Source organism: Bidens hawaiensis, unplaced genomic scaffold (assembly GCF_021521415.1).
Source record: "Bidens hawaiensis isolate Kalapana, Puna unplaced genomic scaffold, B.hawaiensis_p1.1 tig00018424_1, whole genome shotgun sequence".
Taxonomy (NCBI): domain Eukaryota; kingdom Viridiplantae; phylum Streptophyta; class Magnoliopsida; order Asterales; family Asteraceae; genus Bidens; species Bidens hawaiensis.
Genome location: NW_027492782.1, coordinates 209,851 through 281,939, shown reverse-complemented (window position 1 = coordinate 281,939; position 72,089 = coordinate 209,851). Strand labels below are relative to the sequence as shown.

Genomic DNA, 72,089 nt, shown 5'->3' with positions numbered 1-72,089 from the left:
CCCACTGTGCTGGGCTGAAGTGGGTGACAAGCAAATGACTGGTCCAGAATTGATCCAAGAAACAACAGACAAGATCTTTCAGATACGGGATCGCCTTAAGACAGCGCGCGACAGACAAAAGAGCTACGCAGATGTGCGAAGGAAACCGTTGGAGTTTCAAGTAGGGGATAGAGTACTTTTGAAAGTCTCTCCATGGAAAGGAGTCCCCCCGTTTCGGCAAGCGAGGAAAGTTGAATCCGCGCTACATTGGACCATTTGAGATCCTGGAAAGGATCGGTCCGGTTGCTTATAAACTCTGTCTACCCGCCGAACTCAGTGGAGTTCATGATACGTTCTATGTGTCCAACCTCAAGAAGTGCTTATCCGACGAAACGTTAATTTTACCGTTGGACGAGATTCACATCGACAAACAACTGCACTTCGTAGAAGAACCCATAGCAGTAACCGATTGGAAAGAACAAAAGTTACGCAGAAGCAGAATCAAGTTAGTAAAGGTTCAATGGAACTCAAGGCGTGGGCCTGAATTCACCTGGGAAAGAGAAGATCAAATACGCAAGAAATACCCACACCTCTTTCAGAACATGGCTTCTGCCAGCGACGTCTCCTAAATTTCGGGACGAAATTCTCTTAACAGGGGGAAAATGTGACACCCGGTAATTTCCCAACCCTATAAACTAAGTAATCAACCTAATAATTAGGTGATTGTGAATATTAAGCGCGCTATATTAGAATCAGCGCGGGCATGTGTTATGTGCGCCCTGCGCGAGCGCGCCATGTTAAGAATCAGCGCGTGCATTTGTTATGTGCGCCCTGCGCGAGCGCGCCATGTTAAGAACCAGCGTGGGCATATGTTATATGCGCCATGCGCGAGTGTTTTGGTTTTATGTTTCCATAACTTTATATTGTCTAATGGGTTGACCGTCCCGCATGATGCTAAGGCGGGTGCATCCCAAATCGTTTATGCGCGTGCGGAAGGGGAACTAACCTCCCCGCATGGCGGGAACATTGAGAGCTAGTTTGTCTGAAGCTCCAAGATGGAATTGACTTCAACATGACTGATCACTATGTTGAAATACCAAGACCACCTGGAGAATCTACAAATGAAACTCAATGTCCCTAACTGCGAGAAGGTTACGCACCTACCCGCAGCAAAGAAATGTCCTTCACGCAGAAAGCTATGCGCACAAAGTTATACGCGCAGAACACTTGGTCTATTCTCCAGATGTAAGGAGATTATTCCCGCCCAAAAGGAAACAGTAGCGTGTTTCAGAGATTTCCACTTTTTACGGTACACTGACAAAAGTACCTGAAAAAGCACACTGTAACATGAAAAGTCAACTGTCAGCCACCCTACTCTCACCAACCACAGACCTGCATGTCCTGTCCAAATTAAATCAAAATCTTTTATCCACTCCTCCACTTTTAAATAAATAATAATAATTTCCATACTTTATCATCATTACACCTAGATATGAAAAGATTACAATCCCCTAAAGCAAGGGATTGTGTTCCCTTGAGTTTGCCTATAAATATGTAACCTAAATTATCACCCAAAACACACTTCAAACTTCTCTCTTAAGAACTGCAAACTTGCACTAATCATCTCCCAAGCATCCGTTGTTTTCATTTCCGATCCTGTTACTAGGTAAGCCGAGATTATAACCTTGAGATCTACTTTCCAACCCTTATATTCTCCTATTTCTTGATCTTAATATATTTAATCGTATTCTAGACCTTCAATTCCGAGGCCAGCACCAAGAAAACCCGAATCTCGATTAATCCCTTAACAAGAACCACAGGTGAGTCTCACAGCCCCTATTTTCACTGTTTTCACTATTTTTAAACTGTTTTCGGGGCGAGGGACACGTACTTAAATTATGTTTTATCATGATACTTTTACAAGCAATGCAAGTAATTATGTGTTTAAATAATGTTTCATTATGGTATATTTACGAGCTATGCAAACGGTTATCTATGGTTTTCGATGTTAGTGCACCAGATTCGAGTAAGTGATCACTTTACCATTGGAACTCTAAGGGTAGGGACTGCTGGTTTGATCCACCCACTCGTAGGGGTCGCACCTCTTACACAGACGAGTGCCTAGCATGTCACGGGGCAGTACTATGGGATTGAGCCCGCTCGTAGAGGTCGCTCCTCTTACGCAGACGAGCGCCTTGTTTTCCGGCACAACGTCCGCGCGTAACCCGCGGGACGGTATTATTCGCTCGTAGTGGCAGCGCCACTTACACAGACGAGCACAGTTTTTCAGAAGTGTCCGCGCGTAACCCGCGGGACGGTATTACATTATTTTAGCTCGTAGTGGCAGCGCCACTTACACAGACGAGCACGGTTCCCAGAAATGTTCGCGCGTAGCCCGCAGAACGATTTTATCAGAATATGTTATCAGAACTATGTTTTACTAAGCATGTGTTTCAATGATGCTATCAGAATTATGTTTTAGAATGATTTTTATCAAGACTTTGATGCAATACGATTTATCAAGTTACTAAAACTTGTGAACTCACTCAGTTTATACTGATTCAAATGTTTTACGTGTCTTTCAGGAGATATCTAGGTAGCGCATGGAGTCACACTTAGAGCACCTCACGCTGAACATCTAAAACTAGCTTTTTGGAAGATTTTAGTTCTATCCCTTCGATGCGCGTGGTTGTTCCCGCCGCGCAAGGGGATATGGCGTGGAAATCTTCAACAGTTTTTATACTTGGATGTTTTTATGTAATTTTTAAACAATGTAATGTATTTGTATTAAACATTTCATGCGCAATGAAAATCTTACTTTGAATGTTTGCAATGGCCCGTGCTTAATTATCAATCCCCACTCGCGCGCGCCCGGCTGTTTCCGCCGTTCAGGGCCGGGTGTGACAGATTGGTATCAGAGCCAGGTTATAGCGAACTAGGAAAAGAAGTTTTAACCTAGACTATAACCGTTGGGGAATCGCATGAAATATAACCGTTGGGCTGTTTCCGCCGTTCCTGTTCCCGCAGGAAAGCCTCCCTTGGTACAGTACCCTACCTGTTCCCGCAGCTGTGGGTACATACCAAGAAGGAAGGCTACCCGCACTAACGGTAAGGCTATACGCATAAGGCACTAACTCTTACACTTCAGCAATGTCACCGGAGGAAGGAATGAGCAAGGCGGGAATACTCCCGCCCAAATGAGCCAGTCCGTACGCTTCTGGAAGATCTTTTGTACTATACCTGCCAAGGTATGGACAAAATAGACAAGGTCTGACCAAAGCAGCCCATGAACCAATCACAGGGTGACAGCTCACCGACAACAGTACGAGGAGGAGCACGCTCTAGTACAAAATGTCACTATCAGCCGCTGCCTACCCACCAACTCCCATCGTGGCACGTACACAGCCATGGTTGGTGAAAAAGGAATATTATACAGCTGGCCATGTCACTATCAGCCGCTGCCTACTCACCAACTCCCATCGTGGCACGTGCGTAGCCTGTAGTTGGTGGAAAAGGAATATTATACAGCTAGCCGTACATGCTTGGAAACCTACCTTCGGCTATAAATACTCCAACACCTTGGAACGGTATCATCATCTTATATCATCTGATATTATCTTATCTTCCCTAGCTATTTCTCTCAATATACACTTATATTCAGAGCAATCTAGTCTGATTCTCACGCCGGAGGGTGGTCACAAGGAGGAACCCCCCCTTCTCAGTGACGAGCTCACGGTGTCTGTTTTGCAGGTCATCAGAAGAATAACCATCTTTGCAGGACCTAACCCTCGTGGGAAACATCTACTTAACCCTAAGATTATCCATAATCCGCCGGGGTCACATAGTGTTTCTTCACCCCTTCATAGGAAAACGGTGTACTCTCAATCACAATGCTTATTTCACATGCAATGAAAGCAATATCTTTCTCCAACCCCGTCTTTTCCAATTGCCACCGCCACCGCCAACATCGGTCTTCTAAAACTATTGTTTTCAATCATCGGGCTAAGTCTTTTGTTGTTAAGGCAAGAACGGGAGGGACAAATGATAGAGGGGATAATATTGTAGACGAAAATATGATTGTTTTAAGAATGCGAATAAAGGAGATGGAGATGGATGGTTTGCTGCCAACGGGGACGGAGAGTTGGATGGAGTGGGAGAAAAAGTATTATGAGAAATATATTAGAGATGTATGTGAAGCAATGAGGATGTTACAAACGTGTTTGATGAACAATAGGCCAAGCTTGGTTCTTGGGACATTGGTACTTTTGATGTTAAGTGCTACTTTTTCGGGTAGTGTTGTCATCCATAGTTTTATAAGTTTAGTCAAGTCGTTTGAGTAACTTGCAAGTAATCTCTAAAACTCGGTCGCTTACTATCTAATAAACGCAGGCTTAGTTTCATTATGGGTATAAATAATCGTTGTATAATACTAGCTAGGTTGATATTATACAATTTATGTCACATTTTAAAGGTAAAAGTGCATGGTTACATGTATTTATGCGATTCGATCTTATAATTATTTACTTAAAGTTGATTATGTATCGAGCGATCTCTATATGATTTATCTTTGGGTGCAAAAGATAGCTATACCAAGAACTAAAATAATGTGTCCCTTGTATAATGAAGTAAAAATAAGTACTTAAATTATTTGCAAATCAAATCCAGAAACCGGGTGTTGATGGAGCAGCTGCTAACCAAATCACATGTGTTACACCACCTTTTCCTCTCTAGTGGCCAAGTAATTTTGACAAGACAACGGCAAGCGAATCTACTTTTTCGATAGGGCTTTTGTTTTTGTGTTTTGGTGTGCTGACTGCTGATGGACAACATAAAAAACATGTTTCAAAACTATGGATAACCACACAAATGCTCTGGTCCACACCTTCCATCCTCCTTTTAATTAAACTTTTATTAAGATTAATTACATGAATAATCTCTATGATATGATCATCTTACGATCAGAAAGGTTCTAACTACACATTTCCAGCAATTTACCGAAAGAAGCTACCTTTGATCTCTAGAATGGATGTGCTAGTTAAATTTGGATATTATTAATTAACCGAATAAATGAACGCACATGAATAAACAAAAGAACATATTTGATTTTTCCTTTTGTTCGTTAAGAAAAATTTTGTTTGTGTACGTGCTTAATATATAAATATATATTAAAATTACGTAAATGGTCCTATACGGGCCGTAAAAACCATACTGTAATTGATTTAATTAACTTTAGTTAGTGTAAGGACCTAATTTGTTATAATGCGCTTACATAAAACATGTCCATAATAATAAATTAAGATAAAGGACAAAAAATAATAGGTATAAAGATAAAGAGTATGCAATTTACTCGTTCAATTTTATAGCCCTAGCTCTTGTGTCAAACTTTTTAGGCTGACTTCTATAGAGATTCATGCTCATTCTTATCTAGGCTTTATATCAAATTAAAAAGATGATATAAGCGTGAACTAAATAGCTCCTTACCATATAACATATACTGTAATTTGTCTTATTGTTTCGACACCATCCTCAAAAACCACTTTTGAATGATTTTTAAAACACCATTGGCGAAGCTATAAAGAGAATGTCAAACTAAAAGGCCTATTCACTATTTTTGCATTTCATGTTGAACGTATAAGATGATAATTTAAAATAACCCCAATTATTTTTCACGAACATTCCGATCCCATTGTCCATTGATCTTATTAAAAATTTATAATTATATATTTTTTTATAAATAGAAAAGTTATATAAAATGCACAATTCACAAATACATGTGTCGTACATTTAATCTTATATTATTTTACACTTGATGAAGCATTCTTAGGGTTACTAATATGTTGTCTCGGGTTCTTAAATAAAAGATCATGAACATATTGTGAACGCATTTGAGATGGTTAATGCATTTAAGTAACAATTACAAACGCTTATATACAAAGAAATTGATTTACTCTTTAGAGAGGTCAAATTAACTTTATGAAAAATGTGAGATTGAAATGGTTGCTATGGACGACGAATTTGTTGACCCAAAAAATTAAAGGCTAACATCACTGATTTTCATTATTATGAGTTTGACAATTGCAACATGGTGGTTAGATATACAAATCCAATAGCTCAGAAATGAGAAATCGTTTAACAAGGTAACTACCAAGTACCAAGTTGCATGTGTATGAGTTCTTTGCAAAAAAATAAAAATAAAAATGTACTGAGGGTGGCCGAAATGTATTCATATGATTCTAATTATGAAGAATGTAAAGATCATATGCATGAGCTCAGCAACCATATTGCTAACATGATAAAAAATAATATGTATGCCAACGTAAAAGGTATATCTAATCTTGCAAAAAATGATGGAAACAAAGAAAAATATTTGGATATCCGTTGATCTACTCTTTGTTGAAGCTATCATTAGTTTAACCGGTTGTAACAAGTGTAGAGAGATGTTTTACTTAAGAAAACATGTGAAGAGAAATCTACATAATTAAGTGGGCAAAGATTATATGACGATTTTTGCAGTTGTTATATTGAAAAAATAGTTATCTATGAAAGTTACAATTAAAGATGTGACGAATCGTTTTCAAAACATGAAAACGCATGGGAAACAACTATAAATGTGTGTTTTTAAATTTCTCAGACATTGTACTTTAACTGTATGTATTCTTTCAATGAAGTTGTACTTTAATTATGGTATTGCATTTTTCAGTGTGACCAGACTTGACCCAAAATTATAATGTTGGGTTGTTAGAAATTCAGATGCCGTGAAAAGTATTTAGCCAGAGGGTCTTGGAGATCATGAGATCAACACTGGTCTCCAAACTAGTGAGTAACAAGATAATTGGTACCGATATTAGAAACTTAGGGTTTTCAATCGTAGTTTACGGGGATAGAAGATCAACCGAAAATATTAATGGAAGAGGAACGATATAAGTGACAACAAAATGAACATACAATCATCATGTTTCATATCATATCTAGCATTCACTTTATATGACCCTATGTTTTGCCTATCATGCTACCATATACTGATATACACACTCATAATGAGCAAGCCCACACTACCACATATATATTTCCATTATTTTTTGGGTAGCCAAATTGGTGTAGTTTATAATGGCTAAGTGGCAAATGGGTGAGATGATGAATTAAGACATGTTTAAAAGTAACGCTACTAAGAGTCATAGGGAAGATTCATCAAACATCATGACTTAAACTAAATTATTATGTAAATATTATCAATTAAATGTAGGAATTACAAGTAGGTCAGACATAAAAAATACAGTTGCTTTTATCATAAACAAACGTTTTTAACATCAAAGTATTTTTTACATTCGGTTGTATTATAAACGTCTTAAACATGTACATATTGTCAGGTAGTTTATGAGCTCTTTTTTAAATAATTCTTTCACTACTAGAGCCAAATTGTCTTACACTGCTCAAAATCGGTTCATAAAGCTTTTATGAAGCTCGAGCTCGAGTTCAGCTCGATTCAAGCTTATGTTTTTGGGCTTGAGCTCGGCTAGTGTGTGGTACCTTGATTCTGTTAAAGAACAATTGGATTAGAACCTTTAATGTGAGTCAAATTCTTTAACACGAACATAGAAACGACACTCTTGACGTCGCTTGTGGTAGGGTATATGGCAAATTAAACTATAGTATTGGTTGGCAAAAATCAAGAATATCAAATATTGTGCTGATATATTGAAATCGAAAGGAACGAACGAATTTGTATCTTTTAACTTCAAACTTCCAACTTAAAAGTTAAAACTAACAAACTCAAATAAATAAAACCTTATATAAACTAATCAAACCTTAATCAAGTACTAGGAGAGTACTTAAATTAAAATTAAAGATAGATCGACTTGGCACTCTCGGTTAATTATCTTTAACGAATCAGGATTATATTTATCAAATTCAAGCTTATGTTTTCAATTAATCAAGTGTTGGTTTGCTCGATCAATTGACCACCAAAATCCGTTACGTTATTCTTATTTTTTAAGGTATAAATACGGGTTATTTTACGGCGTTACATACTTTGTGTGTACGCATGCATGATTTAAAAGTAGAGGGCCCACTTGTGTACCCAAAAAACAGAATGAGTGAACGTGGAGTCATGCCTATGATATGATGATTTAAGGTTTTGCTGTTCTTCGATGATCACAAACAGTTGTAGGCAATTAATAAAGCCACTTAACCGGTTGCTTCAATCCTTAATAAACCCTAATCTATGGGCAAGCAAAGGATTTCAAAACACAACTTCATCCTTTGCTTCACCTACGTACCTTCATAAAATCATTGTAAGTTTTCTTTCTTTATTATTTATTTATACCAATTTTACTTAATTTGTTCATCCTTGTTATCAAGCTCTATCCTGCTAAGTTTTGTTGTTGTTTTAATTGTTCATGTTCTTGCTTTATAATCAAGTTAACATTTTATATTTATTAAAACCACAGAGTTGTAGAGATAAAGGAAAATTTGCAGAAAGAGTTTGCTAGGGTTTTACGGTATCGAATTCTGTTTATTTTTTTCTTTCAAAAGAATCTTGTTGTGTAAAACCAAGGTTGAATGGGAGATCATTTTGTGTTGCTGGTTACTGAATCCTCTCATGCGGCTGGCATTGAGCGTAAAAGTATATCGAATTTAGCGAACGAAGAACTTGTTACTGATGTCTGTATTCATAGGATGGATCTCGGTTTCGAGTCGTTAAAGAAGTTTGTAGAATGCAGGATCTGCCATGATGAAGATGAAGACTCAAATATGGAGACACCATGCGCTTGTTGTGGCAGCTTAAAGGTTATGGACTCTAGTTTTTGATTAATCTTATTTCATGAAATTAATTGCAAAATTAATATTTAACTCACTTTGTTTAATTAATTCAATATGTTTTCAGTACGCCCATCGCAAATGTGTTCAAAGGTGGTGCAACGAAAAGGGAAACACCATATGTGAGATTTGCCTCCAGGTTTGTCCTCAACTAAAGGTGTAAATGAGCGGAGCTAGTAGCTCACAAGCAGTTTGGCTCGTTTGCACCCCTGCCCTCAACAAACACACATATTAGTTATTAATTATTAAACCGTTTATATTGTTATATTCTGTTATATGATTAACATTCTCTATTCTATGTTATTTTTGTTTTTCTTCGAATTTCAGCCATTCAAGCCCGGATATACATCACCGCCTCCGTTGATCCATTGTGATGGCATTCCAATGAATTTCAGGTGTCTTTTTGAGCTTAACTATCTTTATTTATATATTCATACTTCATTTCATTATGTAATTTAGGGGTAACTGGGAGATTTCTAGACGGGATCTATACAGTTTGCGGTTTTCAGCAATGGATTCTGTTGGTCATGATGAACCCGATTTTGATGAGTATATCACTCTAAGCTCCAAAAGCTTGATTTGTTGCCGTGTAATTGCTATAGTTGTATGTAAATCTCTATATTAGTTTCATATGCTAAAACACTAAAATCCTATAAAATGAAGGTTTTTCTTATGTACAAATTAATTGCAGTTTATGACTCTTCTCGTGTTGCGACATACTCTACCAATCATCATCAATGGAACACAAAGATACACTGTTACCATGTTCACGGTAACCTGAAACATGAAACATTGCTCGGGCACTTGTTTCTTAAATTTTATACTTATTTCGTTTTGTTATTATTGTTTTTGATGTAGTTTGTAGTGTTAAGAAGCCTTGGTGTTCTACTGTCGATATACATCATGGTTAGAGCTTTTGGTTCGGTTCAACCGCGCCAGCAAGCACAGGTAACAATTTAAATCGAAGTGTGTAGATTTGATTTCTAATTTTGGTTCTTAATTTGATATCTGATTTGGTAGGATCATGATCCTTCAGACGAAGAGAGCAATCTCGCAGAAGAGACTCGTTTACATATTGTTCATGTCCATTGATTTCTTCGTGTTTGAAGGATCATAGAGCATTGTAAAGTTGTTTTACGTTTTCAAATGTTGATTGTTAATCATTAAGGGTGGTGATTTAATAAAAGGAGAAAATTCATGTGCATTTTAGTCTTAACATGAGAATGTAGGAAATAATAGCAATTTATAAAAAAATGAGAACGTAAGACACAATATCAACTAAAATACCAATCTACATAAACAATTATTTGTAATAACAAAGAAAAAAATCTAAAAATTACAACAAAAGAATCAAAATGAAGAACAAAATAATAACAGCAAATACTAACATATACTTATATCAGCAAAAGAAAAAATCTAATAATAACAACAAAATATAAATAAGCAAATACTTATAACGTCTCATAATCGAAAATTAGCAAATACGAATAAAAAATAACAGAAAACACTTATAAAAATAAGCCTAATAATAACAACAAATTGGTTCTCACTATTTTCATGTTAAGAATAAAATGTATTTGTTTTTTAATAAAATAATAGATGATATATAAAGAGGCTATGAGGCCATAATATTTGACTTTAGGCATTGAAAAGTAAAAATATTCTATTTAAATTTGTACCAACTAAATGGTTGTGTCAAGTATTACTATTTTGGAGTCCAATGTTCTTTTTTCCGAACTGTTATTCGAGCCGGGGGTTTTACTGGAAGCAGCCTCTCTATTCCTACAGGGTGGAGGTAAGACTGTCTACATCTTACCCTTCTCAGACCCTGTCATAACTTTGCTATTGGTGGGATATACTTAGTACGATGATATATTTCTAATAATGAAACACGATATATCTTTGTAATTTTCTTCCTCTTGCTGTTTTTCGTTTTCTCTAATAACATTTTGCCGTTAAAACTAAAAAAAATGTCTAATTTTTTCTTTACTCAACTCATGTGAAACACGAGTTTGTAACATAGCTCACAAATAAAGGAAAAATACTTTACTTCGATAATAATCATAGTTAGCAGATAATTTTAATATTGTAAAACTTTATAAATAAAGAATATTCTTGTTTTAAATTTCATAAAATTGAAAGCATGTTTATTGTTGCAATCGTCCATGGATCGACAGCTCAAATCACAGGCAAACAGGAGTTGTAATTGACACCTCTCAGACATATGTCATGGCTATTGCGTACCTCGTCATACACGAATACCATTATGCGAATTTTGACCTGTGTTTTGTCCCTTCCAAACTTACAAAACTCATTGAATATTCATGCATACATCATTCTCACAATATAAATACATAAGATTCAATAACAGCCATCACAACCCAATTACTTCCGTTCATAAGTTTCGTAAAAACATTCACCAAAATCAGTCTAAACAAAAAGAAAAACCAAGAAAGATGTCAATGGCGATACCTTCTTTCACGTGTGTGGTAGTTCGACCGGTTCAAGTGGAGCGCAGAGTACGTACAGGCTTAAAGATTAGAGCTCAAAGCTTAGGCGACAAAGGTAAGTTCAAGTTTCTCGATAAACATGATTTTAGTTGTTTTGAACTTTTTTTATAATCGTGAGAGATCGTCACATGAGATATTTTATGCCATATATATATATATATATATATATATATATGATGATGTATCAAAGCAACGTATTTCATGTTTGTTGGCTTACATTTTTTTTATAGGAAAATCGAGTAATCTTGTTGATTCGAGTATGAAGATTTTGAAGGAGAGGATTGAAGTGATAAAGACGAAAGAGAGATTGGAGAGGAGATCTAGACCGTACGGATGGGACTATAAGTCAAGTTACAAAAGTAAACACAAAAAACAACTTGAGTATTATACCGAAACAATAGCCTTATTTTGTGGCATGTCGAGTACACCGCTTCTAATAGGCACGACTCTCCTTTACGTTTTCTCGGTCATTGCTCATCTTAATCTATAGAAAAAGCTAGTAACTAGCTAGCGGTTAACCCCAATAAACGAATTAAGATAACATTGGCAAGCTTTTTACATTTTGCAAAGTTCTAACATTGTTTTATTGTTTTGATTGTAATTCTAATAGGAAGTTCTTGTGTACAATTTAATTTCATATTTTTTATTGAAATGAAAATTATTATTATATAAGCATTCTAAATTGTATACTTAACGCGTTTAGGTGTGTAATTAGTTAATTTATATACTTTAATTTGATTTAAGGTTTTATAATGTTTTTAGCTGTTGGTGTTTATAATAAGACCATTTGTCGGCTAATGAGACGAGAACATCCATAACTTTCCGGAATAAAAATAACAGGTTGTGATTAGTTGAATGAGTCCCGAACAATTAGCATATGCATGTACATTATTTTTTTAATTGTTTTACTTTGTCTGTAAATATACAATTTATAGTCTTAGATTAAGGTAAAGGTGTTGTGTTACCCAGCAAAGATTAAGGTTCGATCCTTACTAGAGATAAAAAATGACAAAAAAATTAGTTGTTTCAAAGAGATGGTATATCTTTACCAAATAGTAACAGTTTATAATTTATAATGTCAAATTTTAGGTGAAAGTTAAAAAAATAATAATATAATCCATAATCATATATGTTTCATTCGTCTCAATTTTAACTATAAAAAAAATTACACTGGACTTGAACACTTTATGAAAGTTGAGTGATTTTATAAGAAAAAGAGTAAAGTGTCATTTTTGTTCTTGTGGTTTGGCAAATAATGCGAATTTAGTCCAAAAAGTTTATTTTTTGCATATGGACCCTCCACGTTTCTCAATTCTTGCCAATTACATCCAAATCACTAACCTCGTTAAATTGAATCGTTAAGTCAGGGGTAGACATGTCTTTTCACTATTTCTTTATTATATGAGTAAAGTGTCAAAATCGTCCCTGAGGTTTGGTCATATTTGCGAATTTCGTCCAAAAATATTTTTTTCGCAAGTAGACCCTCGATTTTTTCCAACCGTTGCCAATTTCGTCCAAATTGTTAACTCGGTCTAAATTCAACGTTAACTTATGGGTGTTACTGTCCTTTTACATGTTTGATTACATTATTGTATTATGTGTTTGTTTGATGGCATATATTAGGGATGAGCTCGGTACCGTGCCTGTACCGACCGGTACCGGTACCGAAAATCTCGATCCCGAAAATCACAAATGTTTGGTACCGGTACCGAAATGTTCAGTTCAGTACTGATATTTGAGGTAAAATTCGGAAAATACCGGTACCCGTACCGTACCGGTCCCGAAAACTCAAAACCTTGATATCGATTCGGTACCGACGGTACCAAATCGGTACCAATTTTGCTCATCCCTAACATATATAACATTTCATGATTCCTATGTTTGAATCAAATATTGATAGAGTCTAAAATATACATATTATTATATAAATATTTCATATACTTTTGAGTTGGTTTTTCAATCAATCAATCAATCATGCCCAGTAAAATCCCACCGACAGCAAAGCTATAAGTAGGGTCTGGGGAGGGTGGGATGTAGGCACACTGTACCTCTATCCAAAGGAATAAAGAGGTGGCTTCCAGAGAGACCCTCGGCTCTAAGTACATGTGTATGAAGCAAAATAAAGGAAAATAAAGCAAAATAAAGAAAATCAAAGTTTAACAGTTATATAAAAACTACTACTAATTATAATAATATTAATAATAAGATCACAGTTTACAAATGGCTCATGTTTACAAATTATCAATATCAATTTTTTATTAAATTATATTCATAAATGGCTCATGTTTACAAATTATCAATATCAATTATGTATTTGGTGAGATATTGGTGTGAATCACTTTGAACTTGTAACACATAATAATAATTGATAATTAAGTGCACTTAAATGGTTATTAAAGTATCTACTTACATGCTACAGGGGATATCACGTGAAGGCGAGCTAGAAAGATTTATGGACTTTCATTGGGTTGCTAATTATAACGTGGGCCGTAAAAAAAAAGAAAGAAATAGAAGTTGAGGCCGGTTTGCAAAAGGATAAACATGGAATTATTATAAAAAGGGGCAGATGGAAATTGGGTGGAATACCCTATAATTGGCAGCGAATATTATTGTTATTGGAATTCGATACCTGCTGCCGCAAAGGGAAAAGAAAAAGAATAAGAGAAGGAGCAAGCCTTGGTTCAACCAGATAGTGTCTGGGTTCAACACCTGCTCATCCAAACATCCTTATTATTTGGGTTAAATATAGATTATTTTCGTCATGAATTTATCGTATGAACCTATTTATTATCTTTTGGTCTTGAGTATGGTTGTTGGCTAAAACCCTAAACCACCTAGGTTTATGATGAACTTTTGTTGACGTTGGATTTTAGTTTGGATTTTGCTTTTGTTTATGGTTTAGTTTATTATTAAGTAAGAAGTTTATTGTTATTCATTCGATGCATATGTGTGCTTAGGATTGTTTGAATTGTTTTATTGTTCCACAGTTTCCTTGGTGATTGTCTGTCATTTGATAAGATTCTGTTAGGTCATCTACTGTGTGTTTTTGACTAGTTTATGGTTGATTTGCAATAAAGCTATAGGAACAATATTAATAAATCAAATAGACCTAAGTGTGCTGCTAATCTAAATAGCTGAGAGGTGATAGATTATATGATAAGTCTTGGTTGTTTAAGATTGCTAGATTTAGTTCTCTGTAAGGAGTCCGTCTAGGTTTGATTTTTCAGCCGTGTTTATCTAGTCGAGTAAATACTTTAAACTACATTTGATTTCCGCGCTGTAAGGTAGGATTTCTTATAGAGGTACTTATCATAAAATAATTAGCGACCGTAAGCGAGTCTAATTAAGCTGGTGTTTTAAGAACTTAATAGAAATCCATAGGTGTCTTCCTGAGAAGGGTCAGAGGTCCAGTTCGGGTTTTCTTTAAGTGAATATTTTAAGATCCCAGTTCCATAACTTAGCGTTTTCCTACTATTTGATAATTGATGCATTAGGGATTCTAGCCTAGTTGGTTACTTGTCAGCATTTGAATTAAGTCTAGGTTTAAGTCATCTTTAAGTCTTAGTGATTAATTTAATATTAGTTTTTAGTAAAACCCCCCATAATGATAAATAAATAGTCACGTCTGTAGTTGAGTCTAATTTAGCTAGTTTACGTTATTTAAAGAGTCTCGTAGGTTCGATATCCGGACTTATTTAGCTGTACTAGAGTCGACCGGTTCACTTGCCGGTTAGTAGTTTTAGTTAAGTTAAGAGTCTAGAATTATTACTTAGTGTCTAGATTAGCGTTTATTTTGTTAATAAATTAATAACTACTTTTAGCACATCAAATATATTATCCGTTTGTTTATTCTTCTTTATTTTTAGTCATATATGGGGTTTAGCTCATCGTAATAATAACAACAATGTAAACAAATATGTAAAAGGACAGTAACACCCCTGAGTTAACGTTAAATTTAGACCGAGTTAACAAATTGGATGAAATTGGCAACAGTTAGGAAACATCAAGGGTCTAATTGCGAAAAAAATATTTTTGAATGAAATTAGCAAATGTGACCAAAATTCAGGGACGATTTTGGCACTGTACTCATGTAATAAAGAAAGAGTGAAAAGACATGTCTACCCCTGAGTTAACGATTCAATTTAACGGAGTTAGTGATTTAGTCCAAACAAAGTTTTTGGACTAAATTCGCATTATTTGCCAAATCACAAGGACAAAAATGGCACTTTACTCTAAGAAAAATAAACTTTAAGTAAACTTAATAAGGGGGTGCTTGGAATTCCTTATTTTTAACTCCTTGTCTATAAGTCATATGTCATAACTCATAATATTGTAACTTATGCAACTTTTTCACTCACACATTAAACAATTTCAAACACCTTTTTAACTTTTCAATAAGTTTTAAATCATAAAAAGGCAAAAATAAGGAATCTCAAATACCCCCTAAAACAATTAGTAAACTAGGTTACTGTTAAATAAGTTTACCTTAAATTAACTGTCTATAAAACAACCCATCCATCTCCACCACCATTATCGGTGCCACCTCCAATGCCAAAACCTATGGGTCATTGTCGCCTCCATCGCCAAAAATGGACATTGTCGTGATGAACCAACCTGATACTACCCCAACCAATTTAGGTTGAATTCGTTTTGACCAATTACGCAACTCATCTAGTAATACACCTATTTCAAAATTAAAAAAAAAATGACTTAATACACCTTAGATCACCTTCACGGTCATTGTCACCTCAATCTTCGTTGATGTCCGTTATTGTTGGTTGAACCTACCATGCTGATCGAAACTCATTTTGACCCTTGCATAACCCAAACCACCATTTATTCACCCCTGCACGTACTTATGTAACTTAAAAAATACGCAAAAAGTCAAAATCTCTATAAATTTTTGAGAGTGTATGAAAAAACTCGTTTTGATCACTTGACCCGTTTAACTTGTTTCTATTGTGATCTATTTTAACCAGAACTCACTTTAGCTTATGGATGAACAAACGGCACCGGGTACCGTATACCAATTCGATACTAACTTTTTGAGGTTTCAGGATCGATACGGTACGTTTCAGTATGGTACCGGTATTTTAACGAACTTTTGTTTTCGGTACTGGTACCCATTTTTGACGATTTTCGATATCGATATCGAGCTCATCCCTAGTTTGACTCAAACACGTTTCGATCTGCTACGCTACGCAACCCAACCCAACCCGACCTGAGCCGACATCCTTGCCACTCATACACACACTTGACGACCTTTTTTAATAAACATAACTTGTTACACTTCTGATAAAATATGTTAAGAATATGAATAGCAATTAAGATTATATTATTATCATGTGGGCAGTAGGCGGCTTCAAAAGGAGACGAGAACCATGTCAAAAGTTTGACAAGAACCTGCCTAGCTTGCTGATCATGAATATGACATTGTGCACGATTCGACTCGTGTTTTGTCCCTAGCAAACCATTTATAATTATTTAATAACACACCCATTGCACCATATAAATACACTTTAATACGATAACATTCAAAAACAACCAACACACCCGATCCTCACAAATAGACCAGTCTTCCAAGTCTCAATTTGATCAAACCGCAACCAAGAAACTAAAGATGTTGGTGTCGACGCCTTCTTTTGCGTGTACCACGATCTTGCCACTTCATAAAGAGCATAAAGGACATACACGTTTACACGTTAGAGCTCAAAGCTTACGAGACGAAGGTAATATACTAAAATGAGCTCATATCGGTGGTGGTTTTCGGTTTTGAGTTGATTTGTTATTCAAACATGTTTTTTTTTTCAAGAAACTTGATATGGATATAGCCTACTCGATGATTTACATGTACGCTAAATGCAAATAGACATCGATATACGAATGTTAGGTTATGTGTTATTTGAATTTGTTGGTTTGTTATTTTAGGGAGATCGAGTAATCTTGTGGATTCAAATATGAAGCTTTTGAAGGATAGAATAGAGGTGATGAGAGCAAAAGAGAGATTGGAGCGGAATCATAGACCCTACGGATGGGATTACGCATCACAATACATACAAAAACGTCCTGAAAAACAACCTGAGTATCTACAAACATTAGCCTTAATGTGTGGCGCGTCTAGTTTACCGATTCTCATTGGTACTCTTCTTCTTTGTATTATCTCCATCATTGCTCATCTCAAGATATAAACTTAAGTTTCTTTTATTCAATATGGATGGGTTTTGCACTTTGTTCTTGTAAGTTTGATTGATTTTCTGTTTATTTAAATACTTCAGATGTTCTTATAGTTAACTAGTTTTTTACCCCGCGCGTTGCGCCGGATAGGTCGGTAAAACTTAGTCGGTGGTAAAACCCAAGCGTTGAGCCGGTAAGTCGACGTGAATTCGGTCAGTTTTAGTGATGTGTGTTTTGTACCAAAATTAAAACCAAATATAAAACAAAAATAATATATAAAAATTGATGTGGACCCATATAGTGGCGTCTATTGGTAAAAATCGAGCGTTAGTAAAACCCGACCGTTGTCGATTCCAGACGTTGAGGCGGTGAGTCTACGAGAATTTGGCTGGTTTCCGTCAGACCGTCATGTTTGTTATGAAATCGTACCTAAACAAAATTAACGATCGTGCGGTTTCCACTATATTTATTACGTGATTGAACTAAAAAACAAAAACAAAATTTACGGACCAGTTGATGCCACCAAGTGGCCCAATAAGGTCCATCAAACTTTCTGTTTATTATATAGTAATAATATGTATGGTTTATACAATGGCTTTTAGCTAATGACCCTCTTCTATTTCCAAAAAGTCAAGAGAATAAAATTTAGGTATTCTAGAAAACCACATGATTCCTAATTAGTTAAAAAAAACTAGGGGATAATTGATTTGAACGAGTCTTTACCAAATGCAATATTTATAATAATTTAGAGGTGATTTTTAAATAAATGTTATAGGCATGGATACGGGTTTTAGTCTACTAAATAATAATATTCTGTTGCAGGCCCTAGAATCATGAAATATGTTTTGTATTATAAAATGAGGTTTGATTATACAAAATTTGTAGTATTCGACGGCTTTTTCTGAAGTCAACTACTTGTAGATTTGTCAAAGATTATCTTAAATTTAATATTATATTTAGTTTTTTTTTTAAATTTGTATCAATATCGATGTAAGAGAAGTTCGCAAGTATTTCTTATTTCATTAATGGCCACTAAAAAGATATGCACCATTAAGAAACAATTTGTATTTAGTGTGCATCAAAAGTTTCATGCTTACTGTTATGAATTACATTGCAGTGTAATCTATATTTTTACTTGCAGGGATTATAGCGTACGTTTGACATTTGAATATTATCTGAGTATCATTTGTTTTTGGTTTTTTTAATACTATCACCGAATGTAAGTGTGGTTGAACTTTTTACATTGTAAGTCAACTTTTATTGAGTTTTAGATCAAGTTTTGTGTAATGAGTCTTTTAAAGTGTGAGTTAAACCACGTAAGATCATAAACGTGCATACGTATGACCATGATGGGTAATAAATAGCTAGTAGTTAATAGGTATTAGACACAATTACATAATATGATATGATACTGGAATTATAAAGACGTATCATATATCTAGTCCATTTTCAACCCTACGTAACATAAACATCAAATTAGTGTATGCATTACATTGTAGCCTTATAGGTATGTGTTAGAGACAAATTATATTATATATATTATCAAAGTTCATAACAATATGAACATGGGTGTGGTTATGTAGATTCTCGATGCGAAAAGTGTCATATAAGCGTCACATATTTTCATATATAACCACATATGGGGACGTGGTTTCAATGTTCACATATGTGAAAACCGTCTGTTTTAACTTTTAAATAAAAGTGATGCTTTTATCTTTAGACAATTTGTAAGACTAAGATAAAAACACTACAACCAAGGTTAGATAAGAGTAGGGATGGGCGTTTTCGGTACCAATACCGAATTCATTACCTTTGTACCGTCGGTACCGAATCGGTACCAAGTTTAGAGTTTTCAGTATCAGTACAGTACCGGTATTTTTTGAATTTTGCACGAAATACCGGTATCGGGAACCGAACATTTTGGTACCGGTACCGATACCGATACCGTCCCGAGCTCATCCCTAGATGGGAGTGTGTGTGAACCGGATCGCTGGCCGAGGCACACAATTTTTTGGGGCCAAAATTTGTTTATATACATGCTTTTTTAATATATTTAAAACTATAAACCTTATAAAATATGATTGGAACTTGAACATCTAATCATTATTGACCCAATTTTATTTTTTTTATCCATAATCTATTTAATCAAGTTTAAGTTGTTCGGTCCAAACCAAAATTAAAAGCTATAAGATAATATAAAAATAAAATAAATAACGGTCGATTGAAATTCCTCATTGCCTCTCTTTTTTGCTGTCAAGAATGTTAGGAGAGTTTCAGAATTATCGGTTAACCGTTAGCTATTACAATATTTGATTTTAATATTTTACTTTTGCTATGTTTATTGTTATAACGTTAATAGCCGTTTAAAAAAAATTAACTTATATATTTTGTTACTCGTTAAAGACTACGAGCCTTTTCGTTTCAGCTCGGCCGAGGTATTTAAATCTTCAAAGATGGTCCTCACTTAAACACAAATCGCTTAAAGCCCTACAAGACCAAAAATCGTGAAATACTTTAAAAGACTTATGAGAGAAACAAAGAAAATGTGGAATGATTTAAAAATATTTTTTTAAAGAAAAAGTGCAACTTAAATAAACGTTTAAAAGTCATACGTGCTATAGCTGTATGTGAGACAAAACAAAAATACTAAATTTTGAGACCAACTCGGTAACTCGATTTTAAATAAAATTTGTATCGGAATAATTATAAAAAAATAAGTTGAGATGCTTAACTAATTGTAGATTAAAAAAATAATAATTCTATTTTCTAGCCTCGGTACCCCTCCACAAGGTAGATAAATCCATGCCTAAATTGTTGTTCCACCCGTAAAAACCCGTCATGTATTTCCACACGTTCAACACATCACCACACCTCGTGTTGAATGAATTGCTTTTAAAATGAGCAATGAAACTGACAGGAAATTATCATATTATTATGTGACAACTTCAATCAATTAGTAGATATTAATGGTGATTTCTTTTATAAATTGTCTTATACAAATCCAACTAGTCACAGTTATCCACAGTGTATTAAATTCACAAAATATTCAAAATTAGGTATAAAATAAATTATCATATAGGCCGAGGCTTGATAATGTATTCACGTATCTATATAATATAACATATTACATTAACGGATTTTCTGTATACAAATCTCTATGAATTTTAGAAAAATATTTAAAGAAATTATTAAAATTATCATTACATCAGGATGTTTAAAACATAAAACAATTATAGAGAAACTACACTAATTCTTTAAATATAGAGATTCATATTCATTTCGTGTATATTCTCTTTACTTTTTTTGTAAGTAGTTTAGTGAAAGAAAGTGAAAGAATAATTATAAAGAAAAAATAAAGCAATATATTTAGTTAAATAGAGATATATATATATATATATATATATATAGATAATGAGATGTGTAAGAATAACTATGTTTTTTACTAAATTATAGAGAGGGAACCTGATTCGAAAGTAGAGCATTCTTTATATATGGATTACTATTCAATCACATATATCCCATACATTTTTATTTCGATTGGAATAAAGATAAAATGTAATAAAAAATAGTAGATTTGAGGAATTGGGTATGAGTAACAAATTTTATTGATAAAAGTTTTTTTCTTTTTTTTAACATATATTAATAAAAATAAAGATCCCAACGTGAATACTCTAATGCTAAGAGATCTGCTATTGTGGTAGTTAACGGCTGTTAACTGCCAGTCAGCGGTATGCTTTCTCGGGGGAATGCCTAAGTCAAACTCTGAAGCCAGCGTGGACCCGATTAAGACAACATAGTCTGGCCAGAGTGGGGCATCGGAGCTCTCCAAATTTGAAGAGCGCGATAGCCTAAATATAATAAAGTCGTTGTTCTAAAAAATAAAATAATAATAATAATAAAAAAAACTCTAATGCTAAGAAGTTAGATACTTCTTTCTTTACCATTTTACATAATAAGATCCTCTTTCTTTCCATCTCTAAGAAGTTAAGATGCTTCTTTTACCATTTTACATCTCTAGGATTTCGATGTCAATCATGCATGAGTCTCTTAAGTCGACTTTGCTTATATAACCAAGCCTAGACGTGCACAAAAAAACCGGTTCCGGAACCTAACTGGTGGAATCGAACCGGAACCGGTTCCAGTTCCAACCCGGTTGGAACAATACCCGGTTTGGGTATTTTTTTACCCGAAAATCGTACCCGGTTCTCCTATTTGTATGTCAGTACCAGTTCCAACCCGGTTCCTACCCGGTTCTTAATTGGAACCGGTTCGGTTCATACCCGGAAAAACCGGTTCCGACGGGTTTTTTAGACACCAATTAGCCGTTGGAACCGGTTCCAACGGTAATATAGCCGTTGGAACCGGTTTTTTAGACACCAATTAGCCATTGGAACCGGTTCCAACGGTAATATAGCCGTTGGAACCGGTTTTTGAGACAATAGATCCGTTGGAACCGGTTCCAAAGGTAATATAGCCGTTGGAACCGGTTTTTGATGCCCAAACCTATATATAACTTGTTTCCATTACTTGTTTCACCACCAAACTCAAAAACAAACTAAAATACTACTCCTTTAGCAAACCCGTTCCTTTACCCGACCATCCAACTAAATATTATTATGGCACCCATCAAAAAAACTAACAACAAGGCTAAGAAGAGTGTTTTTGTTGCCCCCGTTCCTGTTACGGAGGACCCAAGGGTTGTTACGGTAGTCAACCATAACCGCAACCAAGACATATGGAAGAATTGGGATTTGATTGTGGATGACAAAGGTTATCAAAAGGCTCGTTGCAAACTATGTGGTTCAATATTAAAGCACGATTCCAACTCTACTTTGAGAAAGCACATCGAGAAGCCATATTGCAAGGCGTTGAAAGGGATTGGCGTGACTGATCAAATTGACTTGGGTAAAGATGGTACACTATTTCGTTACAACACGACTCAAGTTCAAGATAGAATGGCAAAGTTCGTTATTCAACGAGGTTTGCCGTTTAACCACTTTGATGACCCGGAGTTGACGTCGTTGATTCGCGAAACTCTACAACCGAGATACACACATGTAAGTCGTACTACCTTAAGACGTCATTGTATCAGGTTGTGGGAGTGTGCTAAAAAAGAGTTAATCGAGTCTTTTCATTCTTTAGAAGCCATGGTTAGTTTAACTACCGATGTTTGGTCGGCACCACACGAGTTGCCCGAATCATACATATGTGTCACCGCTCATTGGGTTGATCCGGTGACATGGCAATTGATGAAACGCACCATCGCTTTTGAAAACTTCCCGTTCCCACATACCGCCGAAAAATTGTTTGAATTACTTGATGAAGTTATAACGACTTACAACTTGAGAAATAAAATATTTTCGATTTCGTTTGACAACGCTTCAAACAATACTAAGGCGGCTGAAAAATTTATCATTAAATATTCACCACCTTGTTTCGGGGATTTTTTTCATGTCCGATGTGTTGCACATATCATCAACTTGGTTGTTCAAATAGGTCTTGACAATGAACACATTTGTGATGATTTAAAATACTTTAGACTTATGTTACAAGATGTCTTCAAAAGTGGTAAAAGAAGACATCTTGAATATAAGAACTATTGCAAGTCGGTTGAAAGAAAGTATTTGGGGCCGAATTGGGACGTTCCAACCCGTTGGAACTCAACTTGTCATATGTTAAAGTGTGCTTTTGCCCAACGCCAAACTTTACAAGCTTTTCATAACAATCTTGTTGAAGAACGCGAGGCCGATATGTTTCCGGAAAGTGTTTGGGTCCAAGTCGGTTATTTGTTGGAGTATCTTGATGTGTTCAAAAAGTCAACAACAAAATTATCGGGAGTCTATTACCCTACTAGTTGTTGGGTTTTGCAAGAATTGTACTATATGTCTTGTGTTTTTAAAAGCTTTGCGGAGAAGAACAAACTCTTCGAAAATATTGTTGCGGTGATGAAAGAAAAGTTCATAAAATATTTTGAAATCATACCGCCGGTCTTTACTTGTGCCGCCGCATTAAACCCCTATTGGAATGTTAATGGGTTGAAACAACGATTGAGGAAATATTCGACAACTTAGGTATGCACGAGATTGACCCGAAGTTGTCGACGGAAGCGAAGGACAAGTTCAACAAAAACCTTCAAGACCTTTATGACCATTATTTTCAAATGTATGGTCCAAGCACGAGATCGTCTTTTGTGAAAAAAACAACTGGTAGGCCGTGCAATGACCCACTTATAAACTTGATGAATGGGATTCGTGAATCGGCATCTAAGAGGCAAAGAGGAAACACACCAAGTAGCGAACTTGGTCGATATAGTGGAGCAAACTATGTTGAGGGCGCAACGGTCGACGAAATTCGCAATATTGATTTGTTGGCTTGGTGGAAAGGTAAACAAAACGAATTTCCCATTCTATCCGCCATGGCTCGTGATTTGCTTGCCGTACAAGCCTCAACGGTTGCTTCCGAATCGGTTTTTTCTCTTAGTGGGAGGGTGTTATCTATGCGAAGAACAAAACTAACTCCCGAGTCTCTAGAGGTTTGCATTTGCCTAAAGAACCATTTGGATGCGGTGGATCGTGTACAACACAAGGCGAACTTTGAAGACGAAATACCAATAGAGCGTCATATTCATGATGAGGAGGCGGAGGACGGGGTTTCTTCCGATAACGAAGACGAGGGTGAAGACGAGAATGAAGACGAAGAAGAGTTGTAATTATTTGTTTTGGTAAAATTATTTGTAACTTGTTCAACTAATATTTAGTTTTGATTTGTTTTATTATAATTACTTTTGTTACTCATGATTAATTTTTGTTACTTTTTTAATAACGACGAACATTTTATTTATTTAAAAACTAACTATTACAAACATTATTAAAACATAAACGATACTAAACATAACAACTAAAACATAAAAAACAAAGTCCGTCGTTTTAATCCGGGAATACTTATTTTTGGGTTGTAGAGCCGGACGACTCTCCCACTTCCGTTTTTTTAGCTTCCAATCTTCTTTTCTCTCGACAATACTTATTCGTATGTTTTCGTAATGTCGAGTTGGACCATGCTTTAAAAAACTTCGAGCAATATTTGCAACGTGCCAACTCATGTGAGTCGGTCATGAGACACAAATCGTAATGAACCCAAACATCGGGGCATCTTGTTGTTTCGATCACCATAACAACGTCATCATTGGTTGCCATTTGTTGTCGGTTTAAGGTTAATTGTGGTTTGGAGTGTGTTTTATAGTTTTGGAAGTGGTTTAACAAGTAAACAAACAAACCTTGCTATTCATAGTAAGAAAATAACCTATTTATAGTTAAAAAACCGGTCCCAACGGTAAAAAACGGCTATATAGCCGTTGGAACCGGTTCCTAACGGCTCTAATTTTTAAATTTCAAAAAAAACCGGTGGAACCGGTTTTTACGTAAAAACCGGTTCCAGTTCATACCCTACCCGGTTCTTAAAAGTTCGCATATCTAGGCATCGGTTCGGGTCGGGAACCGAACCGGTTCTTGATTGGAACCGTTGCCATTTTACAACCCGGTGTAAAAAACCGGTTTGGAACCGGTTCGGGTTTTCCATTTGAACCCGATTTGTGCACCTCTAACCAAGCCGAGCAAAGCTAATCTCTTATAGCGAGATTTAAAACATTACAACAGTAAATTATTATATTCACCCAATACGTTTCTCCTACATACGTGAGAGAGTTAGCCGGTGTAAAAAATCCAATACTACGATAAAAAAAATATGAAATTAAAAGTTATATATATAGATATATGTATACGAAGAAAATAATTAATTAAAATACAAACAATTTAAATCTCTTGCACGTTCACACCCCTAGTTGATGCCTTGGAGTGACAATTATGTAAAGAACCAATCACATGTACTTATAAACAACGAAACAATTAGCATTGGGTAACCAGATGCAGATTTTTTTTTTTTTTTTTAATTTCCTTCAGTTTCATGCAGTTTAAAGATATCACTTCCCCTAACAAAAGGTATCAGCCACTTAAATGTCATCTCAAGTCAAGTCAGCAATAGCGAATTACCGAGCCACACACAAAACACACACGCACCCAAAGACAAACACCAAACTAGATAACCCATCTAGCTACGCACAAATGCCACAGTGGTGACACGGGACCCAACAGATCCTCCAAACGCGAATGTTGGGTAGGTACGTATGTGATCCAAGTAGGAAAAGATAGTAGGGCTTGTATTTGCATCTGATCCTCCAGAAGCTTCTGCCTCCTGAGCGGTAATGGCTTTACTTTGATTGAAGTTTTCAACTTCTTGCACCAATTCATCTTTGGTATTGTTGCATGAAGTAATCACCTAATGTGGAGAATAAAAACATTGATCAAAATAATATTAAAACCACGAGAACCGCATAATGCATTTGTACGTATTGCTTTGAATGTAATACACAAAGCAGTCATATTACCGGCTCTGTTTCTCCTTCCACCACTTCTGGTTATCTTTTAAGCAAATGCATTATGTGGTTCACAGCATATTATTGGTTATTAAATAAGTGTGCCTACATATATACGCGCACACAACGTAGGGGGGAGGGTTCTGAACACAGTTTTTTGCAAGAACCGAAACTCCAAAAGAACAAAATAAATCTCTTATTTTTTCATTCTTAAAACGTTTTTGAAATATAAAAAAAATGGTTGAAACGCGATGTTTATTTATATCTCCTGAAATTCAATAAAAATATATAAACAAATTTCGTTTATTTATAAACCTGCACATGCGCAAGCCATTTGTATGACTGTATGTAACGTTTAAAATAAAATAATTTAAAAAAACATATAAACTAATAAGTTTGATAGTTTTTGTGTATATAGTATATACATTTGTATGTAAGAAATAAAAATTTAAAGAAATATGAGCCATACGACATAGGTTTGTTCTTTTTGTTCTCGCAATAATTTATTGTTCTGTAACGAAGCTCACGCTATATATATATATTGAATAAAGAAGTTTACCACAAGGCCACCAGGAGCCACAAGTTTTGAGATGGACTCCCAATACATAATCCTGCAATCAGTTAAAAAATATATAAACAAATAAGCATGTAACTTTGACCTTTGGAAGTCAAATACGAATATTATAGCTTGCCCTTTAACAGGACCATCAGGATGCAGTCCAATGGCGTCCAAAGTTCCTTTGTCGGTAACCAGATGAAACTTTTTATCCAGCTTTGTTTCAAGAATGTCATCAACCTAAGAACCAAATGAAGAGGAGAGTCGGAAACGTATTAACATTAAAAAAGAACCACCAGGGAAAACACAATTTTATCACAAACAGCATGTAAATAGCTATTGAGTATCAGCATTACAGTATATATTTTGGTAAGCATTGTTAAAAAACAGCAACTGACCTAGAAAAAATGTAAGCAGCTTCCTTCTCACTATAGCCATAAGATTTAGCACAAATTCATGAAAAGATCCTAGATTCCTAAGGTAGGTAGCAACTTCGACGCATTTATGAAAAGATGGGTCGACGTGGATTTAGTTTATCTCCAACAGGCTAGAAAGTTTAAAACTTGACCACAATTGAAGCATGTCAAACATGTTAAATGTCACCAATGTGTTTTCAAATACTCAAAGATCCTAAATTGCATTGTCAAAAACAAATTGAGTATACTACTAATTTTGAAATCATAGTAACACATTAGTTGTTGACCCATTTAAAACAATTAACCGTGTTGATTCTATTGTTCAGCCTGTCATTTTTCCACCTTTAAATGAGTGCATATAACTTCAATCATGTAAAAAAAAGTAAGCAAAAAGTATCTCTTGCGTAAAAGCACCATTCATGCAGATAAGCTGGATACAAATCATCTTGACTGCTATGAACCAGGGCCCATGTAACATGAAGTCAAGTATTCAACATGGAAATTGCCTGCTGCAAAGACTAAATTAAAGCATTGCAATAGTGTATTGCATCATACCAAAAATTTTATACTAGCAAATCCATCACGTTCTGCAAGGCTCTGAGCAAGGTCGATTGCTCCTTCACTATAGTCGGTTCCAGTTAGATCAGAGAACCTATAATCATTCACACTAAAAGTTAAGCTCCATAATTTGAGCTGTATGCATGAACAAGGCTAATATAATCATATCAAAAGAAAGAGAGAGCATAATAAAAATACAAAGCAGTCAAGAAAACATGACTGTTCACACTGCACAACTGCAAGCAGTAATTTCTTTAGCTCTTAAGAGCTGGGTTTGCATGGTTCAGTTTGTTTATTAGCCTCAGCCGAATTAACCAACCGGGTATCGGTTAATTAGTTCGGGTTATTCGGTTAGGTTTTCAGTTTTTGGTGTGGTTCCGTTAATAACCAAAATCAAACTTGAACTATAATTTTAACGTAAAATACAGGAGATGAAAGTATAAACACATGAAATAGAGATATAAATGCATAAAATGAAGGTACAAATACATAAGTGGAGGAATAAAAGCTAAAAATATATGAAAATATGAACGGTTCGGTTAATTCTGGTTAGCCAAGGGTACAAAAAAAGGATAACCGTTTTTCAGTTAATTTCAGTTTGGTTTAGTCAGTTTACAGTTCAGTTTGGTTAACAGTTCAGTTATTGCTCACCCCTAAAGTATGTGCATATAAGAACCACACTGAACTTTATAGCGATCATAAACAAGAGCAGAAGAGAGGATGTATGCAAATATTATTTTGTCAATTGTCCTCAAGGGAGTATGCACATAATATGCTCAACTAATTGCATGTGAATGATATCATTACTAGAGATGTGGTGAAATGTCAACTATGTGTTTAATAAATCTGCATACTATTCATCCTTTAGTATTCATAGAAAAAGAAACCAAAATACACGAGCACAGGGAAAAAAAGAATATACCCCTGCTTCGCAAGCTCTTGAAGAAGCAGTCCATTGCCAGTTCCAACATCAAGTACAGTCCAAGCTCCTAGATCTCTTTCGCCTTCACTGCCAAGCTCTGAATTGTCATTGTCATGATGATTTTGCACTTGTTTTTGAGCAATGTCAACACATAGGCCTTTTGTCCAAGAAGCAACCATTTCCATGACATCAGCACCAAACCTAAAAAACAGAAAGAATTCCCATTCTAGATCAGTAAGGGAAACAACTTTTTATGTCAAGTTCCAAACAAATGTATAACTAGCAATCAATCAACAAAACTAAAGGTCCAAAATAAAAGCACTCAACAACTTACCAAACTTCACCGGCATTTCCATGTTCACGGAAATTTGTCAACTCATCCGCATATGCTGTATCCCAGTAACTTTGGAACCCCAACATTGACGGAATTGCTTCAGCATCAGACTCTTCCTTGTCAGAACTATAAACACAAAAATATAAAATTCAGAGAAATACAGTACCAGTCATTTGCAGCATATATATCAAAACAAACGTCCTATCCACCGCCACGAAAGCAAAAACAGTGATCACAGGTGTCCAAAAACTCTAAGCAACAAAATATCACTAACTAATGTAATAAATAGTTAAGAAATCAAATGTCTATTTGTAAAATCCAATAGCAATTTCACAGCACTTAGCATTTCCCCTAATATAACGAATCACACTTGAAACTCAACAAATAACCTAGTCTGAATTTAGCCATCTAGCAGCGCCCTAACATATAATGGATTTGGATCAAATACAAATGGCTTTTATCGTGAGAAGTGTACAAATAATAACTAGAGCAATTATTATTACACCATGACTTTTTAACTAAAGTAATACTATTACACTATTTTATTTTCTATAACATAATTACTCTAGTTCAAAACTGTAATTACTCTAGTTATTTGTACGTTTAGTATGTTAATTTTACCTGTACCGAATATATAACACCAATAGAGTAAACAGCATAGCATAGCATACACTCAATCAGCGCTTATCGAAACCGTAACATCCACCTAACATACTCACGTCACGTATTCAAACTGAGCAACATTAGTTTGTAAGTTACATTTAAGTTAACATACATTATATGAAGCAATATCAATTAACCTAATCGAGCAATAATCCAAATTGAAGAGCAATAAGCCAGAAATGAGATCTAAACAATCTATCTCCTAATAATAATTAACAATAACGATGAGTGAAGAGTTGCGAAACCTATAATCAGAGGCGGCACGGTTCCTCGCCGCAAGAGCCTCAGATGCGTCAGCGTGACGCTGATCTTCGTCAAGCGTACTTCCGTAGTCGCTTTTGATTGACCAGGAGTCAGCAGCAATAGAGCGGTCGTCATCGGAGATCAGATCGGCGGTTAGCGGCTGCCTCGTAGTCTGTGAGGCGTCGGCGTCGTCCGGCGGCAGTCGGATTCCGGCCATGGACGGAAGCTGATGGAGTGAGAAACAAATTTTGAAAATGTAAGAAAAAACCCTAGCGAGAGAGAGAGCAGAGAGATTTGGAGAGAGAGACCGAAAGAGGCTGACGAATAGATGATGATGGTGGTGGTGGTGAAGCAAATATAGGAAGAAACGATTTCCTCTTCCACGTCGGATATGTTTCAACTTAACCCCTTTGTTATTTTAAATAGTACACTAACATCCCTGATAAGTAACATCTATGAGCAAAATATCTTTGTCAATTATCATCTATCTATCCATGGTGTTTGTAATGATGTATCAAAATAAACTATTCAATCATACACATATACAATGTTTTGTGAATAGTTCAAAAGGTCCTACATATACATATACAACGATTTTTATTATTACATTTTTTAACTAAATAACTGGATAAAATACAAAGTCACCCTTTTGAATGATAGTTTGTGTTTATGTTTATTCACTTCATGATGAAATTTGTTTGTTCAATGAAAAAAAGAAAAATATAATAAGATATTATGGCCTATACGAGGCATAATGAAACGTATAGCTCATCTACGGAGAGACACGAGTCATAAAAGTCCCATGTGAGACAGACATATGGTTCATCCACGAAAAACTATATATAGGGCCTATATAGGGATGAACATTTTGTCCCAAATGCACGTACTCGTACTCGTATGCGTACCGATTTAACCTGTTCAGTACGACTATCGGTACTCCTTTTTTTGTTGAATTTCGTTACATGTACAATTGGGTATAGGTACGAGTGCGTTTGGTATTTTGTATATGTTTGGAATATATGTAAGGGTTTAATTGGGATTCTTCATATTTAATATATAAAGTAAATTATCTAACCATATTATTATTGAACAAGTATCAAACGTTTCTTTTATATTAAATAATATTACATCCAATGGTCGAACAAACAAGCATATAACTTAAATTCAACGGCCAGATTAGGTTCTTCAATACTATCTGATCATTAAATTGACGACCAATTTGGTACCCGGCGCGCACCTGTACTTGTACCGGTACCTGAACTAATTCAGGTTATTTGTTACTCATACCGGTATCGGTTTCAAGATCGTTGGAGATTTGGTTATGAAAAACTAAAGCGGTACAAAAACGGGTACCTTACCAAAATACCCATAGCGATACTCGTACCATACCGAACAATTCGATACGGGTATTGGTATACATTTTTACCAATGTTTGGTACGGGTAAAGTCGGGTACATGTATGGGTACGGATACGGGTATTGTACCAAGCTCATCCCTAGGCCTATACGAGACACATAGGGCTACAAAAACCTATATGAGACATAAAGGTCGCGACTCTGATTTCTCCGTTCGAGTTGTATAGGCACGGAATGTCTATATAGGTTGTATAGGCATATACAAATCGTATTGGTCTACACAAGCACCATGGAGGTGGTGTTTGTATATAGCATCAGCCCCGCCTTGAAGGTGTGCGAGCCGCACCTTCGGCCCGCGCACTTTTTTTTCGGGGGAGGGGGGGGAGTTTTTTATACATTTTTTATATATATTTAAAAAAATTATTCATATGTAGTATAAATGGATTTTGATCTCTCTTAAAATTGTCGGGCCAAAACAAATTTTCATTCAATCAATTGGTTAAAATTTATGTCATTGGCCCAAACCAAATGACAAAATCAATAATAATAAAAATAAAATTAATAATCATTTAAAAAAAGAAAAGAAAACGCCGATCAAAATAAGGCCTTTGGCGACGTTTCGTCGTTCTCGTTTCCCTTCCAAGTTCCAACCCTCCTTCTTTAGTTCCCTGCCACCATTCACCACCATCTCCAACAATCCATCATTGTCGGTGCCACCGAACAGAACACCAGCCACCGCCATGGCAACTTAGTGGCTCACCAGAGTATGATTTCAAGTTTTAACTATTTGATTATTTTATTTTATGGTTGTTCTGTTATTTGGTCGAATGATTGGATATTTGGATAATATAAACTGTGAAGAGGTGATCAAATAATATGTTGTCAAGAATTATAGGAGAATTTCACGAATAATTGGTTAGCGGTTAGCTATTATTGTATTTGACTTTATTATTATATTTTTGTTATTTTTATTGTTATAACATTAATGTCATTTTAAAAAAATTAGCTTATATATTTTGTTACTCGTTAGAGGCTATAGGCTTTTTTATTTTAACTCGGCTGAGGTATTAAAATTCTCGGCTAACGGCTCTCAATAGCATCCCTTAAGAGATTCATATTTGAACCTATTATGCATAGTGACGTTATAAGTAAAATGTTTAGGTTGACTTTAGAATGGAAATACTTTTTTTGAGCATGAATGCATAGGAAAAACAAAATAGTTTCTTGACGGTTGTTGATCACCGGATAGCAACATATATCTATAGCCAACTCTTTTGCAGCTCTATCTCACTACGGCATCTGAGTTATATGTAAAGATGCTAAGCAATCTGAAGGTAGTTATTTGTTGCACTGTTTCTTGTGTCTTATCTTTTATCACATCAAACTTTTGTCACTGCATCGATATTACATGTTATCCTTAAGCTTTTCTTGAGCTGTAAAATTGCGTTATGTATTTTTCCATCTTTCATATTTCCATATTGTTAGTTTCTAATACTCATATCTATCATCAATATTGTTTTTATGTAGAAAATGTAAGACTTTACCAACAAGATTAATAAGCAGCATCTTTAAATAAGTTAAAAAGCTTAACAATCTATTCAACATGGTTGGCTCTCGAGACAGTTGGCGAGCACACAAAGTCTTGTTAAGGAACACTGTTACATGAAGAAATTAATCAAGAAAGTGTGATCTTTTATTAATTTGAAAAACTCGGACCAGTATTGGTATAAAACTAGTTTCTTTAATAGCCTTAAAGTGCATCCTCGTGCAAAAAATGGGTTGTTACCCGCAAGGAATGCGTCAAAGAAAAAGCTCAAGCGACCACATGGTCGTGATGCCACAAATAAGTGTATCATAGATAAACCGATTATAACATAATAATTAAAATTAATTAACTACGCGTTCTCCTTGGCAATCTTCTCAGCCTTGGCAATCACCTCATCGATTCCTCCAACCATATAAAACGATTGCTCCGGGAGATCATCGTACTTTCCATCAAGAACACCCTACGCATATAACGTTAACAAAACATCATAAACATATTTGATGTATTTTATCATAAACATTTAAACAAGTTTTATTGATTGAAAATTTGAACGGTACCTGGAAGCTCGCAACACTTTCTTTGATATCGACGTACTTCCCTGGAGCGCCTGTGAACACTTCTGCAACATGGAACGGCCGGCTCAAGAAACGTTGGATCTTACGAGCACGTGAAACGGTCATTTTGTCATCTTCACTAAGTTCATCCATTCCTAGAATAGCAATAATATCCTGAAGGTTCTTGTACTTTTGGAGCACTTCTTGCACGCCACGAGCCGTTTTATAATGCTCTTCACCAAGAATACGAGGAGAAAGCATTCGAGATGTTGAATCCAATGGATCAACAACCGGATAGATCCCCAGCTCTGAAATCTACATAAACCAAAATATATCAGTTAGTGCTTATTATAGTTATAATAATAATCATTGTACTCTTATATGTAGTTGATTATTTTATACATAAACCAAAATATATCAGTTAGTGCTTATTATAGTTATAATAATAGTCATTGTACTCTTATATATAGTTGATTATTATATACATAAACCAAAATATATCAATTAGTGCTTATTATAGTTATAATAATAATCATTGTACTCTTATATACAGTTGATTATTATATACATAAACCAAAATATATCAATTAGTGCTTATTATAGTTATAACTTATAATAATAGTCATTGTATATACAATACTTCGAGCCGGGGGTCTCACCGGAAGCAGCCTCTCTATCCTTATGGGGTAGAGGTAAGGCTGTATACATCTTACCCTCCTCAGACCCTACTATAGCTTTGCTATTGGTGGGATATACTGAGTACGATGATGATGATGTATATACAATACTTGTCTTGAAAGCACAGTGGTGGCGTCCAAATGAGCAAAGGTAGTTGCGGGAGCAGGATCAGATCAGTCAAGTCATTGATTATTATATACAATACTTGTCTTGAAAGCACAGTGGTGGCGTCCAAATGAGCAAAGGTAGTTGCGGGAGCAGGATCAGTCAAGTCATCAGCGGGCACGTAGATGGCTTGCACAGATGTAATGGAGCCTTTCTTAGTTGTGGTAATACGTTCCTGAAGGCCTCCAAGATCCGTAGCTAGTGTCGGTTGGTACCCGACAGCAGACGGTATGCGTCCCAACAAAGCCGACACCTCGGAATTGGCCTATACATCAACATTAACAAACATGAAACTAAAAGCCATAACATCATCAACATACTTAAGCGGAAATGAAATTTTTGTATCGTTAATAAACCTGAGTGAAACGGAAAATATTGTCGATGAACAGAAGCACATCCTGGCCTTCAGCATCACGGAAGTGCCCGGCGGCGGTGATTCCTGTGAGTCCCACACGAGCACGAGCACCCGGAGGCTCGTTCATTTGGCCATACACAAGAGCACACTTGCTTTCGGATTGTTGGTCTCCGAGCTTAATCACACCACTTTCAATCATTTCTCGGTACAAATCATTTCCCTCTCGAGTCCGCTCGCCAACGCCAGCAAACACCGAGAAACCACCGTGAGCTTTTGCGATGTTGTTAATTAGCTCCATGATAAGCACTGTCTTCCCGACATCAGCACCACCGAACAAACCGATCTTTCCACCTCTTTGATATGGAGCAAGAAGATCCACAACCTACAAGCCCATAACAAAACAAAACATGAACGTGAAACAATCAAATATTATTATTATAAGTGTGATTAATCAATCACCTTGATTCCGGTGACTAGGATCTGCTGTTCGGTTGCCTGATCAACGAATTCTGGAGCTTCACGATGAATTGGAAGATAATGGTCCGTTTCTTTAATGTTTAAACAATCGAAAACGGTTAATAGTTAGTTTGAATGATAAGATCATACACGCATAACAAAGGGAACGTACAACATGGAAAATACATGGAGAAAATATAGGAGAAATGAAATGATTCAATGGTTTCTAGGAGAGAGACGAAACTATTTAAATTTGTAGGTGATCGGCTACTTGAAATGACGGCTCATATGATTGTTGTAGAGTATGTCAGCGATTGCGTGCTGAGTTGGACAATCCACACATGTTCCGTCATTTCGTATGGAGGAACGCCAATAAAACATACATAATCCGTCATATCAAATGGAGGAGCCACCAAAGTAATAATTGATTGTACAAGTCAGCATTTTACTTGACTTTGTACTGTTCAGGACAGTGTTTTAAATATCGGTTTATACTGGCCGGTTGAACCGGTAATACCGGGTTTCGCATATCAGAGCAGTATTTTGAGCCCAATATTTGTGGGCGGTCTGCTAGAACATTAAACCGACGGTTTTTTTTATCTAAAATACCAATTTAAACCGGCAAACCGGTTTAGAGCCCAAGAGATTTTTGATATTTTACGGCCTATATTAAAAATTAATTTTAACCTAGCGATTAGCATTGAAACGAGTATACTTTTGATTATTTTTTAAAAAACGAGTGGTGTTGTATTATTTTGTGATTATGGATTAACTTTTGGATTATATTTTATTATGGAATCATATGTTTTTTGGTTATTTTTTGAGTTGAAGTTGCAATTATATCAAATTACAAGGTAAATTATTCAATCCGGTTGAACCTTCCAGTACAACCCGGTTCAACCAGTTATACCATTTTTCATCTCAATCCGGTATGAGTAAAAAACTGGGTTTTAAAACATTGGTTCATGATTTGCCATTCTTTATATTTCATTGTGGTTCCTTCATTTATAATGACGGAAACTTGCGAGACAAACGCTGACATGGTTTGCAATGTATTAGAATCCGTCATTCCAAATGACGAATTGCATAGAAACCAAAACAGTTTCGTATATGTATCAAGCACATGAATTTCTTCCGTTAAAAAAAACAGTCAAAATATACGCCTTACTTAATTCTCCCCTATGATCAATAGCCTCTCCGATGACATTAATAATCCGACCAAGAGTCGGCCTGCCAACAGGAACCTGTCATAAACACTTGACAACATTAACAAAATCGAACAATGACCGAATCTTTAACCTTAAACATATCCTATATAAGCTTACAAGAATAGGTGAGCCAGTGTTAAGCACTTTCTGGCCTCTAACAAGCCCTTCAGTCCCATCCATAGCAATCGTCCTAACCACATTCTCCCCCATATGCTGTGCCACCTCCAACACCAGCCGGGTCGGGTTATCCATCACCTCCAAGGCCGTCATGATCGGCGGCAACCCATCTTCAAATCTCACATCCACACCGCACCGATCACCTGGCAAACCTGGCCCAAGGCACCCTTACCCGAATGCTCATCCGTTATCTTCCCAGTTGCCTTGGAAGACTCCGGAGACGCCGGAGCCACGGCGGCAGCTGTGGCATACCCCGCCGTGGCTGCACGGTTGAGGAGAAAGCCCACCGGAGAAGGGCGGAAACGTGTGCATGGGATTGGTGGGGTGTGGGATTTGGTGAGTGATGTTGGTGGTTTAATGCGGCGGAGTATGGAGGATAGAAGCCTCCGGGAAGCCATGTGTGATGGGTAAGTAGTAGAGGTTAAAATGTTTGTGACGACAGATTGAAATTAAATTAAGAAAATGAAATGAGTTTTTTAAGGAAGATGATGAGTGAAATACTGGGGTGAAGATTTATTCAGAAGGCTGAGGTTCGTTGTAGTTTTGCTTTGAACACGGTATTTCAGCCGAATTTCGGAGTAATTTGTTTTCTTTTTGGTAAAATAAGCCTTTCATCCCTTTGCTTTAATGCTTTTCTCATTCTTGCACATAACATAAATTAATAATGTTTATACCATAATTCATCAAACGTTATTTGCAATTTACAAATATACATATGTTAGTATTTTTTCTATATATTTCTATAAAATTCTTGTCCAAATATATATCAAAAAGTATTAGTTAGGTGCTGTCTGTTTTTTTAGAGATAAAATGTCTGCAGTCTGTTAAAATAATTGGTAGCATGCAAGAAGAAGACTATTTTTTTTTTCGATGTCTGTAGACCGCTAAAATAATTGGTGGTAGTGGGTGGACGGTGGTCGACGGGTGGTGGTGGTGGACGATTGGTGGTAGACAATGGTGGTTGGTGGAGAATGATGGGTGATGGTGATGGACGGTGATGGTAGATGGTGGTGGTGGTAGTGGATGGTTGTTGGTGGTGGTGGCGGACGATGGGTGGTGGGTGGTGGTGGTGGTGTACAGTGGGTGTTGGTAGGGTGTGAAGAGGTTTGAAGAATTTGGATATTAGCTTGTTTTTTTTAAGACCATAAAAACATTTTTTAGGTCTTTTTTTAAGAAAAAAACAAACTGTCTTCCAAAGCTTATGTCTGCATGCCCGCAAACATAAGCCCACTACAGACCTTTTAATCAAAAATAAACCGAACCTTATTTTTCAGTGATTGTTGTTTATCTCAAGCATGATGAAAATCATAGGTCAAACATTCAAAGCTAATTGTTAGGTGGGTTGTGCAGCCAACGTTCAAGAAACTGCAATACAAGAAATATATCGGTAGGCCTCTAAAGTTGAAAAAACAGTAAAAGTATCATGCCGATCACGTAAATTAAGATATTCGTGGACGTAGTTAGTTAACAACGCTATTTGTGGGCTTGGTTTTACACTTTTATGAAACCTTACTAGGAACTAATGAGACAACTAATTCATACATGAAGTTTCACAGTAACTTATTCCCATTAATGAGTTTTGTATTGTTTGATGTATATTATGGACTTTACATGATAGTTATTTTGTCTCAAGCATGATGAAAATCAGTGATCAAACATTCAAAGCCAATTGTTAGACGAGTGCATAAGCGTCTACATTCCCAACAATTTTAGGATGACAAAATGTCTTACTTTCCGGTTTAAAAAGGCCGGCCTGAGAGAGTTACAGTGTCATGAAACTCTTACAATTACTAGTGTGCATTTTGTAACCATTATGTGATTGTAGAATTACTATAAACATTTATATGTAACAAAATGACAAGCCACACACACCGTACTTAGTTATTCATATGAGATATCTGTTAAAAGAAACTGATCGAAAGAAACGCATATGACATATGATCCATTAATGTCTCATCAATTTATCAGACACAAACGTTACATGTTTCTTTTATCAACTTTTTTATACAATACAATTTATATGTTATGTTTTTATATATAAGAAATGTACTATTAGAGCTTTCGCATATTATAACTTAACTACAAATCACACTTTTCAAAATTTATCTCTTATTTTAAAAAATCTTTCTCGTGCATCCCATCCATCATTTTTATTTTTATCTTATTCAAAAACACATATTTTATTATATTTTTTATTTTTATACACTTATAATAATTTGATGGAGAATGAATAGTAACAACTTTTTTATAATTTATGAAAAAACTATTGTGGCAATTTTTCATAATTTAAGGTTAAAGTAAGAGCATTCACATTATGTCCATCATATTCATTGAGTGTGTTTTCATAATGTAGAAAGTGTTGCGAGTGAAGGAAATAAAAATACAGTGATTGTTCTGTAAATTTAAAAAGTTACTGTTCACCATCTATAAATTTTAATATTTGTTGAAAGTGGTTGTGACTAAATAAGAGAGAGAATGTAATGATAAAAATATGAAAAAATATTATTTGATTGAAAAGAAAAGAGAAAATGTAGTATTTTTTTAGTGTAATTTTGGATTTAAAAATAGGAAAAAGGATGAGAATGCTCTAAAATGGTGGTAGAGGTGGAGTGTCTTTTTCAAAGAAGTTTTTATATTTTAGTGATGCGAGGTTATGGACGCTCTTAGGTGGTTTTTGTTTTTAGATCGAAAAACTCTTATCACCCTCTTTTGTCTGTGCCTAGTAAACGTTTTAGTCTGTAATGTGTTGTTTTTTTATAAGACATTTCATTTAAAAAGGTCTGTGTGTCTTCTTATCCTAGAAACCTTGACTACTCACTTCAAACCTCTTCAAACCTTCAAACCCTACTTTTCAAACAAAACACACATATCGATCTCCCCCTCTCCTCCACCCATCACCATTGTGACTCCCCCTTTCTTTCACCCACCACCGTCATCACACCTCCTTCACTAAGCCATAATCGTCTCATATTCTTCATCCGCGGGTAATGTAACCATTCTCTATGTTCATTCAAATCTAGGGTTTTATTTTTTAGATACTAGATCCGAGATCCGATCATGTAATGTTTTGTGATTAGTGTAACCATTTGAATGCATATTTATATGATAACATACTCATTAATATTTTGTGATTAGTGTAACCATTTGTACTCAGATTTATAATAAAAATGTTAGTTATAAGTTTATTTTATTTTCATCTTTTTAAAAAAAATTTAGTTATATATATATTTTTTGTATCTTTTTAAAAACTTTTTAGTTATATTTTTATTTTTTTGTAACCAATCGTATTATACCATGTGAACTACTAACATTTTTTATTATAATTTTTATCCTTAAAACCAATTATATTATGCCATGTGGACTACTAGCATTTTTATTTTTATTTTATTGTTTTCTCTTTAATTGTAAAGTTACGATCTTTGTAAAGTTCCGAGTATGCTATTGCAACATGCTTATTTTTAATTATCTACATATCGATACACTTTCTTTTTTCAAAACAAAGTTAATAATGGTAATGTACAAATGATCAAAGCAGAAACGTATATGTCATCAAAATTGTGTCATTTTTGTCATTCTAACTAACAGGCAATCACTCACATACTTAACAACAATGTTAATGTTAGGTGTCAACAAGAGTATTTTACCGTATGCACATTAGATATCAATTTTCCCATGAGTTTGTGTTTTTTAAAAACTTTTATAAATAAACTAAGGGGGTGTTAATGAAAACTCGTTATAACTTTTGAATAAGTTAATGATGGTTGGGTAAAAGTTAGTTATTATTATATATTAATTAGTTATATTTAGGTAATAAATGAATGGACATTGATACTTCAAGCATTGCTATGTGTTTTCAGGACATTGGAAGTTAAGGAGCTTAAATGAGCTAATTCAGAGCCATCCAAATAAATATTAAGCAAGCCTCGAGATGATGGAAGCATGGGGAAACATGTATTGAGGGTTAAGAAGGATTTGAGAGAGGATTGGATGAGAAACATGAAGCCGAAGCGAAAACTGAACAAGATGGGTTACCAAGAAAGTGTCTTTTAGTAAAACGGGCATATCTCGGCCTAGAAAATGAGTTACGGAATTCAAAATATATGAATTTCATGTTTCTCAACGAGAGGGATCTGAATTTGAAGTCAGTTGCATCTTTGCGTATCGCGATACGCGATACGCGAAGATGCTCAATGTTGGTAAAAATTAGGGTTTTTCACTATATAAACGATTTTTTGACCCTTTTCAGATTATCACGACTTCCAGAGGCAGAAGATGTGTTCTAGGGAGACTTTCAGCCATCTTGAAGCTTCCGGTTCCATCATTGATCATATGTTCATCAAGACGAGTGCTTTAACGATTATGTCGATGTCCGGCTAGTCGTGTGTGTTCGTTCTAGGCTAAGATTTTGTGTGAAATATTGTTATGATCAGATTCTTATGCTTAATGATTATAGCTTGATTGATTTTATATGAATTTGTCTTTCTTAATTAGTTATTTGGTTGATTAAAGTTTGTGTTTGCGATTATTGATTTGTGTAACGTTATTTGGTTGTTCATCAACATTTAGGGTTTACTTTTGTGTCATTGAACTAGAATCATCAAACCTTATCATTGAGTTAGTTGTCCTAGACATAGATTTGACAATCGTGGAGTCTGGGTTCATTTGTGTCAACAATTCGGTTAGGGTATCGTTTGTCATCATAAATCCAACCATAGGACTAGCAATTATTACAAAACCAAAGACGAGAGAACCTGTGATTAACGTATGGAACACATAGCCCGAACCTAGAATGAATACTTTTAATTAATATTGTTTACAACTCTTTTAAGTAATCATTAGTTTTAATTAAATCTTTTTTCTAAAAACCGCTTGACATCGTCTGTCCGCTTAGATTAAATAATTAGTTATAAATTAAATAAACCTGCACTTTCCTTGAGTCCCTGCGAAGACGACCTTACTTACCCGTACTTATTATAGGTGTTTAAGTCTTTAAATAATTGTTTTTGAGTAGACCGTGACAGCCTACGTCAGTTAATAAGTTACAAAAGTGTAACTTAGAGGTGTTTGGGATTGCTTATTTAACTCTAAAAGTGTTTTTTTGTCAAAAGTACTTATTGGCTTAGGCTTTTTGAAAATGAGTTTTTAAAAAAGTGTTTGGATTAGCTTATATAGTTGGAAAAGCCATAAGCACTTTTTAAAAAATGTTTGGCTTAGCTTATTTACATAAAATGACCAAAAAAGGTAAATGGTGGGTAGAATAGTAAAAATCCAATCAAAAAACCAAAAGCATTTTTGAAAAGCCCCAAATTGGGGGTTTTTGGAAAAGTGTTTTTTCAAACCAATTAAAAAGCCAAAACAAAATGGGCTTTTACATTTGCCAAACACCTTTTTTGCTTATTGGCTTCTTGAAAAAGCCAATAAGCCAATAAACATTTTTTCAAACTCAATCCCAAACACCCTCTTAAAAGCAATCTCAAACACCTTATTCATTTTTAAAAAGTTAATAAGTTGGTGAAAATAAGCAATCTCAAACACCCCCTAAGTACGCAAACATGCAAACACAGTTAAGCTAGTTTGATTGTAAATTACCTTTCCGATGAGAGGTTTCAAATACGGGTGTTCACATTTAGATTCGACGGTTTTTAGGTCAAAAACATGAACAACCAAATCGTTACTAACAGTTTTTGATTGTTGAAAATATATCTGGTTTAGTTTTCGTTTCATGGTATGGGCTTTATCAAGCCATACACAAAAACTTTACCAGGGAGTAAAGGTGTACAAAAAAACCGGTTCGAGACCGGTTTATGGCAAACCAACCCAAACCGGTTTGATAAGAAAACCGGTTTCACCCAAACCGTAAGTTTTGGTATCAGCTCCCCTTTTGAAAGACTAAACCGGTTTTAAAATCAAACCGGTTTGAGAAAAACCAGTTCTAAATTGAACTGAACTGGCCTGGACCATGTCGACCTCTCTTGCTACTAAATCGGTTTTGATCAAACGGTTTGGGGGAAAAAAACCGGTTTTGTACGCCTCTACCAGGGAGTAATACTTTTGGGCTTTTGGCGCCATCAGCAGAACCACCCACTTCCGGCTGCAACTGACACCATCAGCCGCCTCTCGACACCTTCTCCGGCTACCCAACCAACCACCACAATATCAATGCACACATTACTGATTCACTCTAATTAACCTCCACACATAACACCAAACATGACATCATCATCACCACCACCACCTTCATCACCCCAATCCAAAACCCTAACCCTAGACTCCACCACCTTATTCCACCAATCCCCACAACCCACACCTCCATTTCCCGCCAATTTCCCACCATCCAAACTCATCCCCAACACCAATTTCATCATCGACGGCTTCCGCTTCTCCGGCCGCCACTCCATATCCTACTTCCTATCCCACTTCCACTCCGACCACTACACCGGACTTACCTCCACCTGGTCCCACGGCATCATATACTGCTCACCCATCACTGCCCGCCTTATTACTCAAACACTCCACGTTTCCGAATCGTTTGTCGTGCCCGTACCGATCTCGAAACCGGTTTTAATCGACGGCTGTGGGGTTACTTTAATCGACGCGAATCATTGCCCCGGTGCGGTCCAGTTTTTGTTTAAAGTTGGTGTTGATGATGGGAATTGTTACCGGTACGTGCACACCGGTGACTTTCGGTATTGTGATTCGATGAAATGCGAGCCTGTGTTGAGTGAGTTTATCGGTGCGGATGCCGTTTTTTTAGATACGACTTATTGTAACCCGAAATATGCGTTTCCTTCACAACAGGAGTCTATTGATTATGTGGTTAATGTGATTAATAAATATGGGGTTGAGAATGGTAATGAGAATGAGAAGGTTTTGTTTCTTGTTGCTACTTATGTTATCGGGAAAGAGAAGATTTTGCTCGAGGTTTCGCGGAGATGTGATAGGAAGATACATGTCGATGAACGAAAGTTGGGGATTTTGCGAACGCTCGGGTTGGGGGAAGATGGGGTTTTTACTGGTGAGGAATGTGAGAGTGATGTTCATATTATCGGGTGGAATGTTTTGGGTGAGACGTGGCCGTATTTTAAACCGAATTTTGGGAAGATGAAGGAGGTTATGGAGGCTAGGGGTTACTCTAAGGTGGTTGGGTTTGTGCCGACGGGTTGGACGTATGAAGTGAAGCGGAATAAGTTTGCGGTGAGGACGAAAGATTCGTTTGAGATACATTTGGTGCCGTATAGTGAGCATTCGAATTATGAAGAGCTTAGAGAGTATGTAAAGTTTTTAAGACCGAAACGGGTTGTTCCGACGGTTGGTGTAGATATTGAGAATCTTGATGGGAAGCATGTTAATAAAATGCTGAAGCATTTTTCTGGCCTGCTTGATGAAATGGCCATTAAACAAGACTTCTTGATGGGATTTCGTCGTGGGCCCAAGGAAAACGTGCAGGAGCTCAAAAAAGAAGAACAGGTACTGTTAACCGACAAAGAAATGGATGAAATGGTACAGGAACTTAATGATTGCTTGCCTGATTGGGTCACTAGAGATCAGATGATGGATATGTAAACAAATCAGGAAAAAATGTTGTTGAAGCAGCTTCTTATTTTTATGAACATGAAACCGAATATCGTGAACAGGTTGTTACCAGCACCCCTGTTTCTGCTTCGCAAGAAAGCTCGGTTGATATAGTTAAGCAGGTTATTGCCCATGCTTCATCCACCTGCTCACCCGTTAAAACCTTTGCATCATGTTCAACTACTGTTAAAACTATATTAAAAAGTGAGGTTAGTCCTTCAAGTAAAAGAAAAAAACCATCCAGCGCTAAACAATTAAGTAAGAAGATTATTTCTCCTAGCCAAAAAAGGAAGACGAGTGAAAGTAAGTCAAGCAAGAAACCAAAACTCGCTTCGCAACTTGAATCCAGTGGACCAAAGCAACATACAATAACTAAGTTCTTCAATAAGGTTTCACGTACAGTTGAACAGCCTCAAAATGATGAAGAGGTTTTGCCAGATACTTTGACCGCACCTTACAAAGATGAGGTGGATCAATTTATTCAAATTATAAATGGCAGTGAGTCGGTGCGTGGTTATGCTGCTACTATTTTAGAGGAAACAAGGGGAGATGTTAATAAAGCTCTCGACTTGTATTACACCAAATCTAAAGATAAACAAAGCGAAAGTAATAAGAGTTTAGATCAAAGTAGCTGTTTTGTTGAAGACACTGAAGCACCTGTTAAAGATAAGTCCTGGTCCAAGCAGTCAAAAGAGTCTTTGACACCTCAATCGCCAGCTGGCAATGTTGCTTCCAATCTTGTATCACTACCGCCTGAGAAGTATTCTCCCACAGACCATGGTTGGTCTTAGTTACTGTTGTAAATGGTTGATTAAAATATTACATTGTTTACCATCAGTTATATATCAATGAAACATGAATGTTTTCAGAACATAACATTTAATTGAGTTATTAACTTTATAACTTATATAATACTAAGATTTTAACACTGCAGCCTGCTGGAAAAAAGACCAGTCTGCACCCTATCTACATCTTGCCAGGACATTTAGTTTGCTGGAAGACAAAAAAGGAAAACTTAAAGCTACATCTATGCTTTGCAATATGTTTAGGAGGTTTGTTGCTGTACAAGGCATACATTTGGTTTTTTTAATGATTTTTGGTGTCCTTACATGCAATGTTTCTTTTTAAACAGCTTATTAATTTTGTCACCAGGGATGTACTGCCAGCTGTGTACTTGTGCACACACAAGATTGCACCTGACCATGAAAACATGGTTAGTATGCCTGCTAGTATCTAATTATGCAAATACACCATTTCTCGAACACTATATATGTGTTAATATTGTTTTAAACACGTGTGCGCGTGTAACAGTTGTTTTCATGTGATTATGATGCAGGAACTGAACATTGGTGAAAGTATTGTGAAAGCAGCATTGGAAGAGGCGTGCGGGACAAGCAAGTCAAAGATTCAGGATTTGTCCGACAAGTTAGGTGATCTTGGTATGCGATTATGATTATGTATCCTGAATTTTTTTGTGTTGCGTTTATTTTTCATGCTAAGTAATCTGTTTGAATAAGGTGATGTTGCTCAACTTTGTCGTCAGACACAAAGATTACTTGCGCCTCCATCCCCACTTTCAATCCGAGGTGTTTATTCAGTTCTTCGGGAGATAAGGTATGAAATTCATATATTCTATATGATGTGTTCATCTGATAAGCAATCCTCTACTGATTATTACATGTTAATATAGAATTGGTCAGTGTGCAAACAGGTAGTGGAAGTACCATGAGAAAGAGAAGCCTCATTGTTAATCTAATGAGATCTTGTAGAGAGATGGAGATCAAGTTTATAGTGAGAACATTGGTAAGTTTTTTATTGAAAATTCTGATATGAAATTTTTGTATCCCGACACCTTACTGGTTGGTCGTTACAATTCATCCTTTGTCTCTGGTCATGCAGCATATTTAGATTTCTATGTTTGGATTTCTTGGTGATGTGTAGGTTAGGAATTTAAGAATCGGGGCCATGATGAAAACTGTTCTGCCTGCATTTGCTCACGCAACTGTTATGAACTCCTGCCATGGAAAAGCCATAGAAAATCTCAAAGAAACGCTTCAGGTTAGTTCTTGATAACGATTCTAGGCTTCATCATTGGTTCATATTTTATCAGCATGCTCTACTGACGCACTCTTTTCTATTAGGGTCTATCTGCAGCAGTTATTAAAGCATATGATATACTCCCAAATTTGGTAACTTTATTATGGAAAATTGGAAATAAATAATCCCAAAGTTTGTGTATTGGCCGATAATAATCCCAACTTTAAAAATCACTACCAGCGGTCCCAACTTTAAACTATTTTTGTCTCAATGGTCCTCTGTTAAAAAACACTTACCGCCGCTACGTTTTTCCCGAGTTTCAAACCGATGTTTTAGGGCTTTTGATCGAAAGAACGATACGAGTCGACCGATGTAAAACTTATCTCGAAAAGGTGATCCAAGCGACGAAACAATGTTTCAATTCGGGTGTTTGAATTTCCAATTAACAAAAATCAAGTCATTTGAATCATCGTTTCGAGATAAGTTTTGCATCAGTTGAATCGTATCGTTCTTCTGATCAAAAGCCCTAAAACATCGGTTTGAAACTCGGGAAAAAACGTAACGACGTTAAGTGTTTTTTAACGGAGGACCATTGAGACAAAAATAGTTGAAAGTTGGGACCGCTGGTCGTGATTTTTAAAGTTGGGATAATTATCGGCCAATACACAAAAGTTGGGATTATTTATTTCCAATTTGCCTTCTTTTTTTGCATTGGATTATATTATCTATTTTAGTTGATTGTTAGATTGTTATAGTTATTCACACGCTACATTATTTTTCAGGATCTGCTCATTCCTTCTGTTATGGATAAAGGGATAGAATTTTCTTCAGAAACATTGTCTATGGTTCCTGGCATACCAATTAAGCCAATGCTGGCAAAGTATTCACAAATTGTTTTCATGAAAGAATTGTTGTTATTTATATGATTATGGTTTAATGTTAGTGTGAATTTAACAGAGTTACTAATGGAGTCCCTCAAGTGTTGAACCTTTTTCAGGGGAAAGCATTTACTTGTGAATTTAAGTAAGTTCTGATTGTTAGATTTAAATATATGATAATGCATGTCTAATCATGCAAACAAAAAATGAATATTTATAAGTCTGCTTATCTGTGCTTAGATACGATGGTCAGCGAGCCCAAGTTCACAAATTAGCTGATGGATCCATGCGTGTGTTTTCACGGAATGGGGATGAATCAACATCTAGATTTCCAGATGTTATACGTATAATAAATGAGGTTTGCAAGTCTGAGACTATGTCTTTCATCATTGATGCTGAGGTAAGTGTTTATATTGAACCTGATATCCTCATCTTTAAGCTCCTTATGCCATACATAACATGCAGTTTATTTTGGTAAAATCTTGCGGGTACAGGTGGTTGCCGTTGATAGAAAAAGTGATCCTAAACTTCGGTCATTCCAAGAACTATCTTCCCGCGATAGAGGTGGCAAAAATTCTGTAATTACAGTAGATAACATAAAGGTATCTGCTTTTCTTTCTTTTTGAAAATACTATTCATATAAGTCTGTCTTTTGTTTCTTTTACAAAGATACTATTAGATAAATGTTTTTTTAAAAGCATTGTTTAGTTATGATATAACAATTTAATTAATTAATTTATTTTTGTTTTGGAACTTTTTATGTTTGGGTTATGCCTTGTATATACTAAATGCCTAATATTGTTTGTTTGCAGGTTGATGTATGTGTATTTGCTTTTGATGTCATGTTTGCTAATGGAGAACAGTAATCATCTTGATCCTGCCCTTTGATATTTGATGAATTTTATGCATTGAACTTTTAAAATGATGATGATTAAAACTTAATGTGTGGCAGGCTGTTGGGTTTACCTCTGCGTCAAAGAAGAAAATGTGAGATCACTGATTTGTATCTGCAATTATTTTTCTAACAAGGCCTAATGTTATTATTCTGTTAAATCTCAGATCTGAAAGATTTGTTTGGTGAAGAAAAGATAGGATATTTTGAATATTCCAAACAAATAACAGTGAGGATCTTGTCATTATGTTTACTAAATGCTAATTGTTGATTCATGTTCACCATACGCTTTTATACTGTTATCAAATTTGCAGGTGGAGTCGGATGATGCTTATGTGAAAGATGAAGCCACAGTGAGTAAAATGAACCAGTTTTTCGAAGACGCTTGCAATTCCTCATGTGAAGGAATCATGGTTAAATCTCTTGATGTTGAAGCTGGTTATCTTCCATCAAAGCGTGCAGATTCTTGGTTAAAGGTTTGTTAATATTGTTTGTTTCATGACTCGGCGTTAAATTATCTTAAATGCTTAATTGGTATAATAATATCATTTGCAGGTGAAGCGAGATTATGTAGAAGGTTTAAATGATTCCTTGGACTTGGTTCCTATTGGCGCATGGTATGGGAACGGAAGGAAGGCTGGATGGTAACACGTTATAACTACCGTTGTTAAATTACTACTTTTACCATTTTCAGTTCTTTATTATGTCGCATGTGTGTAATAATAGGTACAGTCCATTTCTCATGGCGTGCTATGATCCTGACACAGAGGAATATCAAAGTGTCTGCCATGTGATGTCTGGCTTCTCTGATGCCTTCTATAGAGAGGTTCGTAATATATTAAATTAACTCTTGTTAGTAATATTCTTATTTGTGTGTGTGTGTTTTTTTTTCTTTTTTTTTTTTTTTGAAACTTACAGATGAAAGAGTTCTTCAAAGATGACAAGATTCTAGGTAAAAAAGATAAACCAGTGTATTATCAAACAGGTGAGAAGCCAGATATGTGGTTTAGTCCTGAAGTGGTGTGGGAGATCCGAGGTGCTGATTTCACTGTATCGCCCGTTCACCATGCTGCAATGGGCTTAGTGCATCAGACACGTGGCATTTCTGTTAGATTCCCTAGATTTGTTAGAGCCAGGTCAGATAAGAAGCCAAGTGATTCTAGCACAGCGACGGATATAGCTGACATGTTTCATATGCAAACTCGAAAGAAGGATGTTAGGAGCGATAACTGATGGTTGTACTTTACAACATTGTGCTTTTTGCGGCTAATTTTTGGTTGCTAGTGCAGCATTTGCTCAAGTGTAAATACAAACATGTTTTCTTGTAGCAGCAGTGCTATTTAGAAAAAAAATGAGAATTATTGAATGACAAGTAGCTGTATGCAACAATATAATATAAAATCATCTTGATATATTATCCCAGTATCTCTTGCAACTCATCGAAAAAAGGGAAAACTCAATGGTACAAAATTCAGTTGAAACTTGAAACACAAGACCGAGTTCATAGATTCAGATCAAGTCTAGCAAAACTGAAGAGATTGAACTCAACTAAAAAAACATCATTTTAAGTGACTTTGAACACAACATCGCATATTCAGGTGGAAAAACAATATCCTTGCTTGCAGCATATAAGTCTAAGTCACCAACCATTCAGTCGTCGGTTTTACGCCTCTTCTTGGTTTTAACCGACTTCTTTGTATTTTTAGGTGTCAAATCATCAGGTGTTTTCTGCAACCAAAGCGAAAAAGAACATTTTTTTTAAAATGTTGGTTCTATAGCGCCATGTATATCACTTATTAACTTATGTCACTGGTAATAAACAGCATACCTTCTTTTGTCTCTTCCTCTGTTTCTGCCTCCCTTTGCTTTTCTTAGTTGCACTCTTGTTTGACTGACATGTATCATTGTTAGTTATTCTTAATGAGAAAATAAAAATTAATTAATTACATATATTAATTTACCTCTGCAAGGGCTAGAGTAGCAGCATGCCTCTCCTGGTGAGTTATTCCATCTTCCTCTAGTTCCTCTATTTCTCCATCACTGTTTAGCATCATCTTTAGCCTGCCTTCCTTCAATAGTTTCTCAGACCACGCATGCCTCTATCATAAAATCATCCAAAAAAAAACAACAAATTTTTAAGCTTTAATTCATAATCGGCGATGAAATAAAATAATAGATGGCATTACCAACCTTAGATTTGAGATGAGCCTTTAATGTTTCCTCTGTTAAACAGACAATTCTCGGGCATAACTTGCACTTAAATACTGATTTACTTTTCAATACACAGTCTAGACCGCCATTTGTCATTGCATCATGATCAGCTTTTGCACTTCATGCTACAGCCTTTTCAAAACGTTTCTCAGCAGACAAACGTTTGCCATTGATGGCTTGTTTGTAATTTTCATCTTCACTGTCATCGTCACTTGCAGGTGAACCTGCCAACCATCATTGCTTCAAACATTTAGAAACATCACACAAGCAATCGCTAAGCGACCAACTTATCGTATGATTAAGGTGAAAATAACACCATCATTGGCACACTACATAAGGTTAAAAAGTTCAAACAAAGTAATCAACTAAGGGCGCGTTCGTTTCACGGAATTCGTGGGAATTCAAAGGAATAAGAATTAAAATCCCATGACATGGCATGTTCGTTTCGTTGGAATTGGAATCCTAATTCCATATTGATGTGTTTGGTTGTCAAGGAATTGAAATAGGAATTCAATTCCTTTAAATAAAGGGATTCTAAATCCTTCCAAAATGTGAAGGATTTCAAGTGAATTCGTTGGAATCTTTTTTCGAGGTTTTTTTTTAACGAGAACAACGAATACAACATTGTAGCTTTTTACCTTTTTTGTTTTCGATTTATATTTTGAGTTATGAATTTTTTATTATTATTTTTGAAGGGTTTTTTTTATTTTACTAGAAAATCCCTAAAAAAATCAAAAAAAATAATTAAAAAAATCATAACGCAAAATATAAATAAAAAACTAAAAAGACTAAAATGCTTCTGTCATTATCCTCGTTAAAAAAAGAAAAAAAAAAAAACTCGATTCCAGTTCATTTGTCAAACGAACATATCAAGAATAGAATTGGATTTAAATTCCTTCAAATTCCAATTCCTGTTGGAATATTCGGATTCCAAATCTAATTCCTTACAATTCCAAATCCTATGCAAATTCCAATTCCATTTCATTCTGTGAAACGAACGCGTCCTAAAAGCTTGCTCAAACCTGAAGAGTCGAGATTAACTCCATTTGCAGAGCTATCCTCACTTTCATATCCTAAAACAAGATTACGCAAAGCTATGTGATGAAATAAGTCAATAACTTATAATATGAGTAAATAATAAAAGTAGTAAAAACAAACCGGAAGACGATGAAGAAGCCCGGTCTTTTCTCTTCGATTCCAAGACCAAGCTCTCATCATTATCATCTTCTTCTTCGGTATCTACCGACGCCTCGGCATCCAAATCGGAGTCCGAAGACGATGAAGAATCGGAAGCAGCATCCTTATCAGCATGCTCTTCCTTGTAAAACCTCCTTTTAATCATATCTTCCCCTAATCAAACTAGTCTTGCCAGAACAATAATACAGTAAGACACGTTACACCAATTCAAGAACCAACTCAAATGTACTGTTTTCGTGGGTGCCCTAATTTACAAATGAAATTGAACAATTAAATGAAGAAATAATTTAAGTTGGAATACAATTAGCACTAGTATAATTGTAATTAATCCAAAATTAAAAGATTGTTTGAGAAACGATTGAATGTTGACGGAGATTGGCGGCAGTAAGCAAGAGATATTATTAAGGCTTTGGTTTTGTAATAATGTTATGTACTAATACTAACTTTAACTTTCGCTAAAAGTTAACAGAATTTGTTTCAATAACGTCGTTGTAATGCTCGGGTTTTCCAATGCCTAGGCAACAACGTTCGGATTTTAACAATGTTCGACTTTTATCGACCAAATAAACATTGTTATAAATATTTTATTTTTTTTTGTATGTTAATATTTTTATATGTTAATTCAACAAATTTATATTTTGGGTTTTATTTTAGGTATCTTTATTAACGTAACAAATACCTACTGAATACACGTCAACTCGTTGTTGCAACACCGGTTTTACCAATTAATAAATATTGCTTTAAATATGGTAATTTTAAAAATAATACGTTTTTGGTCCATGACGTTGTTCTAAAGTAACAAGATTGTGTACTAAGGTGTAAAAGTCTGGTGCGAATATATATATATAAAAAATGCGATTCGCAGCTAAGCTTTAAAAAAAAACCAAACAACCTAACCTAGTTCACACAATCGGCAAGTGTACCGGTCGCGTGTAGCAAAGAGATAAGGAAGTCCGGATATCGAACTCAAGGACACGTGAGGTGGCTCGAATACTAAACCCTAACTAAGTACTGCCTAATAACAATATTTAATTAATTATTATTTTTTTTATTAACTTAAACTAATTTAACTAACTTACTTAACTTAACGAAACTAACGGGAAAACTTAACGGCACTAACGGAGCTCTCAAATATGATGAAAGGGAGATAAGAAATCTTAACGACTATCAACGACGCTCGGGTAACAACGAACACATGAAACCAGGTTCTAAAGATGATCTAACTAGACAATAATAAGAGAAAATAGGTCCCCACGGTCAGTTTTACTGAAGACCTCTAAAACGTTTAGAAAGAAGAATAAAGCATGGTTGATTTTCTAAGTACCCTGATGATTTATTACTTGGTCCGTATCAAAATCACAAATTCCTCTAAGGCTCGTAATCCTAACAAACCTAGGGAACAAGGGGTAATTCAATATTAAAGATTAAATAATTCGGCTTACAAATTAGGCTAATCAACGGCTAGAAAAACGATCGAGGTCTTGCAACGGCTAACCAAATCGACTAGACCAAAGATATAAACCGACTCCTAACGTCTTGGTCCGACTAAAAGGAGATGAACTACTGAGATAAACAACTCTAACAATCAAACCCTATGGTGACGTCTATCATAAACGACCAAAAATACCAAGTAATCAGCCTAACATGCAATCCTAAACCAAACACAAAACTAATTCTTGTAAAGATAAAGTCACACGGGGTCTAATTAATATAAAATTGAACAAGCTAAATAGAAATCCTAGAATAAAATCAAAATAATATGAACTTGACAATAGAAAAATCGCTTATATGTTTGTTAGTTAACCCAAAACAATCAAAACGTCATCAATCAACCAAACCTAGGTAGTTCTAATAATTTAGCTACTCATAATAATAATAATAATAAACAAAGCAAAATAAATAGTAGCCAAACTCACGTCTAACAATTCTTGAACGAAGAAACAACGCTTTAACAAGTAAAATAGAATAATAGACAAACCGAATAATACTTGTTTCTACCTCCAAATAAATTCTTTCTTGCGGCAGCTCCTCTCCACTTACGGCCTTGCTCCACCAATAATAATAACAATGATTCGATGACCTTTTCTGCCAAAACACCAAAACAAACGTGGCCCCTTTTGACTTCTGTAGGGCCGTCTTCCCAATCGTGTTGTTCCAACCGCCACCCACCAATAGAATCCTTTCGTCTGACACGCTGACCTGCCTTCTACCATTTATAATACCTTTTGTTTTATTGTTTCGTAAGTCACGCAAACTTTGGTGGGCAGCCCATATAATTTATTCGGTGAGCAGGCCCACAATTCTTTCAATGTAGAGAATAAATGAACACTCCAAAATCAACGATTTGGTTATGCAATCATTAACAATGCATTCTTAAGTTTTTAATTTAAGGATTTAGAAAAAAAAAAAAATTATTTTCATTCTTAAGTTTTTTTATTAAAAGAAAAGAAAGAGAATGGAAAGAAAATTTAGGCATTTTTTCCTCCAAACCTTTCCTGTCAAATATGGCCGGATTGTGAAGGACAAATTTATATATTACTAATTTACCTATCTTTTCCTTCCTATCTAACTAAATAATAAGGGCATAATTGTAAAGTTATAATTTTTTTCTTATCTTTTCATTCCTATCTAACTCAAGAATGTAATTAACACTTTCTTTTCTTTTCTTTTATTTTAACTCGAGAATGTCTTTTAAGTATATAATTTCTTTTCCTTTCTTCTCTTATCCAATCTTATCATTTATTTTCCTTATATTTTAAACCCGAAAATGCAGTGTAAAAGTGAAAACCAAACAATTGGTCATGTTACAATGAACATATAATGCTACATAACACTAGTAATTCTTTTATTATTTGAACTTGAATTTATTTAACTAGTCAGTTATGTTTCGAATAACTAGTCAGATATGTTTCGAAATTTGACCACTTAATTATTGGTATTTGTTGATCTCTTGTTTAGCTCAATTGTGCCGTTTTAGCCCACATTCACTTGAAACTTTTTAAATTCATATATGAACCATTTTTAGGCTGATATTTAATAAAAATCAACTCGAAACTAATTAAAAATGTAGGAAACATTTGTATTATAATATGTATATTTTAGATCCCATCAAAGTCGTAAATATAGATACTAAGGTTTTAATTTTGTAAAAATGCTAGATACTAAATTTAACTTCCGTTAAATGTTTATATAAAGTGCAAAAAAGCTAAGCGCATTATTGTCATGGCACATTCTCACGAAATTATTTGACTTATTTGTGTTTAACAATATTTTAGAATTTCACATTCTAATTAGTATGGCAACTAGTGATTTACCCATGCGTTACGCGTCGAAATCGATAGGTAAAACTCAGGCATTGCGGTTGTGAGCCAATGTGAATCCTGTCTATATAGACTACAGCCGTATGGTACCTGAACTAAACCTAAAAAATATATTCATCAAATTAACATACTTAAAAAATAGTGGTGCTCATATAGCGTATTATTTTTTAAAATTATTATATTTAAAACAATATTTATTCAGCCAGTATGAAGAGGTAGGTCCCAGCAGAGCCCAGTTGGACCCGCAAGACTCACCTCAAAGAGGGACGTCTGCGCAGTTGAACCCGCAAGACTAACCTTCACAGGGACGTCTGCGCAAAGGCTAAACTCGTAAGACACCTTGAAGAGACGTCTTCGCAGAAACCAACTGGATCCGCAGGACCCACCATGCTCAGAGACGTAACGTCCTTACGCGCAGTACGCAAGCTGTTCCCGCAGGAAAAGCCTCCCAATGGTCGACGTACTCCGCCTGTTCCCGCAGCAACGGATACTAGCCATCAGGGAAGGCTACCCGCGCAGCAAGGCTACACGCACAAGGCACTTAACTCTTAAATAATTCAGTAGTCACCTGAAGGAGTGAGCAAGCCGGGAACACTCCCGCACAAAGCCGGGAACACTCCCGCACAAATGAGCCAGTCCGTACGATACTGGAGGATCTTTTGTACTGTACCTGACGAGGTATGGATAAAAGATCTGACCAAAGATACGACAGCTCACTGACAACAGTATGACGAGCAGCACGCTCTTGTACTGTATCACTATCAGCCGCTGCCTACTCACCAACCTATCGGAGGACGTGCGTAGCCTGCAGTTGGTGGAACAGGAATAGTACACAGCCGGCCTGGTCACTATCAGCCGCTGCCTACCCACCAACCACCAGCATGGCACGTGCGTAGCCCACAGTTGGCAGAACAGGAATACTATTCAGCCGGCTGTACCTTCTTGGAAACCTACCTTCAGCTATAAATACCCCAACACCTTGGAACGGTATTATCATCTCATCTCATCTCATACCATCATATCTGCTCTAGTCATTTCTCTTAATATACACTTATATTCAAGAGCAATCTAGTCTGATTCTCACGCCGGAGGGTGGTCACAAGGAGGTACCCCCCCTTCTCAGTGACGAGCTCACGGTCTGTTTTGCAGGTCATCAGAAGAACAACCATCTTTGCCGGAACTAACCCTCGTGGGAAACATCTATTCAACCCCCAGATTATCCGTAATCTGCCCGGGGTCAATTAGTGTTTCTTCATTGGCGCCATCCGTGCATAAAAGCTAGAACTAATTTATTCAGTTTTTTCAAACTTCTGGAAAGATGGTTAAGGTTACTCCGTTGCCAAAGCCAGCGAATGACCAAGAAACCCCGGTAACCACAACCCCAGCTACTGGGGGGAACACCGGCGAATACACACATTTTACGAACACTACCCCGGTTACCCGAGCCGGGGCAAGTGCAGTAAATTTTACGAACACTACCCCGGTTACCCGAGCCGGGGCAAGTGCAGTAAACAATCCTCCCCTGGGATTCATTGATACCCAGGTGGAAAGACAACAGACGAGGCTCCCCCGCCAAACACTTGAACAAGTTAAAGCGTGGGCGGAAAAACGTCAAAGGGAATTCCAAGCTGAGTTGGATGAACGCTTGCGTTCACTCCAACAGGCTGACGAATTCGGAAGCACTCAACAGCTCAACATGAGCAATGAGTGCGAGTACTTGGACGATGATTCGGAGGAATCCGACACCGACGCAAACCCTCGCCATAGGGCGAAAGGGAAGCGTAAGGAAACGGACTTCCAACCGAGAAGGAATTTTGGAGAAACCTTCAAACCAAAAAACGCGGGTGGAAACCCACGTGACTTCTCTAAAACCTTCAGACCAACCGCTGCAAATGCGGGAACCTCCAAGTTTGTAAGGGACATTGCGGAAGCAATCGCCCCAAGAAGTGCCAAACAGATGTCAAACATCGGCACCTATGATGGTATATCTGACCCGGACGATCATTTGAACAGATTCATAGCGGGGGCAACCGTCAGCAACTGGACGGAACCCACGTGGTGTTATATGTTCCAGATGACACTGGTTGGAGCAGCCAGAGCGTGGTTCGACCGTCTACCGGTCCACCACATCTACGATTGGGCAGACTTCCAACAGAAGTTTAGCCAACACTTCAGCCAACAAAGAAAGTATACCGAAGAGCAATGGACAATCCTCAATTGCATTCGAGAGGAAGATGAATCTTTGCTAGACTTCATCACTCGCTTCAACTCAAAGAAGCTAAGTCTGGGTAATATTAGCGAAGATCTTGTTCGCGCTGCTTTCATCCAGGGCACAAAAGACCCAGAGCTCATCCGCACCTTAACGGGTAAAGATGGCATGTCATCCACATGGGATGCCATCATGACAGCAGCTAAACGCTTCGCGGAAACGGAAAAGCAACTGGGTAGAGATTTTCCCCAAAGCACAAACCTCTACACCCAGAAAACAAGAGAAAACAATGTCCTTACCGCCCGACTAAACAAAAAGAGGAAGCTAGGCATTTGGCAGTCAAGGGTAAACTTTGACACCTCATCCGGCTCGCACCCTCGGTTAGGCGGAAAGGATAACATGCCGTCGTCAAACCAGAACTCCAGATGGACGCCACTCACCAAAAGCGTCACCGAGATATTCGACACCGAGAGACTCCCATGGCCAAAGGCTCCAATAATCCGAGAGCGTCACAACGCTGATCAGAGCAAATTCTGTGACTTCCACAGGACAAGAGGACACAACACCGAGGAATGCGTAGACTTGAAGGACATCGTCGAAGATGGGACGATCACGCACCTCGTGGCGTAATGAACGCTGAGCAGGCTAATACGTGTAGAACCCCAGTTGGGGAAAACACGAATAAAACTGCAGCTTCAATGTCGGAGACTACATACTGCGTAAACAACGAGATTCCGAACCAAGTGCATATCGGCTCGAAAGGCTCGATGACACTCCCAAGAACATGGAAGGGAGCTCAATTACACAGTCTGCATGTAGATCAATTCCAAACTTGTAAAAGAAAAGGCCCAGAGCCACTTCTAATGGAAATGATTCTCCTTATCACATTGACGCTGATGGTCTTACATTTATACTTAATGAACTTTCCACACTGATATGCCGGTTTTCACCGCATACATAAGTGGGAAAACAAGTCGTTGCATGTGGAAGGCGGCAAAACCCGCATAAACACAAAACGACAAATTTTTAAAGAAAATATAAGGAAAGCCTTCACGCAGGTCAGTCATAGGTAAAGTTCGGTCATCCCACTAAATGAAAGTGCCGGGCCTAACCGCACAAATCATGATAGAGGAAACTGAACTTTAACCTATTGACAACCGCGCGTCGAACGGTTAACTTATTCAGAACACTTAGAAAATATCTTCAAGTAAAAAATGAGGAAAACCTCCACGCAGGTCAGATATAGGTAAAGTTTAGCCATCCTACTAAGTGCAAGTGACGGTCTTACCCGCACAATCACGAAAGAGGAAGCAAAACTTTAACCTATTATCTGTCACGTTGATGGGTTAACTTATTTAAAGTACTTAAGAAATTGCTAAGTTAAACTAAAGTATGCACAAGCGAATCATATATTGTTTATGCGGCAAAACAAGTGCCAAATTAAACTATAATATGCATGAGCAAGTCGTATAACGTTTATAAAACAATAGTGACGGTCCTACCCGCACAAAGGATTTACATTCCATAAAAATTGAAGTATTACAAAAATGGCCGGGTATCTACCCGCCTACAAGAGTGTAAATCTATACAAAAACATAAACATATCCTAACAGTGGAAAGGAATCTAAAGGTTCAAGCTTCAGGACCACTTCCTCCAAACTCACTTGTACACGCACCATCACTTGGCTGTGGCGGTTCAAGGAATGTCTTGAGAATGGTTAACCCATCATCAGCAGCAGCAACTTCGTTCACCTTCTCCACCACTGGATGCGGGAAGGCAGCATACTGGTTCACTGCTTGGTCATAAGCAGCTTCAGTATCCACATCATATAAAGGGAAGTTGGAAGGCGGGATGCCCTTCTCAACGAACCCTAGACCAAGCAGGAAGCCAGCTTTCTCCCCATCCTCATGAGAAGCGTTGAGGGCTGCGCTCATGGCATCGTCATATGATGTGTCCGTGAAGACCCGATGCACAACCTACAAGAAAAAATACAAGTATCAAAACCTTTTCTTAGTACAAAGAAAAGCGTAAAGACGTTATGAAGCTAAGCTTACCTGCGACAACGCTTCTCGTAGAAGCCATTCCTTGGTAACCAGAGCCTCCTGGAGGGCAGCTTGAGCTTGGTTACGGGCGCGTTCAGCTTCACTTTTGTTAAGGTTGGCAAACAACACTTCTTTAGTCGCAGCCTCTTCAACGCCCTTTAGCTTACGCTCAGTATGGTCAAGCACGCCCCTCTGGTCCAAGATCTCTTGGAGCTTCTTGGCGTCTTCCATGGCCAAGGCATCATGAGCCTGTTGGAGCCTCTCTAATTTGGCTTTAAGCTCCTCATTCTCGGTGCGTAGAAGCTCAGCAACAGCTTCAGCCCTGGTGGCCCTCTCAGTTGCGTTCCGAGCGGTTTCCTTAGCTAACCGAAGCTGTTCGTTAACAGCTTGGGCAGCCTTGGAACGGGCCTGAACTTCAACCTCAAGGGCCTTGAAGGCCTTCTCCTTTTCCGCAGCAACGACGGCAAGCTTCGCATTCTCCTCCCGGATCGCCCGCGCCTGAGCCACTTCAAGGCTACGCGCCGTCTTTAACTTGTCGTTTTCACGACAAAGTAGCTCGACGCGCGGCTGCATCCGGGCGAGGAGGATTCGGAGCTCGTTGGACAGCCTACCTTCCTGGTAGCTGGCCATGGCCTCCCCCAGCGCACCGCCTGTGGCAGCGTGACGCGCCCATTCGACGCACTCCTCAGCAGTCCGGAGGGTCGTTCCCCGGCGGATCTTTCACCGAGGAGCGTACACCTCGTTGGAATCACGAACTGCAATAAAACAAAAAACAGTTAAGAGAGAGAAATGATGAAAGGGATATAGGCCAAAATAACCCTACGCACCTGTAGGGTCGACAACAGGCCGATAGCCACCAAACCCATCACCTGAACCTAAGGGATATCCATCCAAAAGGTCAAGGAGACGGGAAGGAGGCAAGGATTGGCTAGACGCCCAAACCCCAAACGTACCTGAAGGACTGGCCGTAGTCGCAGGCGCCGGAGGAGGCATGGCGGAGGCTGCCGCGGTGGAAACCAACGGAGGTGAACTCACCGCAGATGAACTCACAACCGTGGCCGCGGCTGCGGAAGAACCCGTAAGAGAAATCACCGCCGGCTCAGTGATGGATTCTGTGAAAATGGCACTGACGGCCGGCGGGGATAATGTTATAGCTAGAACTGTTGCCTCAACGGGATGAGCAACTGAACCAGTACTGCAAACAGGCGTAGCCGCCTGGGTCATCGCCTCGGGTAGGTTGACCAAACCTACCTTCATGGGTCCAGAGCTGCTCCCTCCCGCTCCACTCTGGAATGCCGTAGCATCCACGCCTGCACGAAGACAAGATATATTAGTATAATGACGGAAAGATATGAAGTTAGAAGTAAAGGAAGTTTGTACTTACGAGTCCTCTTGAGCTTGAAGGTACGAACAGGCGGGGACGAACCCGATGGAATCGGCCTCTTTACGCCGGTCACCGTCGCTGTACTGGTCTGCCCGGAGGTGACAGCCGTCTCAACCTCCGGAGCAATGGTCTTATCACCACCAGGGTTCCCCGCCACCTCTTCACTCTCGGTCTCCGACTCAGACCGGTTCACCTGGTCGGCGGTGGAGGCTACCTTCGCCTTGCCCTTCCCGCCGGCAGCCTTCTTCTTCCTCGCCAAGAAAGGACCATCTGCGGATTCCTCATCAGAAGATGACAAAATTAGAGGAATTCCCGCAGAGGTTTGAGCATTGAGAGGACGAGGGTCAAAAAGTTCTTTACCTGGCCGCCTGGCGCTCAGGATCTCGTGGCCTGGCGGGTAGACCTCCACGAACCGATCCGCCGTTTACTCAAGGATGGGCAACTCGTTCTCATCTAGAGCACGAGTACCCATCCGAGCGGGACCATCACTCTCCCGCGGCTGCAGGAGAGACTGCAAGTCGTTTCCCTCTGTAAACAAAAAGAAAAAACGGTTAGAACAAAAACTCTAAATTAACGGATAATATGAAGCATACCGTAAGGGACAGAGTTCAAACCGTATTCAAGGACGATGGGAATCTGTGACGCCTCCTTCCACACCCGGCTCATCCCGAGCATCACCATCCCGGACTCCGCAAAGCGGTAAACCGGAGACTGGATCCGGGAAACCTTGGAGAACCATTCCGCCTCCTGGTAGTTGGAGGCGTGAAGGTTCGGGAGAGCTCTCCCGTTCTTGAACGTCATCGCTATGGGGACGACGCGAGCGGAGATATAGAAGAACTCCTGCTTCCAAGATCCGATTGACCAAGGTATACCACCCCTGGATGCACCTCCAGGAATAGAAGGTCATCAGGCGGTCAACATGGGCCTCCACATCCAGAATGAGACACACCCACTCGAAATGGCGGATCTTGGCGATCGCCATTGGGTGTACCTCAGTCAGATGCACACCGTGTCTCTCCAGAACACGGTATACAAACTTCGTCAATGGGAACCTGAGATTCCCATAGACGAAGAATGCAACGTACACCCCTATCTTGCCCTTGGGGGCATCGTACACCGTCTGATGAGGTGCAGGAAACTCAGGCTCGAAAGGCTCGAGCATGAACTTCCTGACGACGTACTGATAGAGGTCGGCCGGAAGAGCACACTGGCACTCGCCAGCAGTACTCTTGTCATCCTTGTCCGACGTGGACGACGGATTCTCGGCGTACAAGTCAGACTCCTCGACGATAGCTTCTGGATCATGAGTAGACGACATGTTTTGGAGGTAAAGAACGATTTCAGGAGAATGCTCGACAGAAAGAGTATTCACCGGAAATCGCTTAGAAGTAGAAGAGAGAAGTGAAAGTGTGGATTACCAAGGACCCTCTCCCCCCGTATATACTCATCGCAATGAATGCGATGAATTTAATGCGGAGGAGAGAGAAAAGAGCTGGTGCAATGAAACTATGACACGTGGAAAAAACAAGCTGGCAACAGCTGTTGACGGGACGCGCGCCGTAAAATCCGCACCCACGCGCCCAAAAAATTGCGCCCACGCGCCTGAAAAAGCGTCTGGAATGACCATGTACTGTCACGTCGCCATAACTTCCTGCACGTCCTGAAACTGTCAGAAGAAACCGTCGGACGACGTTTCAACAGTCAACGTCAACAGTTTGGACTGTTCTTATCCTTTCACCAACTCTTCGAATTTCAAAAAGATTCAAAAGTAAGCGGGACTATACCCCTTACCTTGGCAACCAAGTAACTATAAGACAGGTGCGAGTACAGTGTCAAGGCAAAACCCTTCACATACTTAGCACCCGCAGGGAATTGAAGCCAGGAATACCTTGGAAGTAAAGTAACTATAAGACGAGTGCGGGTACAGTGTCAAGGCGAAACCCTTCACATACCTAGCACTCCGCAGGGAATTGAAACCAAGAAGGATCTTCCGGGCCATGCTTGCGGAAACGGGAATAACATCCCCGCATAGCGGGAACGTCGAGAACTAGATTGTTTGAAGCTCCAAGATGGAATTGGTTGTTTTAACATAATTGATCACTATGTTCAAAACTACCAAAACCTCATGGAGAATCTATACAAGTGGAACTCAACGCTCCTAACTTGCGAGGAGGTTACACACCTACCCGCATCATACCCAAAGATCAAGCAGAAAAGTCGGGAATTTCTGCGTGACATTAGGACTTCCGCGGGAAGAATCCCCATGGAAAACCTTAAAACTAAAACCTTTTTCAAAACCCTTTGCTTAAGTCCAAAAGTTCACCTCACTTATTAACAATTCATGAGAAGAACATTGGATTGGGGGGACTTGAAGAGTAGGTCCCAGCAGAGCCCAGTTGGACCCGCAAGACTCACCTCAAAGAGGGACGTCTGCGCAGTTGAACCCGCAAGACTAACCTTCAACAGGGACGTCTGCGCCAAGGCTAAACTCGTAAGACACCTTGAAGAGACGTCTGCGCAGAAACCAACTGGATCCTCATGACCCACCATGCTCAGAGACGTGACGTCCTTACGCGCAGTACGCAAGCTGTTCCCGCAGGAAAAGCCTCCCAGTGGTCGATGTACTCCGCCTGTTCCCGCAGCAACGGATACTAGCCATCAGGGAAGGCTACCCGCGCAGCAAGGCTACACGCACAAGGCACTTAACTCTTAAATAATTCAGTAGTCACCTGAAGGAGTGAGCAAGCCGGGAACACTCCCGCACAAAGCCGGGAACACTCCCGCACAAATGAGCCAGTCCGTACGATACTGGAGGATCTTTTGTACTGCACCTGACGAGGTATGGATAAAAGATCTGACCAAAGATACGACAGCTCACTGACAACAGTATGACGAGCAGCACGCTCTTGTACTGTATCACTATCAGCCGCTGCCTACTCACCAACCTGTCGGAGGACGTGCGTAGCCTGCAGTTGGTGGAACAGGAATAGTACACAGCCGGCCTGGTCACTATCAGCCGCTGCCTACCCACCAACCACCAGCATGGCACGTGCGTAGCCCACAGTTGGCAGAACAGGAATACTATTCAGCCGGCTGTACCTTCTTGGAAACCTACCTTCGGCTATAAATACCCCAACACCTTGGAACGGTATTATCATCTCATCTCATACCATCATATCTGCTCTAGTCATTTCTTTTAATATACACTTATATTCAAGAGCAATCTAGTCTGATTCTCACGCCGGAGGGTGGTCACAAGGAGGTACCCCCCCTTCTCAGTGACGAGCTCACGGTCTGTTTTGCAGGTCATCAGAAGAACAACCATCTTTGCCGGAACTAACCCTCGTGGGAAACATCTATTCAACCCCCAGATTATCCGTAATCTGCCCGGGATCAATTAGTGTTTCTTCACAGTAAAAGCGGCATTGTGTTACAGCAGCGAGTTGACGCAAATTCCGTTAACTTTTAACAGAAGTTAAAGTTCGTACATAGCTAACATTGTTACAAAATTAAAACCTTAATACTCATACATGCAACTTTTAAACCTTAGTACGCAATCTTGTTATTTTAGGGAAACGTCAGTGACTAACTTCGTAATTGTGTCCAAAATAATTTATCATGTTTTGGTGAATAGTGTTTTATAAATATCACAAAAATGATTTGTAAATTTTTGATAAATCTGTTCCATGTATGATCAAACTAGTTTAGGGGTTTTGATTACGGCTTTACACGATTCATAAACATATAAAATTTACCTGGAAATGTTACGATTGAGGGTGAACGGAATTTGGCCGGAAAACGATATTAGACGAATGATTTCGTGATTTAGAGAGTATTTTAGATGGATTTGATGATTGTGGCAAGTTTAGTTGTTGTCTTCGATCCTTTTTATATGCTTAATTGGAACGTAAAGGCTTTGATTATCGTTATTGGATTTTAATAACCTTTTCGGCCGGTTATGGGATTAATACGCACATTATAGGCCGTTATAACGAGTTATGGACGATGATTATGCCTTTCCGTTACGGTTTAAGGTTGTTACAAGTTTTAATCGATTTAAGTTGCACGTTTTAAGGGGTTTTATGGGATTTTTGGAGGCGTCTGCGGTCGCCGGAATCCTCCGCCGGGAAACCATGGCCGAAAAGACGGGGGGTTAGGGCGGTTGGGTTGGGTTGAGATTATTAATTTAATATTATATTTTAAATATATTTATACTTTGGCCCCTCAAGTTTCAAGATTTATTAAAAACAAAATTTAAAATATATTTACCATTTAGTCCTTGGACTTTGAGATGTATTAAAAATGTAATATAAGTTATAATTATTGGTTAATTTTCATATTTTGCCCGTCTAGTTTGCAAATTGTTTAAACCTTTAAAACGTTAAACCTAGGAGTTTGGATAATTGATCAAAATGAATAAGAAAACGAACGAACAATAACTTAAATCCTTGTGAATATTATATTAACGATGAATGTTAAACACGATTAATACAATGAAACGACGAAACATGCCGGTTTAACGAATGTGAATACAAATCCAAATACAAATAACGTCATTTAAAATACGTGCAACGAAACTTGGGGTTAATTAATAGCATTAATATATATATATATATAAACAAAATCGAAAATTTTAAAATAGGTCTGGTTTTCGGGTTTGGAAACTAACGAATACATATGATTTACACGTTTTACATCTACCAGTTTTACATGTAATACTTGTCTTACACCTACAAATGTCTTAAAGAGTTTACATGGCTTACCATTTTTACATGTAATATTAGGGATGAGATCAGTAGGACCGGTACCGAAAATCCCGATTCCAAAAATCACAAATTTTTTTTACCGGTATTTAAGGTAAAATTCAGGAAATACTGATATCGGTACTGTACCGATACCAAAACTAAAAAATTTGGTACCGATCCGGTACTGACGGTACCAAATCGATACCGATACCGAATTTGCTCATCCATATGTACTATATCTGGAGAAACAAACTCAACACATATCTTAATGCGTTTACCAACATTTTTTGGAGAGATAGTGCTTTACACATTTTACATTTTCCCAGCTTACATATTTTACGTCTGGTTTATATCTTTTACGAGAGTTTGCATAGTTTACATTTTTTCTGGAGAGAGAAACACGCTTTCCAATATCAATATTCAGCCTTTTGGAGAGAGAGAGAATGAGCGAGTGAGAGATGTGTCCCCACCTGCAAAAAGCATTCACATCGTCAATTACTGATTACAATAGTTTACATGTTTTACATTTTTTTCTGGAAAGAGAAACATGCTTCCCAATGTCATTAATCAGATTTTTGGAGAGAGGGTGAGTGGGAAAGGTGTCCCCACCTGCAAAAAGCTGTCCACACCTGCAAAAAGTAATTAAATAGTCAATTACTAAATTGTCCTTATACATATATTTGTAACTTTATGATGTGGGCTCCTTTAAAAGATTAGATCGCAACCAATGTTCTTCAAGATCATGGATGATATCTAGTTTCCAAAGTTTTCTCATATAAATGGGTTTTCATTTTAACCGTGCCCTATGTGTGTGTATATATATATTGATAGATAGATTATATATATTTATAGGTGATAGATATATACGTAGTCGTGCTTATAGCAATCATATTCAAAAGCAAATGGTAGTATTCATAGGGTACTCACCCTAGTTTTTAATAAGATTTTATTAAGGTTTTAAATGAGTTGACAAATATTTTTTGAAAAGTTGAAGTATATATATATATATATATGTGGTTAATGTTTTGGTTTGCATGGCATTTACTAAAATTGTATATGAAGTGTGGTTCATGTAACAACCTTGTATTCATGTTGGAGAGTGTAGAGATCTCCATGTTGGATACCATGCTAAGAAGAAGAAGAAGATGATGATGATGATGATGATGATGATGATTAGCATGGTATCCAACATGAAGATCTCTACGCTCTCCTCATCGCTCAAATTTGGCATAACATTCTCCAAGGCCGTCTCAGAGAATCTCTAAAACAATTTGGGCCAAAGGCGCGTATGCATTCAGATCTTAAGTAAATAATAATCAAACAATTAACCCTTATTTTATAGAACAATTAACCCTAAATTTTATAAAACTAAACATATAAAGAACCCTAAATTTTATAAAACTAAACATCTAATCAACCCTAAATTTTATAAATCTAAACATAAGTAACAATAAAATAATTAACCCTAAATTTTATAAAACTAAGCATATAAATAACAACTAACTATTAGTTTAACGACATTAAGATTCAGTATTTCAGTGAAAGACTCAAATACCTAACTGTGGAGTGGCGACTGGCATACTAGCAGAGCCGAATCTGGCGCCGGTGGAGGATTGGAGCGTTCTGTTAAGCGATCTCTGTTTTTCTAAAGTTTTGTTGTCTCCTTATTTTTATGTTTCCTCAGTATTTTGCAAAGGTTTTAAATGGGATGGTTAATGGATATAAACTTATGGACATATCGAATATTAATTAAGATGGACTCAATTTGAATTGGGCCAGGCTGGTTATGAACTCAGGACTTATTAATTATGAATTGGGTTGAGCTGTTTTTATAACTAATAATTTATAATTTTACCTTGAAAAAAATACATATATATATATAATTTCCTTTTTTAAAATTTTCAGGCCTAGCATAGTGTCAGATCGGTGTCAGTCGACCACCTTACCATGATCGAGAGCCGGCCTTTGACATTCACACCAAAGCATTTGGTGGGGAAGCAATGCCTATCCTGCACAACCTTATGGTAAAAGTCTCCGAATGCTCGAATAGAGAGTTTTTTCTCGTGGTATATATTAAATGTAAAAGGAGTTTTTTTATTTGATGTAATAGTTGAAAGAGGTGACATATATTAAATGGCAAATTTAAATAAAAGTATGTAAGAGGATATGAGGATTGAAATATAATTTTGTAAGAGATGTCATATAAAAGCAAAATACTTAGATATATCATGTATACATAACTTGCTATAAAATTCATTTTTTAAAATAGAATCATAAATCATAATGTTTGGATTCATGTACTAACGGTGTATAGTGGTCTTAAAAAATATCATTTGATTGGTGTTTAATAAACTATTTTATATATATATATATGTGTGTGTATATTATTAGTTTCTTGTTGATTGAGGTTTGACACACACCTATTTCTTTAAAAAAACTTTATTATATTTTTAAAAGCCAATTTTATAATATAGCTTATTATAAATTTATAATTATCATATACGGGGCACAATTGTGAATTGTGATTGTGTGTATCGAGAGGTTTGGAGCGCTTCTTGGATTTCTTAATTTGGGAGTAAATGCATCTCAGAGTAAATTTAGATACAATTGCATAGATAGTGTTTAAGGTTTGAGTAAATTTTCACTTTCTGGTACTAAGGTTTTAGTGTAACAAGTTTGAGTTTTAAGCTTTCAATTTTATAACAAGTTCGGATATTAACATTAACCTCTGTTAACTTTTCTGTTAAATTCTAACAAAATAAGCAAAATATCCTTGGATATTAAGAAACCAATTATTATAATCACTGTATAATCAATGAGAACTTTCATGACGCAAGGCTACCACCGGTCCAAGTGACAGACAAACAGTGGACCATGTCAACTATTTTTTTTTCAAAACCGTAGCGAACGTTACCTAAACCAACCCGATTCATGAAAATTCACCGCCGCAATGCCGGGGTATCGACTCACCGTCCCAATGCCGGGAATCGGCAACGCTCAGGTTTTACTAACGCACGAGTTTTACTAACGCCCAAGTTTTACCAACCTTTCTTGTTTTAGTTCTGGTATTGTAACGAACGTAACCAAAACCGACCGAATTCATGTCGACTTACTGCTGCAGTGCTCGAGTTTTACCAACACTCGTTTTACTGACTCACTGCCGCAATGCCTAAGACTGGCAACGCTTGGGATTTTACTAACACCCAAGTGTTAATGACTAAAAAATGTCGTTTTAAATATTTTATTTTTTATATGTTAATTTGACGATATTATTTTGGGGTTTCAACTCTTGGGTTTTACCAACGATGTTTATATTGTAACTAACGTAGTCGATGTAACATTTCCTATTTCCCAAACTCGAAAATCCAACCCGCTTAAAATTTTGGATCTTCTTTCATGTTCTTTTACGTTAAATTTTATCGAATTATGTTCATCTATGTTTTGGAATATTTTTACAAACTCAATTTCATGTATTTTATGCCAAAATTTGCAATTAAATAAAGTCCGGGGGCTAACATGTAATAAATTCAAAATTACGTTCTTCCCACTCCACGCACCGTGATACGTGATGCATGGAAGGCTCCTCCATTGGCGTAGCGTGATGGAATAATGTATAATGCTGATAATAGGCCCGCAGTTCTATGCGACGCACCTGCTCTGGTCCGTCGCGTAGCGCGAGGGACCTATCTGTCGGTCGAGATTTTGTTAATCGTCGATGATTGCCATTTTTCGATCTAAATCACCATTAGTGCTTCTTAATCTGGTTACTCGCTAACCTAGATATGTTTTTCAACCTATTACACTAACTTCCCCTCCAAGATTTGAGTTAATTTTGTTAATTTCTTGATTTCTTTCATTTTTTACCATATTACAATTAATATACAATTATGATGAATTCTTGGTCAATAAGTCAAATTAAGCCTATATAAACGACCCCTAGTTCCTGCAAATCAGTTACCCTATCCTTTTTCACCCTCACCTTGTGTTCTTGAAGCTTAATTTGAAGATTATAGTTGGTTTGACTTTAGAAGTCAAAGTCTTGCATAATTTGTGTTCTTCTCAATCCGCTCACTTTCCAGGTAATTTATAAAAATAAAAGTTATTTGTTTTCACATTTTAAACAAAGTCTCTCAATCAATTTCATCAATTGAGGTGGCTTAATGGTTCAATTTCGTTTTGACCCGTTTAGGGTTCTTAAATATTTAAATTGGGGATTTTCAATTACTATATTTTCAGATTAAAAATAGCTTTCTCTCAAGAAGAGTTTTAGCTTTGTTTTTATGCTTTACAAGTGACGGACTAGAACCCGAACCGAGATTCGCTGTTCAGATTCTGACTCGCATCAACTCATTTGAATCTTGTTTTTATCATAACTTGAGAACTGTATTGAATTTTTACATGAATCCAGTTGCTAATTGATCGGTTTTAATTATATTATCACTTGCATAGTTTATAGGATTAGTTCTTTGATTTGTGTCGGCTCACTTATTTCAATCTTTATTAGCTCGCCTATATCACAAAGGTGAGTAATCACACCCCATTTTTCTGTTTAAAATTTTGGGGGATTTATGCGTACACAACTTTATTATTTGTTTATTATACAAGTATATACTCAAACACAATTCCACTATTTACGTAGTTGTGATATTGCTCGATTAGTTGCTACTTGCTAAATGACTATGTGTTTATAGTTTTTATGGTTGGTTGGTATCTTATCCTCATCCTTATCCGTATTAGTATTATCATATGCCAACGGAGTAAACATGACCGAATCTAGTGGGATGCTGAAAAGACACTTTTATTTATGCTATGCTAGTTGTTGTAATACATGTTATCCCAAAGAATTGTCATTTTTATTATCATATTTATCTTAAATTGTGATTACTTGCTCAACTTATGTTGACAAAATATATCCATTTTTACGCATAGCGCAGGTGACCAGTCGTCGTCGGACCGTCAAAGATAAAAGACAAATGTGTTTCTAAGCACCTTAAACTAGTTAGGGTAAGAAGGATGCCGAACCACGAAGAGTTTGTGGTCGGTGATCTAAATTAATCGATTATCAATTATGAAGCCTTTTTGTGTAGTCGCATAGACCAAATATGATTTTAGATTTGAAATAATTATTTTTTTTAGTTTTAATAAAAACAAATAACAATTTGCAAAAAATATAATTGAGTTGTAAACAATGATTATGAAATGAATCACACACGGGTTTCAAGTTCTATAAGCAATTCGGGTTACACACTATAAAAATGAGTTCATGTAATCACCATAATTATTTAGAATCAATCAATAAATTTCTAATGAAAAAGCATCAATACTCGTCTATCTTGGGCAAATGGTGCAAGAAAACCTTCACGCAAAGAATCTTGGACAAATATATGCAATATAGATTAAGAACATGAATATTAACCATAATACACATTAAGGATACTAGCAATTATCATCTTATGAGGTCAATGGTGCAAGAAATCATTCACAACATAAAGAAATCATTCACAACATAAGTTCATAATAATGAAAAGTCACACAATCCGTGTTCCAACCAAATGATTACATAAAATACTATCTCAATTCATTGATGTGAAAAACCCTAAAACTTACAAGACTCTACACCCAAAAATGATTACGGCTGGATTGACCGCTCATGGTTGTGGAGACCAACTTCAATTTTGTTTTGCAATCTTTAATTGAATGTCAAAGTGATAACCTCTAATGGTGTTGAATACCCCCTTTCTTCTACTTGTGACCTCCTCTTAAAAAGAATCCATAATCGCCCCCAAATAATTGGAGTTAAAAGTCATCAATTTACAATTGATGTTGCTGCCGTTATCTTCTTCAAAACTTTCTTTTTTGTTTTTTCTTTTTTTTTTCTTTTTGTTTGTGTAACCATCACCAAATTAATTGGATTAAAAACCATAACTTCCGCTGCCGTTTTCGATGTTGACATTCTCATTCATGTGTACAGCCCACCTTATAATTACTTTTGGTCCAAGACACACATAAACTTCCAAGACTCTTGTTGTGAAATATAGCGAGTTTTCTTCTTGTTTATTCATTTGTTTTGATGGCCAATCATGACACCATCATTACTTTGACTTGAACATAAAACCATTCTCCATGTTTAATATTTTCTTTGAATTTCATGAGATTGCTACGCATTTAATGGAATAACCGTATTTTGTTCTTTTTCATTCTTGCAAGCCTTTTTGCTAGTTTTCTGTTTAAATTCATCGCTGCCACATAGCTCAAGAGTGACTACGAACACATCATTGCAATGCTGAATAGAATAATTCATTGTTTTAGCTCATGCTCACTTTAAACCTACAAAATATAAAAACATACTTGAAGTAATACTATAAAATAAACTATTTAAATACATAAAAGACCATCAGCAGGTAGCTATTTGAGATGATTGAAAATACAAGATGTAGTTGGACTTTAAGTTTAATTAAAATAAAGAACAATTTATTTATTTTTAGTTTGATGTAATAGTTTTGGATGAGTTTGATTTGTGAAATTCTTGTGTACTTTGTTGAATAAATAAATTAGATATTGACACTTTATATTTATATTAGTGTCTTTGAGCTAAGATGCATATTATGTTGCGTCACGACATGTTCCGCCGTAGGTTGGGTGTGATAGATTGGTATCGGAGGCGAAAATTATAAGATAGGTGGTTAGACGTAACGACCTAATAGGATGCTTAGGGTCCCTATACGTGTGCCATACTTGTTTAATTTTTGTTCATAGCTTAAATATTAATTGTTTATTTATATTACCGTACATGAGACACACACAATATCGAGGCTATGCCTCACTCTCAAAATCATTTTCAAAACCCTAGAATTATTATTTTATTTTGGGAAATTTCTTAAGAATTCCTACGATTTTTATTTATGCTCTTCTTTCCTTAAACCTTGAACATACGACAGGTTTTCGTGGTAACTAGAAGTGGGAGAACATTATGAGTCGGGTCTTGGCAAAAATATTCCTAGAATCATGGGAAAAATGCTATTCCTTTTTTGGGGGATTCCGGACCATAATTTTTGAACTTATAAGCCAAAGCGAAAAAATACGTCATGTGATTCAAAACTTTAAGTGGTCAACGTAATTAATGTAACGGCTACATTCCTTAATTGAAAACTGAATTCATGATGATTTCGTGGCTAAAATCGGTATTTATGTTTATTTATATATTTTTTAAAATGTTTAGTTTGGGATCCATAGATACTTCAACTATTAAGTTTCAACCCGTTTTAATCATTATATTTTGTTGGAGCATCATTAAGCGTGGTGATACACGAGAGGATCCAACTATGAATTACGATTTTGATTGTTCGTTATTTAGTTGAACCAATTGAAATGCCTTGGAATTCTCATGGGCGGTTCAACTTCGTATCTCCATGATTTGTTGATTAGTCGGGCCATTTAAAATGTCATGGAAGGCTCATAGGAGGCCCAACTCGTTAAATTTGATGTTATTTAATTATTTTATTTTATT

The 72,089-nt window shown here is 36.8% G+C and overlaps 3 protein-coding genes, 1 long non-coding RNA gene and 1 pseudogene across 5 annotated transcripts; 2 read left to right on the top strand and 3 right to left on the bottom strand.

Annotated features, from left to right (window-relative positions):
* The first annotated feature begins 8,228 nt into the window (after nt 1-8,228).
* LOC143556000 (uncharacterized) lies at nt 8,229-9,382 on the top strand. The gene is made up of 4 exons (XR_013139302.1): nt 8,229-8,270; nt 8,427-8,935; nt 9,124-9,191; nt 9,277-9,382. It is a non-coding gene; the product is annotated as an uncharacterized LOC143556000 (long non-coding RNA).
* A 16,034-nt stretch (nt 9,383-25,416) lies between these two features.
* LOC143555999 (uncharacterized) lies at nt 25,417-29,853 on the bottom strand. Its single transcript, XM_077045439.1, has 6 exons — nt 29,603-29,853; nt 28,695-28,820; nt 28,361-28,561; nt 27,436-27,532; nt 26,468-26,704; nt 25,417-25,811 (listed from the first exon to the last, which is right to left on the bottom strand). Exons 1-6 carry the CDS (start codon nt 29,815-29,817, stop codon nt 25,584-25,586), a joined length of 1,104 nt encoding a protein of 367 aa, XP_076901554.1. The 5' UTR covers nt 29,818-29,853; the 3' UTR covers nt 25,417-25,583.
* Nucleotides 29,854-32,728: 2,875 nt separating this feature from the next.
* LOC143555997 (ATP synthase subunit beta, mitochondrial-like) lies at nt 32,729-36,497 on the bottom strand (annotated as a pseudogene). Its single transcript, XR_013139301.1, has 7 exons — nt 36,035-36,497; nt 35,878-35,953; nt 34,713-34,801; nt 34,255-34,635; nt 33,939-34,163; nt 33,059-33,370; nt 32,729-32,961 (listed from the first exon to the last, which is right to left on the bottom strand). The product of XR_013139301.1 is annotated as an ATP synthase subunit beta, mitochondrial-like (transcript).
* Nucleotides 36,498-42,304: 5,807 nt separating this feature from the next.
* Nucleotides 42,305-48,706, top strand: LOC143555996 (DNA ligase 6-like). Its single transcript, XM_077045438.1, is given in 22 exon segments — nt 42,305-43,649; nt 43,652-44,272; nt 44,312-44,446; nt 44,601-44,718; nt 44,799-44,815; nt 44,818-44,879; nt 45,003-45,105; nt 45,184-45,280; nt 45,367-45,469; nt 45,608-45,724; nt 45,808-45,855; nt 46,486-46,583; nt 46,661-46,726; nt 46,822-46,981; nt 47,076-47,183; nt 47,394-47,443; nt 47,534-47,568; nt 47,641-47,702; nt 47,788-47,949; nt 48,029-48,117; nt 48,200-48,299; nt 48,392-48,706. Coding segments are annotated over 22 exon segments (4,011 nt in total).
* Nucleotides 48,707-49,073: 367 nt separating this feature from the next.
* LOC143556002 (uncharacterized) lies at nt 49,074-50,913 on the bottom strand. The gene is made up of 6 exons (XM_077045442.1): nt 50,843-50,913; nt 50,707-50,757; nt 49,664-49,908; nt 49,435-49,572; nt 49,302-49,364; nt 49,074-49,201 (listed from the first exon to the last, which is right to left on the bottom strand). The coding sequence occupies exons 3-6, from the start codon at nt 49,778-49,780 to the stop codon at nt 49,124-49,126; spliced, it is 396 nt and encodes a 131-aa protein (XP_076901557.1). The 5' UTR covers nt 49,781-49,908; nt 50,707-50,757; nt 50,843-50,913; the 3' UTR covers nt 49,074-49,123.
* Between the last annotated feature and the right edge of the window lie 21,176 nt (nt 50,914-72,089).

Coding starts and splice junctions, on each gene's coding strand:
- LOC143555999 (XM_077045439.1), bottom strand. CDS start 29,817: ATGGCCGGAATCCGACTGCCGCCGGACGACGCCGACGCCTCACAGACT. Junction 27,533..28,360: donor CAAGAGCTTGCGAAGCAGGG/GTATATTCTTTT, acceptor GAATGATTATAG/GTTCTCTGATCTAACTGGAA. Junction 25,812..26,467: donor TGGCTCCTGGTGGCCTTGTG/GTAAACTTCTTT, acceptor TCTCCACATTAG/GTGATTACTTCATGCAACAA.
- LOC143556002 (XM_077045442.1), bottom strand. CDS start 49,780: ATGACAAATGGCGGTCTAGACTGTGTATTGAAAAGTAAATCAGTATTT. Junction 49,365..49,434: donor CTACTCTAGCCCTTGCAGAG/GTAAATTAATAT, acceptor GATACATGTCAG/TCAAACAAGAGTGCAACTAA. Junction 49,202..49,301: donor AGAGGAAGAGACAAAAGAAG/GTATGCTGTTTA, acceptor CTTTGGTTGCAG/AAAACACCTGATGATTTGAC.